Source organism: Canis lupus, chromosome 17, assembly GCF_003254725.2.
Source record: "Canis lupus dingo isolate Sandy chromosome 17, ASM325472v2, whole genome shotgun sequence".
NCBI lineage: Eukaryota > Metazoa > Chordata > Mammalia > Carnivora > Canidae > Canis > Canis lupus.
This window is the reverse complement of record NC_064259.1, coordinates 439,986-508,152: the sequence shown is the minus strand read 5'-3', so window position 1 is coordinate 508,152 and position 68,167 is coordinate 439,986. Positions and strand designations below refer to the sequence as shown.

The following is a 68,167-nucleotide window of genomic DNA, read 5'->3' as shown; positions in this document are numbered from 1 at the left end:
GAATTAGAAGACGTTGGGGGGGGGGGGCGGCGTGTGTTTGCGGCTGTTCTGTGGGCTCCTCGGGCCCTCCTCCCCCCGGGAAGAGCCACGGCAGGGGCTGCGGGAGGGACACTCACCACGCCGCAATGCACAGATGCACGGTTAGCGGGGCAGGAGAGCAGCGACAAGCCCACCAGCGGCGCTCGGCGGATGCACGGGGACGCTCCCCGCACTGACGGGACCCCGAGGGACCCGTACCCCGCTAACCCCCATCCTGGACTCTGGGAATAACCCTCATCTTTCTGACTTTTAATGTCTTGATCTGTAAGGGGGGGGTTACAGAGCCCGACCACTTGGGTCCTTGGGACGTAAGCCGACAGCGGGGGCCGGAAGCAGCCACCTCGGCGTCAGACTCCAAGACGGGGTTTTTCTCCCTCTTCCTTCTCACTTTAGGCAGAAATAGACGAAACACAAGGAAAATGCTGAGTTTTCTCTTTTAGCTGCAAGTAAGTGGCAAGTTTTTCAGAAAATACACTTTTTCATCTTTTTCCTTCGTCTGCCGCGCTTCACTTATGAATGAGGATTAATGCTCCGAGTCTCTGGAAGTCTTCCAACACCCAATTTTTAAGTATCTGTTATTTGCCCAAGTCATCTTGCTGAGGCAGGAATAGCTCCACCGAAATATTTCATGCCCCCGCTGACAACTAAGAACCCCACCCTCCTCCCTCTTTGTTCCCTTCAAACCACTTACTACAGTTTATATATTTTTTAAAATAAATGTACCTAATTATTTATCTTTCCCTCCTAGTATGAGGTCTATGAGGTCTGGAAGCATGACCAGGCAGAGTGTCTGGAACACATATTATTTGATTTTTAAATTTCTCATAGTTCATACAATAAAAGTTAACTGATTTTGAGTCTATTTTCCTTTATTGCAAAAAGGTAACAGATGGAATTAATTTAGTCATCTAATAAAGCACATGATTAGTTTTTCAGGATACTTCTCTTATGTGTTGGTAGCAGGTAGAAATTAATAGCTGCTGCTTAGTACTTTTGATTAAAAATGGTTTTTTTGTTAACAGTTAAAAATGCATGCTTTTAAATTGATTTTTGATTAAAAATGTTATTTTCTGGGGCACCAGAATGGCTCAGTGGTTGAGCATCTGCCTTCGGCTCAGGCCGTGATCCTGGAGCCCCAGGATCGAGTCCCACGTCGGGCTCCCGGCAGGGAGCCTGCTTCTCCCTCTGCCTCTCTCTGTGTCTCTCAAGAATAAATACATAAAATCTTTTTTTAAATGCTATTTTCTAACTCAAAACCAGTTTTAAAATCATGAGTTTCAGTTGATTTTTTACTTTATTGATTTTTTTTAAACTAGTAGATTTTATTTTTGGATCATCGGTAAACCGAACCCGAAGAGCTGAAGCAGGACCCTCAGACACAGCTCAGGCTCTTGAACATGCGTGATGTCGCGGTTTAGACAGGCCGTGAAAACCCGTAAAGATAGGAGAGCGGTTCCTTCCATCGGAGGATTGAGAGGGGCGATGTTTAAAGCGATTCTCTTAGGAGGAGGGAGAGGATGGAGGGACGGCCGTGGGTCCTAAGAGAATGCTTCCTGGAGAGCGCAGGGTGTGTCCTGACTTCACGAGCTCCTGGGGGGACCTGTGGGGACCAAGGGGCTGGAGCCCCTGCCCGCCGACCCGCACTCTGGACCTCGCACCCACCGACGCTGCATCCCCGACCCCACACCCACCGACCTCATACCCCCAACCCTCACTCCCCGACCTGGCACCGGCTGATCCCAGATCCCCAACCCCGCACCTCCTGACCCCGCACCCCCTGACCCTGCACTGCCCCCGCCGCCTCCACGTGCTTCCCGGGAGCCCGCCTGAGGTCGCTGCCCTGGGGCAGGCCCGCCTGCTCCCCAGGGCCAGGCCTCTGGGGTCTGCAGCCGGAGCAGGAGCATCGTTACCACCTCCACGTCCACAGCCCACCCGGCGCTGCGGTCCCTGAGGGGCTCGGGGAAGGGCCGCGGACCCGCAGGTGCCCATGCACAGTGAGGCTCCCGCCCTGCACCCCAGACCCCGCAGCACCGCAGGTGCCAACCGCGCAGCGCCGCTGCCCTTCCTGGTCTGCTTCCCTCGCAGCCTCCAGAGCTCAACTGCGGCTTCAATCCTGGAGGGGCTCTGGGCCCAGACATCACCCGCGTGTGCGGCACCTGCCCTCTGGGCTCTGGAGGGAGGCGCCCTGCGAGTCCAACCGCCCAGCGGCCGGACCGCACAGAGTCGGAGGGGTGGGGTAGGGGTGGGGGTCCCCTGGGGCGGGCCTCCCAGCGCCGCCGCACCCCCTCCCCTCCTCCTCCTCTCCCAGGTGCTGGAGGCAGGAGCACGCCCTTCTGGGACGCCCCCCCCAGGTTAGAAGTCCTCAAGGCCTAGAAACAGACCACCTGATGACGTTGCTCAGGTGCTGCCAAGCACTGCGCACCTGCCGGGAAAGGGCCGCGGGGTCCTCACCTGGCCTCCTGGCCCAGGTGTGCGTCACACCTGCGCACACAGCCGTCCATCTGTCTTCCCATTTCCCGGCTCCAGACAAAGCTGCAGGTCTCCCCGCAAACGTCTTCCTTCGAAAACCCTCCTCTCCACGCCTCGAAGCAGCCACTGCGCCTCCGGGCCAAGGAGCGCACCTGCTCCCCAGGGACCCCCACGCAGCGCACCTGCTCCCCAGAGGGTCGGGGGGGAAACCCACACAGTGCACCTGCTGGGGGAGAACCATGCAGCGCACCTGCTCCCCAGGGGACCCATGCAGGGCTCTCATTCCAGAACCCGTGAAGCACCCCCCCCCGCAGCGCGCCCCCTCCGCTCGGGGGCGCGCACCCAGCTCCCCTGAAGGCCTGTGTTCAGGGCTGGCCCTGGCCCGACTGTCTGTGATGCTGCAGCGCCGCCAGGCTGCGGACTGAGCGGGGTCCCCGGCGGCCGGGCTGCCCTTTGTCCAGACTCCCCAGGGACAATTGTGCCCCGGGAGGGGCTGGCCTGACCTGCAGACCGAGCGTGAGAGCCCGAAGGGAGAGTGCGCCCCTCCCCTACCTGGGAGGCAGTGGCCCCTGTGCTCCGCAGCGGGAGCGGCGCCCCTGACCCCAGACCCCCGACCCTGGACCCCAGGACCCCCAGCCGGGACTCCCCAGCCCAGGAGAGGCGCGAGGTTCCGCTGCCCACTTTGCCAGACACAGCTCGGAGCACTTGTCCGGTCCAGTAGTCCTGTTGATGGTTTCCGAAGCTGTTCGCTCTGCAGAATTTTGGGGTGGGCTGGGATGGCGGGTGCTTCCCGGGACAGGTGGCTGACCTGCTCTCACACCTCCGTGTGCCTCCATCATTTCGGTGCCTCCAGCAAATCCGTGTTTCCCCAGCTTGCTAACCATTTGCCAAATCTCCCAGGAGCTTGAAGAGGAAATGCCACAAAATGCCAGCGTGCCAACCAGCAACCGCTTCTCCTTTGGGAAAAGCCAGCAAACAAACGAGAACCAGAAGGTCCAGTCCCACACGACCTGGGGGTGGGAAGTGTCGCCTGGTCCCCGGGCCCGCGTGACGTCACACAGTCACGTTGCTGTTTCAGTCGGAGAATAGCTGCGCCTCCTCCAGCACTTCGTCCCGCAGATGCGGTGAGCACACTCTGTGAACGAGATATGGGGCATTTCCAACAGAATTTTGGGCACTTCTTGATCTCAGAATTCCCAGAACATGTTGGTTATTCAGAAAAAGATTTGGAACTTGTACAGTTCCGGATACGAAAGGCCGCGTGTGCGGCTCCGTCCCTATTGTCATGGTGCACACACCCGCCCGTATGCTGCGTAAGCGCCAAGGTTCCGTATACGTGTGTGCACGGTGTTATTTCCAGAAATTAGATCCAATAACTGTCCTTTGGAGAGTTTTGAATTCTTAACATGGAGACAACATGTCACTTTTCTTTGCCATTTTGTCCACTTGGGCGTCCCCGCCGGGTTCACCTGCGGCAGGTGCGCGGGGGTGCGGTGCCCCCAGCCGACTGCAGCCCTGAGCAAGCCCCTCCCGGCGTTGGGCTGTTGGTCGATTATAGCTTAGTGACGGATCCCCACATGCTGGTGACACCAAACACCAGACCCGCGTTTGCGCCCCTTCCTGGCTCCCGGGCCTCCCCGTCTACAGAGCTAGCGGCACCGGCCAAGGCCTCCCCACGTGCGGGATCTCTGGTTCTGCTCTTCCCCTCCTCTTGCGTGTCCGGGGAGCCCTGCACCTGGCTTGGGCCCCGGGAGGCCCAGCATGACCCTCTGTGCTGTGTGGCCGTGACATGGGCACGGGGTGATGAGGGGGACACCCCTGGAGCCAACACTCTGCATGTCCCTTCATCTTTGAGAGCCTTTTATGCCGTTGGAATAATAAATACTGAATAATATGAATCTTTACATGCGGATTCGACTGCGCCTCCATACTGCCCGCATCACTGGGCAGCAGAGGGGTGTCAGCGGAGGGCTTGGGGCTCATGGGAACGTGGGGTGTGCGTGGCCTCTGTCCGCGGGGAAGCCTGGCAGGCGCTCGCCCCCCCCCCCGGGTGCAAAGGCCCAGAAGCCCTGAGCCCACCGCTGTCCCCAAATGTCCGAGATGCATTTGAAGTGGAACACGACCGGGGACGCGGTGGAGCGGTGCACGCACGGAGCAGGTGCTCCTACACGTTTGACAACTTAGTTTAATTTTTAGGAAGAGTGGGCTTCCGCAGCCAGCGGGTATTCCACCTGCCGCGGGCAGCAAAGGCCCTTGTTCACGTCCTCCAAACGGCCACGGCCACGCACCACCGACCGGGGCACCCGCACTTTGTCTCTCCTGCACGAGAGGGACGGGGCATCTGCAGAGGCAACAGAGAAAGGTGAGGTCGCCATCGCTCGAGCGCGGTTTCCCGCCGACTGTGTTAGTCCCACGTTGTGGAGTCACAGGTCGGAAGGGGCCGTGGGTCCCCCAAGAAGACGGCGGACTCCCGCGGGTGTGCATGGCCACGACGCCCAGGTCTGCGCCCACTGGCGTGTTCGCAGGACACCCCACGTCTGAAAACCTGATTTCGTCCCCTTCTTGTGGACACAATAAACCTCACACTGACCCTCCTCACTCCCTCACTTAGGACGGTTTTGCCCGTTAGCTCATCCCCTCGCAAGCGCCTGGTGCAAACCTGTCAGGTGTTCATTGACAGAAACCTGTGCTTCATCTCAGATTCGGACCAGAGCAGCTCTGGCCACAGCTGGCCCGCGTCCCCGGCTGCCCTTCCTTTACACCGCAGGCCGCGAGGTCAGCATGTCTGCAAATGTCAGCAGTCTTCAGTTTTCACTGTGATTTTTAGTTCGATTCATGAGTCCTCAGAAATTTTTAAGTAGAAATTTCAAAAAAAAAAAAAAAAAACCACCCATAATGCATGAAATTGGGAGGATGCTTGCATTTCTGCGCAAGAGAAGAAATGTCTCATTTACCTTGGCTTTTCCCTTTAAACTTCTGCCTCTGGCCTGCGGCTGACGGGGGGACACCCTGCCCGGGCGCCAACCCGCCCCGAAGACCCGCGGGCTGAGACACACAGGGAGGGCGAGTGGCTGCGCAGACGGTCACTGGGCGCACCCAGAGGGGCATCCGCAGAGACGGGACCTGGTCCACCTCGGAGCCACCAGGGGTCTGCTACTGCGGCCCGCCACGTGCGAAATGCTAAGACATGGCAGCTTTGGGGGATGTTAACTCCACTTCGTAAAATCATTTTCTCAACATCTGTCATCAAACACGACCACGACCTCCGTGCACACTGCAGGGGAAACTGAGGCAGAGACGCTGAGTCATCAGAGGTCAACAAGGCCACTTGGTTGCTCAGCCAGTGTGGGAACCCAAGCCTGCGTGTGTGTGTGTGTGTGTGTGTGTGTGTGAGAGAGAGAGAGAGAGAGAGAGAGAGAGAGGGAAACCCAGAGATATTTCAGGGAAGAGTTTGTTTAAAAATACCACTAGCAGGATCATCATCTCTTTTCAGTTTTCAGAGGAACAGGAATGCCTTGAGAGGAGCAAGCCTGCCAAAGCACAACACATCCCGTGCTTAAACAAATTTAGATGTTTTCTTTCACATTTTGAAACAAATGTGGTAAAGACCCAGCAACATCTTCGCCACTAAGATAAGATGGTGACGAGCAGATACAGACTGTCCGGGGGGTTTGCGGCATCGCAGAGCCGGGGTGGAGCGGAACCAGGGTCTGACGTGACCGCTGGGTGGGCCCAGGCGGGCCTGAACCCTGGCTTCCCTGCCCTCCATCTGCAGGCTTCCAGCGAGGACGGGACAATGCCGACCTGTGACCGGCTCTAAAGCACAAAATAAGGACTTTTGTGTTCCTTAAAATCGACGTACAGCATTTTCATTCATAAGAAGGAGAGTCAATGTTTATCTGCAGTTGTACTGTGAGCAAATCACGCTGAGCATTTCTTTTTATATTTTAAAGATTTTATTTATTTATTCATGAGACACACACAGAGAGAGGCAGAGACACAGGCAGAGGGAGAAGCAGGCTCCCTGCAGGGAGCCCGATGCAGGACTCGATCCCAGGACCCTGGGGTCACGCCCTGAGCCCCAGGCAGATGCTGGACTGCTGAGCCACCAGGTGCCCCACGCTGAGCACGTGATGTCATCTACTCTTCCTGGCACCTCAGGAGATACATGCATTTTCATCCCCATTTTCTAAATGGAAAAACTGAGGTTCAGGATGATAAGGTTACTTATCCAAAGGAACATACTTGATAAGGCGGCAAGCCAGGTGAACGCATGAACCCGACACCCATGTCCTTGACACATTCTAAAAATGATAGTTCACAATAAAAAGCATAAAACTGAAGTTGGAAGATGCTGGCCTGACCCCACGGCCTACCACTTGTTCTATCTGGGCCTGATTCTTGAAAACCATACCTGGTCGCGTTTATTTGCATTATGGATTGCACGTGATGGTCACAGCCGTGCCCAGGCCATGGTGTCTATTAGGACCCGTGAGGTCAGCCTTGTGCCCTCACGTCTTTATTCCAGTGAAATTCCACAGTCGGTCTGGGCGTCTGTCCTCCATGTTTGCAGAGGCCGTTTTCCCAACTCCGAGACCTAAGCTGAAGCTCTCAGTGCCCTCCAGGCCGTCATCCCCCCCTTGGGGACAGGGGTAGGGGGGCAGGAGGGGGCCTAGGACAACTTCCATCCTCGTGCTCACTTGATAAAGGCGCACGTCCGTCCGCTCCGGCTTCATGGGCCCCCAGGTGGCTCTGGGAGGACGCAGGACGGGCTCAGGGTGAGGGGCTGTGGACACGCAGACCCAGTCCCTCCGAGGGAAGGTCTCAAACCAAAGCAAGTGAAACAGGAACAGAAAAGCGCGGGCCTAGACCGAGCAGGAGGCGGTGCCGCAGTCCCCAGGCCTGGCCTGGCCACCCTCGCCGCCGCAACCGAGCCTGGCGTCCTGGGGCGGGGAGTGGGTGGCCCACCCCAAGCAGTGCCTCCTGTGGCTGTGGACACGGTCAGGAGCCCGGGGCCTCCGTGGCTCGGGCCCCCACCATGCCCTCCGGGCCTGGACCGCGGCGCCGCTGGCACCCACTCTGACCGCGCACCTGCCACCGGGTCGCTGCCCGAGCGGTCCCCGCCCGGAGGCTCCGCTTGCCGACACCCGGGCGGGAGCGCAACGTAGCCTCTGAGTCCCTGTTTGTGCGACGAGCTTTCCCGGCTGAAGTGTGGAAAGCCACTTGCCAGGGATGTCGTGTCAGAACAGGCCCACCGAGCGACAGAGGAGGCGGCCCGCCTGGCGGGAAATACACGGAAACCGGAGCCATGGGGAGCAGCCCGTGACCCACGCACAGCGCCCAGCCTCAGCGGGGGCGGGGGGGCGGGTAACAGGAACCGAGACCGCGGGGTGGGTGTGCGCGTGCATGTGTGCAAGTTGTGCGTGTGCAGCGATGCCTGCGCGTCCCATAAATAGAAGAATGGCTTTGACTGCCGTTCGTCATCAGGGAATCGCACGGGACAAGCGCAGTGTTGTCGGGTCCGTTGCGGCAGGGGGGCCGGGCGACCTCGGATGGCATGTGTGAGGAGCACGTGGAGCTGGAGCTGCCACGCGCTGCCGGGGGCGTTTAAACTGGTGCAGCCTCTGCGGAAAAGTGGTCGTTATCTACAAAGGACACGAACACACACCCAGGCACAAAACACACGCACACGCGCACACGCATGCACACATACATGCACACACACCCCTCCCTCGTGAGCTGGTCCCACTGGTGGTGACCCCCAGGTGCCTGCCCGTGAAGGAGCGCACGGTGGCTTCTTGGGTGCAGTTTATAAGAAACAATTAAACTCTACACTTGAGATTTGCGGTCATCACTTGACGTGAATCAAGCTTCGATATAAAGTGAATAGTAAAACCAAAAAGGAAACGTACCTTTATTGTGTTGCCATAAAATGGAGATATAAAGTGGAGATATGTAGGGCAAGGGGAGCACAATACTTATGCTTCATTACATTTTTGTATTTCTCTACATCATAATATATAATTCCTTCGGAGCATTTCATCTCATGCATATGCCACAACTTATTTTAATAATTCTTAGATATTTAGGCGACTTCCAATATTTTGTTTCCATATTTTCTCTAGATAAACAGCTGATCGAGTATTAGCCATTGTTAAGAAGTTTTGGAATTTATGCTTATCCTTTTGGTGAAATTCCTGTTTATGTGAAATCTCCGGGTAAATGGTACGAAGCGTAATAAAGTTGTTCTAGTGCCTTTTAAATGTCCTCTCGTGAAACTTTGTGCTAATTTGTGCTCTGGCACAGAAGCCTTGCTCTCTTCTGCTCCTGGAGACACTGTTCATCTCTGCCTCTGCTTCCGTCCTGTGTCCCTAACTCTCAACTTCCTCTCTTTGGGTTTCAGGTGCCACTGTAACGTCACATATTCACTCTACCCAGGTTGATACCGGTGATGTTACCTACTTCTCCCAGTTGGCTATTAGTTGACACCCAACCACCTGAGGAGTTTCTCCAGGTGTCGCCCCACCTGTGGGTGTGACAGGCCACCCTCTCTCCTCCCCTTGCATCTCTGCATTGCCACCAGAAAGTACCAGCTGGTGACCTGCAGCCTTGGGAAGTAACCGGTGTGATTGCTCCCTCCATTCTACTTCACACTGAGAGATTCTTTTTATCTGGAGTCATTTTAATGAATAAACAGGGTGGGAAATATAATCTAATTTATGACCGACCAATCGGTATGCTTATTTTTCAAGCAAACATTTATAACTTTACTCAATGAGAAAAGCGGGTTTTTTTTTTTGGACAAAAATCTGACAACTGAGGGCTCCTGAGTGGCGTAGTCGCTTAAGCATCCAACCCTTGGTTTCAGCTCAGGTGGTGATCCTGGGGTCATGAGATCCAGCCCTGCACTGGGCTTTGTGCTCGGCGTGGAGTCTGCTTGGGATTCTCTCTCCCTCTCCCACTCCCTCCCTTGCTCTATCTCTCAATTGAATAAATAACTCTTTTTTTAAAAAAAGAAAAAAGTCCAGTAACCGTCACATTGTTATATTTTCTGGGGGAAACACTTCTCACCAGTGTACCCTTGAGTCCATCCTCAGTTAGGAATAAGCATCCTGGCAAGTCCACGAACTCCTAAACGATAGAACACGCTAAGATTTAATATGAAAAATAAGGGTTTTATCCTCAAGGGCCATGTCTAGTTAGTGGGTTCCTTGAAGTGACCAAAGCAGTGTTTTCAAAAACTATTTGGGTGCATCCTCAGGCAGAGCACCGCCACCGACCACCAATGCCTGCGAGGTGGAGTGAGGAGCAGCGAGGGGAAGTATTTGTTTGGTGACCTCTTCCCACGCTCCATCGGCCTGGCAGCTCCTCAGGAGACTCCACCCATCACCCTGACCAAACAACGATCTTCTCATGCTCACGTAAAAGAGCCAGTGAGAGGCACTGAGCATGTGCACACCAATGCATCAGGGTAAGCCAGAGCTTCTCCTGCCAGTTCCCCATATCCTGCTATGAGGGAAACGCAGAGCTAGACTTCCTCCTGAGAGGAGAATCTCTTAGTCCGCTGGAGAAATGGGACGCTTGAAAGGGAAATCGGTGGACACAAAGCACAGGTTTGTTATATACTTGGGTTGTTGCATATGCTGGAGATGAAAGCGCTGTATGTAATTAAGCAAAACAGAATATGTTAAAATTCATCCTCACCTTCATTTTGCCTTGGATATAGTTTCGGGCACTCATCTTCAAAATAATTGATCTCAAGTATTGATATTAATCCACCTAGAATTCAACAGTGTCTGAGAAGAGTAAAGATAAAATACATTAGATTGAAATTTCTTCTAGACTTCGCAGTCTTCTGTAAACTATTCAGTCTTTACAGCAGATGTGCTTCATTTCTTTATCCTGAAAACAATGGCAATGATTTTTCTTTCCTTAGCATGTTTCATGCAAGGAGAGCCAGTGATGTGAAGCAGCCCCGTTGGTGGTGTTGGCACCTTCCCCTGTATGCAACTCAGATTCCTTTTGGGGCCGGGTCACTGCGGTGCGGGAGTCCCGTCAGACGAGGAGGACAACTTTGGTGGTGACAGCCCTGGTGGTTTGGAGGAGGAGGGTGGGGAGGACGCTGAGAGCCGCCCCTCTGGCCCCAACCACTGACTAACCAGAAGCAGATCCCCACACTGTATGCAACCAGGTACAAGTGAGCCCACGTGTCGGCTGCGTGGACTCCCCAGATGCCAATGAGTGTCCCTGTGATGGTGGGGCTGGCGGGTGAGACGGAAAGATCCACAGCATCGTCCACGGCTACAGCCAGCGGGAGCCCTGGGGACTGTGGGGCAGACAGCTTGTGGGGACGCACTGATCCTGGCTGTGCCTCATCCCGGTTTCTGTTTTCACATTCTTTATGCGTGTAAATAATAAACCATCCAACCTTTTAAAAAAAGATTTTATTATTCATGAGAGACACAGAGAGAGAGACAGAGGCAGAGACACAGGCAGAGGGAGAAGCAGGCTCCATGCAGGGAGCCCGATGCAGGACTCGATCCTGGGACCCCAGGGTGGGGTCGCGCCCTGGGCCGGAGGCAGACGCTCAACTGCTGAGCCCCCCGGGTGCCCCTACACCAGCCGACCTTTAAAGAAAGGGCACAATGAGACTGTCGGCCACTCTTCAGGGGGAAGCATTGCTGAGGAAGAAACAGCACTGATGGAGCCAAGTCAGTTTTGATCCGGATGAAGGTGAAGAACACAGGTTCACAGCTCGTATTCAGAACAATCCAGAGCTCTCCGGCACTGTCTACACTGCAGCACCTGCTGTGGGAACCCCCTGGGTGGGCCGCGCTCCTGGCCTCGGGGGGCCCCGTACAAACACAGGAGGGGAAAGGGAGGAAACTCGAATAATAAGAGGCGGATGGAGACATCAGTGGACTCAGCGAGGGCGCGGAAGGGGTGAGAGCCGCTGGGAAGTCAGACTGGTCACCCACAGGAATGCCAGCCGGCCTTCTGTGGAAAAGGCAGCTAAAAACCACCAGAGGGAGACTTTCCTGACCCTGCCCACGGAGTTAGTGTGTCGCTGCCCTCTGTGGAGCCTGGGGCCGGGTGAGTAGCCAGGACTCCTCACACGCACCTGAGAAAACTCAGCGGGAAGGAGCTTCAGCCAGGACGAGCCTCACAGGCACAGCCTGAGGGCCCCAGGGCTGAGTGGGGTCGGGGGCTCACCTTCACCCTCTGGGAGCCCCGAGGCACGCAGACACCCCGCCCCCCGCAGGTGCAGGAGGAGCACAGACCCCCCCCCCCCCCCGTAGGTGCAGAAGGAGCAGACACCGCCCCCCCCGCAGGTGCAGGAGGAGCACAGACACCCACCCCCGCAGGTGCAGGAGGAGCACAGACACCGCCCCCCCCGCAGGTGCAGGAGGAGCACACAACTCATTCCGATGAAAACAATGCTTTGGAAGAAGACAGGCCAGAGCGATGTGTCCCCAAACCTGCGTGTGTGCAGTTATGTGGCTTAAACATCAGGCCCGGGGACGTGTTTTTCCAATACTTAACTCAGTAAAGACTGAGAATTGTGGCTTTAGGACTGTAATTCCAGATTTCCAACATGGTATTATGTGGCACTTAAATGATAAAGACGTGACTGTAGAACTTCTCTTCCCTTCATAGTCACATGGCGTCTTCACCGGGATCCTGTGAGAGGCATAATCGTGGCTAACAGCTTTGTTAAATTTAAAAGAGAAAAGACGAAGAGGAGGCCCTGGACGGCTGAGCCCCGGGCTGCCCTGTGCTGGGGGGGGGGGAGGGCGGTGGGGGGAGGAAGCCCGTCCAGGCTGTTCCGGGTGCAGAGGGGCGCGGGCCGCCTTGGTGGCGCACTTGCCGTCGTTAAACGCTTTCTCCAGGTAAGGATGGATCCTGGCCCCGGACGGCGGTGGAGCTGCCTCGGAGAGCAATGTGACCTCGATCGAATGGCTCAGGGCTTAGGGGTGACTGGTCAAGTCCCCCGCCCGGGGTCTGGATCCCCTGGAGAAAGGGCGCAGCCGGCAGTGGACGTGGATGCGCAGATGCCCACGCGGTCACCCCTGCAGCTCCCGTGGGCCACGGCACCCACTGTGCTCGTGGGACGGGCACCTGGCGTGTTCCTGGCAGGCGGGACGCTGGAATAATAACCTGTTTGGGGGGATAATGGAGACACAGGAAGTTTCAAGGATTATTAAAAGGACAACAGAGGAATGTCGTGAATATTCATCGTTTAAGGATCGAGGAGGGAGAGACGCAGAACAGTGAGTCGCAGGGAGGACGGAGGGAAGAGGCCACCCGCCCCCTGGGGGCCGGGCCTGGGGCGGACACGGGCACAGGTGCCGCTTCTCGGGCTCCCGCTGATCTAAGGCACCCGGACAGCGGGTCTGCACACAGATTAAAGGGAAATAGTATGAATCGTGAATAATTACATCGTGCTCCTTTAGTTTGAGACGGTAAAAGGCCGCAGGAAATGCCGTGTGGCGAGAGCCTCACGGGGAGTGGGCGACTGTCGTGCGGCCAGTCCGCTCACAGGTGGCCGCCGAAGCCCGAGCAGGGGAGGGCGCTGGCCTCGGGTCTAGCGCGTGCACAGCCGCTCTTGTCGCCGACCGCAGCAACACGGTGTCTTCAGGACCCGGGACTTCCGAAGACCTCCGCGGTGGGGGCCACGCGGCACGAAGACGACGTGCCGTTGACAAGCCACTGAAACCCACAGATGCAGGAGGAGCTCTTCACCTGCCCCCGACCACCCAGGAGTGTCAGATGGGGGACGTGCTTCGGGAGGGGCGCCGGATGTGGCCTGGGCAGGTGCACAGGGACGAGCCCGGCAAGGCCTGTGGGTCTCCGTCCTCCATGTGTCCCGCGCTCCTGAGGGGCTGTGAGGACACATGCTCTGTTCCGTCGGCCCCCTGCCCCCTGCTTGGTCCCCGGGGACACGCACACCTCATCCCGCCGACGGCCTCGGAATCGCCGGGTCTGTGTCCCCTTCTAGCATGTGCTGCCACAAGGAATTGACTCTCCCATTTCCCAGGTGTGACCAGCTGAGGCCCCGAGTTCACAGAACCCATCCAGGGTCCAACAGAAGTGACAGGCCGAGTCTGCAGGAGCACGTCCGGTCACGTTACGGTGCATCTAGAGCTGAGGTTTGTCCCAAGTATTCCCCGTCCATCCCCCGCCGTTCCCTAGAATGACGTTCCCATGGTTAGGTCACGCCACTCTTGTCTTTACCCAGGTCCCTGTGCCCACGCCCCCTTCGGGCTGGACGGCCGCCACCGGCCTGCCTCCCACCCCACGGCCGCGCTGCTGCACCAGCCTCACTTCCCAGCAAATCTTCATGTTGGGCGGTGTCTCCCCTCAACCTCACTCTTCTTCGAGACGTTCTGCTGCCCCCGGTCCCCTCTGCTTCCGCGTGAACTTTAAGTCAGTGGGTATCCTGTCACCAAGCAACAAGCACCTGCTCTGGTTTAGGGAGAATTTCCTCCGTGCATCGCTTCCTGCAATCCAGGAAACAGCATGTCGTCCATGCAGCTTGGCCTCCACGATGTGTGAGTGGTGCTGCTGGCAGAGGCCTTATGCGTATCTGCTGTCTGCGCGTGATGACTTCCGATGTGAGGGCTATGGTAAATGGGATCATTTTCTTTTTTCCTTTTTTTTTTTTTTTTTTTAAGATTTATTTATTTGAGAGAAAGCAGGCAGGGGGCAGAGAGAGAGGGAGAAAGGATCTCCAGCAGACTCTGCCGAGCACGGAGTCAAGGCAGGCCTTGAACCCACGACCCTGAGGTCATGACCTGAGCCGAAATCAAGAGTTGGCCACTTGACCGACTGAGCCCCCCAGGCGCCCCAAATGCGTCCTCTCTATCACAGCTACGATAGGGAAATGCTTCTGGCTGCGTTGGGAACTCCATCTGGGATGAAGATGGTTGCTTCCTCCTTCCAGGATGGTCAGGATGAAGAACTGTCCCAGCGGAGCCGAGCCCCTTGGACCCCGCGGACACACAGCCCGGCTGTCAGCATGACCTACGTAATCTGTCTGCATTGGACGTCACGAGAACACACAGCTTTCCCCTGAGAATCACGTTGTGTGCAGGACCCCCAGGCTGGCCGGGGGCATCCTGTCCCGCCTGACCCACACCCCGTCCCCCGTCTGCCGTGGACCCGGGAGAGCCTCCCTTCATTCTGGCCTCCACTCAGGAGGCCCCACCAAGTTGAGGGCCCCCTCGCTCTGCATCACAGCCCCCGTGGAGGCGGCCTGCGCTCGCGTCGCAGACCCGCTGTCCTCCAGCAACGGCCGCCTGCCGGCCCGTCACCGAGAACGCAGTCCCCGCAACTTCAAATTGACCGGGGACGTTTCTGTGCAGCGGGGGCTGGAGCACAGGAAGACAGGAGGTCAGCGAGCGTGCAGGCCCGTCAGATGGCGCGGGGCCTCACTTCTGACGGGTGTGCAAAACGGCAAATGAGGAAGAACCTTTATGAAACTGGGATGAATACTTTCTGTGATACGCTTCCAAGTGGGAAGAACAGGAACTCAACTAGGAAACTGGTCCCGGCAGGAGAGAAGGCCTGAGTCTCGGCACCTCCCAGAATTCTAAATTAACTTGTTTTTTATGCCAGAAAGAATTCAAAATAGATATATAACCCCAATCCCATTTATATTCCCAATGAAAAAAAAAAAAAAGAAAAAAGAAAAAAGAAAAAAAAAAGGAAAAAAAAAAGAAAAAAAAATATATTCCCAATGAAGAGCAAGTATAATGAGGTGAAATAAGAAATAGCAAATATTACTCTCACGTAAATAATTGGGATTCCATAAGAGCTAAGAGAAGATTATAGAGGGGAGAGATGCTTGGTCCTCCCTGAAAATAAGTAGAGGGAGTGGGTCGTGTCTCCCGAGACACAGAGGCCGTGGCGGTGCACACGGGGCAGCCTGAGCAGGTGCACACAGGGAGGGGCCGTGGTTTTCGGCTGCTGCGGTCAGCGCGTCCATAAAACAGTCCAGGGGCCTCTTCTGTAGTAAAAGCTCTTCCCAGGTGTGTGGGGGACATGTATTTGGATGGGCTGAACCTTAAAATGATGAAATTGAACTTAGTATAAATTTATGAAGGTTAAAGGAAATGAAAGCATGCTCTGGAAAGTGATATGGGACAGAGTAATTACTAAATCAAGAGAAAGACAAGTTCTTGACTTTCTCACGTCCCTGTCATTCAGCGTTAGTCTCTCTGGGTAAAGGTAATTATTAAAACACGCTTACGTTAGACGTCTGTGAGGAAAACGTCACATGCTAACCAATAAAGTAAAAACAGGCTCGGTCTCTCCAGCAGAAATAACACACCAAACCGATGATTATTTAACAAAAACATTGCTTGAAACATCAAACTCTCATTTGCAATGTAGACTAGGTATTTGAACGGTTTCATTTGAGGGAATGGTTTTATATCTATCTATATCTATCTATATTTTTTTTTTTAACAAGTGTCATTCTAGCGATGTCCCAGGATGACAACACGTCCTTCAGCCCAGGACAGAGCAAACTTGGCAGAAGTGTCTTCTGCACAAGCAAGGGAACCCGGCCTGTTGCATCCCGTCCCCTCACCTGAGCAGCGTTACTCCTTGGTTGGTTCATTCAAAGACCAAGACAGCGCTGACCGGAGCAGGAAGACCCAGTTTTATGTCTTTTAAGGAGCCGCCCACAGCCAGGGCTCACGGAGGAGCACAGTAATTTCAACCAAATGTCATTCGATTGTAATTAAAGAAAAAGAAAAACCCTAAAAACACCTAAATGTAGATTTTTTTTTTTTTGGAATACTGTCTCTGTTGTTAGAACTATGATGAATTGATCCACATTTCCCTATTTAATGAGGATGTTGTCTCCTGAAATTCCAACTATTTTATGCCGAGGATAGTGCAGGAGTCTGACTGACCAGGTGCACAGTAAAGATCCCACCTGAGCAGGGGCACACGGGGGAGATCCCGCCTGAGCAGGTGCACCCGGGGAGATCCCGCCTGAGCAGGTGCACCCGGGGAGATCCCGCCTGAGCAGGTGCACCCGGGGAGATCCTTCCTGAGCAGGTGCACACGGGGAGATCCTTCCTGAGCAGGTGCACCGGTGGAGATGGACAGGGATCTTCATGTATCTCTCGGAATTAGTTAGACATTCGTTTCCAAATCCATCAGGGAATCAGTGAAGAGGGACTTAAGGAAGATTTCTAGTGATGACGATTGAAGGAGATGCCTGAGCGCAGATTTGAGTCTCATACGAACACGCGCCGGACGGTCCCCTGCACAGAAGGCTTTCAGCAGGGAGCTCCTCCTCGGCGGGGGCTGGTGAGCGTGGGACGGGGGGCCGTGGGTTGGCACAGTGAGCCCGGCTCTCCTCCCCCACTGTCTGCTGCTTGCTGTGTGGACACAGGAGGCCCCCCTACAGGTCGGCTCCTGGCAGGGACCCTGTCCTGGTGGCATCGCCAGAAACTGCAAGCCTGGTCCTCACCGGGTTCCTCTGGGTCACTCACACTGTGATGTCTTGACTCGTCACTGAAATTTCATGTAAAACATCATTCCTGAGGACACCACTTATTTATAGCAAAAAAGTAAAGCCATGTTGGACCCAGTGGTCTGACCATGTACCGTGGTACTGGAGTGATCCTATAATTTATCATCCCAAACGGGGCCGTTTGAACACAAAGGAGGCTGCTATTAGTAGTCATTTCCGCGGCAGGGTGTAACCCAGCATTTTCCAGGGTAGGCCAGGACATGCAGCCGTCCTGGTTCCTCCTAACACCTGGCCTCCGAGCCGTGACATGCGCATTGATGGAAACGCGGGAGTGCAGCTGCCTGCGAAGGGAGGGGATGCCCGGCGGCCTCGGGAGGCTGGGCCGTAGGCGATGCGGGGTTGTTTCTTCCTGACCCGTGGCACGGGGTCTGGGCTCGCGCTGAGGGACACGGACGCGCACCCTTCCCTGCTGCCCCCCATCATCGGCGAGACGGCCGCTTCTGTGCTCACAGCCGGTGTCCTGCTGGCCTGTAGCTTTTGACTTTCACTAAAGAAAGTACCAAATCCTCACTGTAAGATTTTAAGATGACCGAGGGATATTGAATAGGGAGATCTTAATACACAAGTAATGGAAATGAAATTCAAATTACAAATATCCAAATCAAAGGCAAATGAGAAATGTCATAGTCTGGGGCACCCGGGTGGCTCAGCAGTTGAGCGTCTGCCTTCAGCCCAGGGTGTGACTCTGGGGTCCTAGGATCGAGTCCCACATTGGGCTCCCTGTGGGGAGCCTGCTTCTCCCTCTGCCTTCGTCTCTGCCTCTCTCTCTGGGTCTCTCATGAATAAATAAATCTTAAAAAAAATATGGTCTTTTTAAAATCCCAAATTCACATAGTACACTTAAAGAAATGAATCAATGTCGACTGTTCTTCAATCTGCAGCCCTGCTCTCTGACTTCACATCCTATCGTGCTGTTTCTCGGACCGCGGTGTGGACGGCTGTGACCTTTGCTCCAGCTCGGATCACTCCAAGCAAAGGTCAGGCTTTGTGTTACGCTCCCTGCGTGACTGCAGGGCCTCAGCGACACGCAGGGGATGAAGGAGACGGCCTGGGGCGGGCGGGTCCCTGTGCGCAGAGCCGGGAGTCTCAGCTGCATCCTGATGCGAGACACACGCCCCATTGCCCTCAGCTGGAAGGTCCTCCTCTCCTGCCTCGTTTGCACTTTTGTGCACAGCCTCTGCCCACTAGGAAAGCCTGCCAGTCTCTGGGGAGCCAACACATTTCAGTTGTCTCTACAGGTGTGTGGCTGGAGTGTGCCTGGGGACGGCGTGGAGAGAGCATCCTGGAGCGAGAACGGGGCAGAAGAGGGGCAAGACTCCTCCAGCTCTGGGAACAGAGAATGGGCGCCGGCTGCTCAGTGCTAGGCCCTGGCCTTCCAGACGTAAGTGAAGATGCAGACTTCTCCTGCAGGGAAACCACACGTAACCAGACTGAACGAGGAACACGTGGCTCTCCCCCGAGGCCCCGGGGAGCCCGCCTCAGAAGCCTCGACTGTCACACAGAGGAACTTGTCTCCAGGTGGCCCTTGAATCCGTGACCGACCCCATGTCTGAACGCGCCGTTCGTTGCTCTGCTTCGTAGGGAAGCTGCCGTCACAGGAAGCGCGAGTCCTAGCATGTTTGCTTTTGCACCACCGGGGCCGCGAAGGGGCCGCAGACACGCTGCCGCAGGACCACGAGTGGGCAGTGTGCGGAGGGGGCCGTGAGCAAAAGAAGACTGTTTTGGGGGTGTTTCTTGGTGATTGTGTGCTTTTAAGCAATAATTGAAGAGAGCTTCAATGACCACCCCGCGTCCGGGAATCTGCGAGGCTCCCGGGGGGCCTCCAGTCTCACGCTGTGGCCCGCAGTTTCTGCGAGTGGCGGCTGCAGGAGAGGCTGGCACGGGCTCGGGCACGGACCACGGGTGCCAGTGTGCCGGGCGACAGGGCGTGTCCGGGTCCAGCGGGGTTGACCTTGTTTCCAAAGGGAAAGCTTCAAATGGGCCCCGTGCCCGCTGCAGGGGGCGCGGGAGCAAAGATCCACGGGTGGGTGAACTGATGTGGTGTGCAAGCTCCATAAAGCTGTAGGATTGTCTACGTGTATCATCGTATTTTAAACATGTTAAGAAGCCTCAACTTTAAGAATGGCTCTGCCTGGCTAGAAGCAAAAGCAAAAAATGAAATTAAGGTGCTCAGGAGACTCCGAAAACCTTGTTAGGTCTATTTTATTTTCTTTATTTTTCCTATCCCTTCCGAGTGTTTGCAGGAATATTTCTCCTAAAAGAGGTCACTCGTAAGTCATACTTTATTTACCTCACTCACTTGGTGGATCTTTCCGTGCCGTCTTGTATTTTGCTGTGGCCCGGGGGCTCTGGGCACTGCGGCCTGCACGTGCAGGTCCCAGCGGCAGCTGCATCTTTAGGAAAAGTTTATACAACCGCGTGCATAACGTAGGCGAACTGGCTCTGAGCACTCTCTCTGCCGCAGCAGACACCGGAGGTCCGGCCTCGGCTCCCGGGCCAGAGACACACTTGATTTTCTCAGCGCCTTGTGCGTGTGCTCTGCACGATCGCGGTGGAGGGGGAGGGCGAGAGCGAGAGAGCGCGCGAGAGACAGATGGTACAACTGAGCACTTCTGGAGGGAAAGGAGGAGGCTCCCTAAGGAACTGCCGGTGGGGCCGGCGAGGCGAGGCGGATGGCTGGCCCCGCGCGTCCCCCCAGCCATCCCACAGGTGGCATCCCACAGCCGCCCCACTCACGGACGGCGTCAAACGCCAGCGTCAGCCTCGCTGCAGCCCCACGTGTGGCCGGGACCTGGTGTCCCCTGGCCCGAGCGCACGCAGCATCTGCCAGCACAGGCGGGACGGCCTTTCCCAGGAACCCCACCCCCAGGGGGCGGCGGCCGCCTGACTCGCAGGCCTGTTGGTGCCTGGGACGGAGGTGGCCGGGCCGGCGGCCACGGAGCCCACACTCAGCCGTCAGGCCTTCGCGCGGTCACACTCCGCGGCCAAGAAATGAGAGGCGGCGTTCTCCCCAGGGGTGCACGGGCCCCGAGCAGTGTCACCCTAACCCTGGCACCTCCTGGCCTGCGGCCCGGGACAGGTGCACCACCAGCTCCTCCTCACCTCACTGGGCGCAGGAACAGGGTCTGATGACCTCTGTCTCCAGGACGACCAATTAAGTTAACTGAATGCCGAATTTTCCAAAGCATGGACACGACTCCGTCTCTACCCCTCAGGTCACTGTTCCTATTCCCGCGATCCTGGGTGTCCACCGGCCCGTCACGCAGACACACCGGGTCAGCCCCTCCGGCCTGGCGGTGGCCCAGCGTCCGGTGGGAGGCGGGCCATGCTAGGCGGCGGCCAGGGTGCAACAACCGGACGGACGTTTCCCAAGCGCCCAGTTCGTGCCAGAGCCCGGTGTGGACGGGCCTCCACGGCTGTGACACAGGATGGCGGGGGACAGAGCCCGACCTGAGGCCTCAGGCCACGCCGCAGGGACATTCGTCCCAACGTCCGCGGCCCTGCGGGCCCTGTGCCCAGGACATCACTGGGGCGTGCTCTGGGCCCGAGCTCTCCCAGAGCGCGGCGAACACCCGAACGCATGACGCCGTGGCCCAGCTCTCAACCTTGCTTCGGGGTGTGACCCACCTCGGGGCAACGACACAATCAAAACGAGAGGCGCGATAGCTCCAGACGCAAACGCTGCTCTTACGGGGTGACCAGGAGCCAGGAAGCTCCGCGGAACCCTGGGGCCTTGCGGACCACGAGCCCCTCCAACCCTCCCAGCCGCGCTCCCAGGAACTCTGTGGTCTCCAGCACCCGGCTCGGGAACGAAGCGGAGGGGACGCCCTCCACGAACGTGTCGGTAGTGACTCAATTTTCCCAAAAGAAGACATAACTGCTTGTCTACGGATGAAAGGGAGGCCAAGATCTCCAGGGGTGCTCCCCTCGGGCTCCCTCGACAGCTCCTTTCACCGGCAGCTGCTGAGCACTTGCGGGGCTGAGAGTAGGACACGTGGGCACAGGGCTCGCGCCCCGGGAGGCCCAGGCCCAGGCACGGGGGCAAACCCGCTGAAGCCCACACGCGACCTGAGCCGTGAACCATGGTCTGCAGTCCTGCGAGCGCCCAGCTGCACACCCTCCTGGAGGGCGGAAGCTGTCGCGTCGAGGGGCGCCGGGGGCTCCAGGGTGCAGCGCCGGGCTCTTGGTTCGGGTCAGGTCAGGACGTCCGAGTCCCGAGATGGGGCCCCGCGCTCAGGGGGCGCCTGCCCCTCCCTCCGCCCCTCCCCTGCTCCGGGCTGCTCTCTCTCTCTCAAATAGGTAAATTGTCAAAAAAAAAAAAAAAAAAGAATATGCAAAGTGAAGATAAGATATTAAAGTTCTTGGATTTAACCTATAAACTTTTATTATCCATGATCACAGAGTTTTCACAAGCATGTTTTTAAACGACTGGCATTCCACAACGGCGATCCACGAAGTCAAAAATAACGGGTCTGAACGATCCCATGACGCTCAGAAAACATTTCTCCATCTAAAATTAAAGGACGCCCGTAAAACCCGCCAGTGCGACAGCCGCGAACACGGAACACTGTTGCCAACAGTCCCGAGGCCGGGCGCGTGCTGCCACCTGCTGCCGCCCGTGAGACGGCGACTGGACCCGTCCACACGGGCTCCCCGACCCCCGTCCGCCTGGGGACACGGGCCGGACAGGAGAGCGGCCCTGGGCCCAACACGCGTGACACGTCCCACCTCCGGGGGGCCCCGGTGCAGGGGACGCTGGACACATGGGAGCCCGGGCCTCAGTTAGGACGTGGGGGACACGTGCACACTGAAGGGAAGGGACGTGGCATGGGGCGGCGGGGGGGCAGGGGAGGCCCCGGGAAGGAGGCGGGAGGTGTGCAGCAGGCGGACCGGGCCACCATGGGGTTTCTGGAGGTCCCCGCGAGGCGGGGGTGGGGGGCAGCGGAGGGGGCCGGGACCCCACTCCTGGGGCAGCCCCACAGGCTGGTCCACCAGGGCACGGACCTTGGGGTTGACTTGGGGTTTGATCCTGTAGTTCAGGAACCCCACCTGCCGAGACGCCGTCCCTCCACCCTGGGGGCCCCTCCTCCGCCGGGTCCTGCCGAGACTCCGCCTGGGACCCCGGCCGGTGAGTCTACAGGTGGCCACGCTCACCCACCCTCGCCTGCTCCTGGAACCCTGGGCCCTGACTCGACCCGAGGGCCCGGCTCCCACGCCCTGGACCAGGCACCCCGAGCCCACACCTCTAGGCCAGGGTAGCACCCTGGGGGCCTGCCCCCCTGCCCCCCGCCGTCCCCCCAGCCTGCCCTCACCTGAAGCCCCGGGGCAGGGCCTTCCGCACCGCACCTGTGCTCCCCGGGCAGCACTCCGACGGCCCAGGTGTGCAGCGACCACAGCCAGGTGACGTGCACCCACCCACAGGGCATGTGCCACCAAAAGGGGGTCCCTCCCAGGCCCTGTGTGGCCCCAGGAGCCGGGACACCGTCTCCCCCGATCCCTCTGGGTCCAGCAGTGTGCAGAGTCACCTGGTAACCCCCAGGAGCACGGACACAATCACCGTCGCCCTCGGTCCCCCGGGGTGACGTCACTGCCCCCGCGGTCCCCCGGGCGCGGTCACGGTCCCTGTGCCCTCCGTCCCCCCGGGGTGCAGGCAGGACGCGGAACCGCGGACACCGACGCGCTCCCCTGTCCCGCCGGGAGGGAGCCCATCCGGGACCTACTTCCGGTTCCAGCCCCAGACGCCTTCTAAAGCCGTGGGATACCGCGAGACGTGACTCCGGTCCCCCACAAGCGGATATCGCGAGATGGCTGGATCCGCGCAAGTTTCGCGACAAGTGGAAATGCCGCGAGAGGCGACGCCGGAGGCGTTCCCCGTGCGAGCGGTCTGGGCGGGGACAGCGAGGCGGAGGGGGTGAGGGTGGGCCTTTCCGGAACGATGCCGTCCGCCTTCTCCGTCAGCTCCTTCCCCGTCAGCATTCCTGCCGTGCTCACGGTAACTCGCCGCCTTCCTGACGGCGCCTCGGGCGGTGACAGCTGGGGCCGCTCAGGGTTTGCCCGCTTCCGCGTGGGCGCCAACCGCACCGGACGGCGCGTGGGGGCGGGGCTCGGCGGGCGGGGCTCCCGGGGCGGGGCTTGCGCGCGGTGGGCGGGCGCCCAGGGGCGGGGCTTATGTGCCGTGGAGGGGCTTGGTGGGCGGGGCGTCTAGGGGCGGGGCTTGCGCGGTGGGCGGGGCGTCTGGGGGCGGGGCTTGCGCGGTGGGCGGGGCTTGGTGGGGCGGGGTGGGCGGGGCGTCCCTAGGGGGGCCCCGGGGCGGGGTTTGCGCGCGGTGGGCGGGTCCCCGGGATGCTGGCGGCGGTGTGGACAGCCCCGCGGTGGAGTTGCTGGGCGGGGCGGCGTGAGCTCCGGAGCGGCCCTGGCGGGGTCCTGCACGCCCCGTGCTCCGCCTGTCCCGCGGGTGCCCTCCGCACCTGGTGGGGCAGGGAGCCGTGGCCAGTTGGCCCTGCGGAGGCGCGCGGGAGCGGCGGGGGCCCTCCGAGAGTCCCCAGGGCTCTGCGGGACGCGGAGGCAGGGCCGGCCTGGGAAGGGCAGACCTTGGGTGTGAGCCTGCATCAGGACGTCTGAGATTGGGGGGGCTCTGAGCACGTGGGGGGGGAGCTGGGCACCTGGGGGGATCTGAACACCTGGGGGGGGACCTGGGCACCTGTGGGGGGATCTGGGCACCGGGCGGGGATCTGGGCATCTGTGGGGGGGATCTGGGCACCGGGGGGGGGGGGTCTGAACACCTAGGGACGAATCTGGGCACCTGTGGGGGGATCTGGGCACCTGGGGGGGAGCTGGGCACCTGGGGGGATCTGGGCACCTGTGGAGGAATCTGAGCACCTGTGGGGGGAGCTGGGCACCTGTGGGGGGGGAGCTGGGCACCTGTGGGGGGAAATCCGAGTACCTGGGGGGGATCTGGACACCGGGGGGGGGGATCTGGACACGGGGGGATTTGGGCATCTAGAGGGTGAATCAGCACGTGGAGGGTAGGTGGGCATCTGGGGGTATGGACATGCCCCACAGAGTTGAGGAGACCCGGCATCTTGGTGCTATTTGGAAGGCTCACAGAAAGTTTGGAGAAAAGAAAATCTGGTAGACTGGGATGCCTCGGATTTCCCAAGGCCTTAAGTACTTGTGTAAAAGATTCAAGGTAGTTCTTGGTAAGCCTTGGAGTCACCAAGTGCATCTCCTGACCAAGTCACTTAATGTCCTCCTCAAGTCACAGGATGATCCTTAGAAACACCATTCTGTTCCCTACGTTGACGGGGCAGGTCCACAGGCACAGGCATCACACCGGCGGTGTTCCTCTTTAGAGCCAGGGCAGAGGGTTCCTGCTGCATCCTGCCCTTCCCTTCTCCGGCCCCCGTGCCTACGAAGCCTGTGGGGAGGGCTCTGGACCCCTTAGCCCAGGGAACGCCCAGTAGCGAGGGACCACTGCCCTCCCTGACCCACAGACCCGGAGCCCCACCTGAGCTGACGATGAGATGACATGTGTCTTGTAGCAGACGGACTGGACGGAACCGTGGCTCCTGGGGCTGGCGGTCTTCCACGTGCTGTGCCTGCTGCTCACATGTCTCTCGTCCCAGAGGTACAAGCTGCAGGTCGGGCATTTCCTGTGCTTAGGTGAGTACGACAAACAGCTGCGCAACGCCGATTGCTGTGTGATATGGCCAGGTGCGGGTGGGACACCTGAGGGCTGTCGGCAGGTGTGCACCTCCCCTGTCAGCGCTGATGAAGTCGTTTCCAGTCTCCCTGCATTGCCATCAACTGCGATGAGTGCAGTGAAGGAAGAGCACCCCAGGTATTGTGAGGCGCCCTGTCCACATTGCTAGAGGTAGCTGAGGTGGGCCGCGAGCATGATCCGTGCACGGCCCAGAGGCAGGCCCCTCGAGCAGCACGATGGCCTGATCGGAGCAGCTGAAGGGCTAGAAACAGCCTGCAAACTTCAGAACTCTGTGGGTCTGTTACTGTCTAGGGAGAGGACGGGGTGCTTTGCCCACTCACAGTAATAAATAGACACTGTTCTCCATGTGCACACACACTGGTCATTTCACTGTCAAACCAGCACAAAATTAACTTTAATCGGTGCAGCATCTCTTGCTACACTTTTGCAGATGAAGCAGAGAGGTTCCTTAACCCCCCGGGTCCCTTAGCGCCTGGGTGGCACGGCGGAGACTCGGGGTGGCGTTGGAGGCGCAGCGCCTGGCAGAGATGGTGCCGTCCTCCCCCCCATGCCTTCTGAGTCCTGCCTGCCTCCCCTCACCTGGCTCTTGGGCTTTCCTCATGGGCCCCGTTGGGTCTGTTCATGGAGGCAGGAGTGGAGATTGCAAACCCGGTGTGATCTGTTCTGTGATTTGGGTCAAGGGCAGCAAGGCTCACACGTTGTAACTTACCGAGGAATGAAAGCATCGGTGTTGAAAGCAGGTTGCCCTGTGCTGGTGTGTTAGCAGCAGGCTGTGGGGCCGCCTGCCGGGCTCAGGAAGGCCCTGCCGGGGAGGCTCGGGAGCATCACGGGTTGTGCCGTGGCCGCTGTCCCGCTGGGCAGGGCTCAGGAGCCCAGGAGCATGGCCCTGGGAGGCCGTGCGGGCAGGAACAGGTTGCTTGGAGCTCTGGGCATCCTGCTGCCAGCGTCTCCGACAAGGGAGCCCTGATGGGTCAGGTAGGGGCGCAGGCAGAGTTGCACATGCGTGAGCCCTGGGTGTTCGGGCACAGGACGTGGATGCCGCCCTCTGCACCTGCTCCGCAGCTTTGGACTCAGACCACTGAAGCTTTAACGGGTCTTGACCTTTCTCGGTTTTCTTCTGTTAAATGGTTGGGGTCCATAATTTTAAAATCTTACAATTTTGACCTCATGCTTTCTGTAGAAGTTAGTTTTCTCATCGAATTCTTACTTTTATATTTACGTTAAATGTATCATCGCAGTAAGAACGTGTGCTTCTGTAATGTCAGCTTTGGTCACCCCAATCCTGATGCGTAGTTTCTCTCTTTTCTAGTGATTTTAGTTTATTGTGCTGAATATATCAACGAAATAGCGGCGATGAACTGGAGGTAGGCCCCTCCCCCCCGTTGTGACTGTGGTGAGGGACTGCACTGCGGGGGGGCATGTGCAATGGGCACAGCGTGCAAAGCACCGGGGTCAGAGAAGTGCGGGAAGCCAGGCTGCCTGAGCCCCAGGGACACCGAGGGCCTCTGCACTGATAGGTGTAGGTTCGAGGGCTGGCTTGTCAGCTGTTCCGGGGTTTGCAGATGGGCTCACACAGTTCGTGGCTGTGGGACAGGGTTCCCGGGGCCTCTGTACAGTGGCTCTAGCTGCAGAATAAAGAAGGCAGGACCTTGGAGAGAGCTGGGAGTGCATGTGGGCAGGGCGGCGGGGGTGCCCGTGAGACCCCACGTCCTCTCGAGGCCTCGGAAACCCCTGGCCACCCTCCTGAGGTGGGGGCAGCCCAGGACCTGCAGCAGGTCACCGCGGGCGCCCGCATCCCCGCCCTCTGTCCTTCGCCCCTGTGTTCAGCTCTCGGTGCATCCTGTGGAGAGTCAGGCCTGTGCCTACGGCTGCACCCGCGCAGGACATGCTGTGCCCACCAGGAGGGCTTCACCCGCGACCCTCCCACTGCGTCTACACGCGGTTTTCAAACCGAGGTCCACAGACCCTATCTGGGCCACAACGGCTTTTATGTGGCCTGTGAGCTGGAAAGGGTTTTGGCGTTTCTAAGCCCTGAAATGTTTAACGCTCTTAAACATAAAGAAAAAAGAAAGACTAGTTCTGGACTGAACAGGAAGCAGGTGACGCCTAGACGTCTGGCCGGTCCAGGAGGTTGTGGCACGCTGCGCGCGATGCTGTGCATGTCCCGACCAGCTGGAGCACCTGCTCTGTCCACCCCCCGCCCACCTCCTGCCCCCGCGGGTACTGGGGACCCGTAGAAGCCAGATGGACGAACACTTCCTCCCCTGCCACCCACCACCCTGCCCTGCACTTTCGGGGCTGCCTGTGGCCCAGCACCTCCCACCCCACAGCCCGACAGTCCCCCCTGAACCCCTGTCCTCAGCCCACGAGTCGGCAAGGTACCACCTCGTGGTGGTACCGACCCCCATCTCTTTCCATCCTAAAACCACCGGCTCGTGGGTTCCCAGGACCCCACCTGCCAGTCTCCGCCCTTCTCAGGGCCACCCCACCCCCCAGCCCTCCGCAGTATCCTCCGTGAGCGGGGGCACCAGCCTTCCCTGTGCGCCACCGCCGGGCCAGCCGCTAGGATGGTGATGCACATCCGGAGTCACCCCGGGCGGGGCTGTCCCCATGGCGCTGTGCCCCGTGTCTGTGCTTGCGGCAGCTTTGACCACTTGGACCGTGGGCCTCACTCGCCACCCTGAGGTTCCTCGGGAGGTTGTGGCCTTTGACACAGCACGAGCAAGGCTTTCTCCATCCCGCCGGGGTTTGCCCTCGCACCCGCAACAGCAGCCACCTCCCGAGCGGTGCCCTCCTCGTGCTCTGCCAGTGGCGAGTGGCTCAGCGTGGCCACAGCAGTCTCTCCACGTGCGGGCCACCGTGAGCCATGTCCTGAGCCCGGGCAGCCCCTTTCACGCACTCACGGAGTGCAGGGGCCTTTGTGCAGTCCATGCCCGAGTCCATGCCCAAGTCCACGCCCTCCCTGCTTCCTTTCTCTCCGGTCGATCCCGACACGTGTGCCCTGACCGTCATGATCCGGCCCTTCCCTGATGCCTGGCCCCTCTGCCGCCGTCCCTTCCTGAGTGACGGTTCTGCGTGTTACCGTGTGGCCGCAGGGGGACCCTGGGTGCAGCTGGGCCTGCCTGTGGCGGGTTGAATTCCCCGGTGCCCTGAGCCTCCTGGGTGTGAAAACGCCGTGTGGGCGAGTGTTCCGCAGGCGGGGTGCCCGCCCTGTGCCCGGCTCGGCCTGGTCCTGCCTGGTGGCCCGCAGGAGCCTGCAGAGCTGTGACGGGAGTAGAGCATTCTGGGGGTCAGTTTGCCGTTACCCACGGCGCGCAAGTGTGTCCCTTGCCCAGCATGCCCTTGGGTTGGTTGCGGTGCTCCCGGTCCCCCCGGCATCCTGCCCTGTTCCCCGCAGGGCTGCCGGCCCGTGTCCCGAGGGGGTCGTGGGGCAGCAGCGCAGAGCCAGGGGGAGCCGTGGGCGGGTCGTTTGGAGGCAGGCAGGAGTGCTCCAGGAGCCACATGTCGCGGGGTGTCCTACCGACACCGGTTCTCATGCCAAGTAATTTTTCATTTTTTCCTGGAACAGGTTATTTTCAAAATACCAGTATTTTGATTCGCGGGGAATGTTCATCTCTATCGTGTTTTCAGCACCGCTGCTGCTCAACGCCATGATCATCGTGGTACGTGTTTTATAGCCTTCCAGCCTCTAGCTCCATTCTGTGTGTTTGCTGCTTCTAAAGACGTCTCAAAATGATTGTTTTCAGATTCTGTGGGTCCGCAAGACTTTGAACGTGATGACTGACCTGAAAACCCTGCAGGAGAAGAGAAGAGAAAGGAAAAGGAAAGAAGAGTGACGCTGGGACGCGGGTGTGGGTGTTCCTAGGGGCCTCTCTCCTTGGCATTGTCCTTGGAGGGCTCGCGTGTGCGTCCTGGGGCCACCTCGTCAGGCCCACCCCCGCCCCTCATCGTGGCGCCGTCTCACCCAGCACACGCGGAAATCATCCTGAAAATAAATGCTGACGTCCATGTGGGTGTCTCTCGAACCTGGGTCTGTTGGGACTTTCCAAATGTATGAACCCGTGGTGTCTGCGGAGCGCTTCCGGAGTCCCTCGTTGTTCGTGCCCTTTGTGTGAGCGGAGTAACTATGAAGCGTCTGCAGTGTAAAACCTTCAACAGGTGACGAGCCGCACTGTCGTGCATAGGCACCGTCACCCGCGTGGCCTGCACATGGTACATGGCAAAGTCGGTGACGTTCTGGGCCGTCCTGGGGGCTGGAGCCCAGGGCGTGCCGGGCAGCCCCCGCGCTGGGGTGACGTGGCCCAGAACCTGCGCCGAGCTGCAACAGGGAAGCCCGGGCTAGAGGACCCTACTCGAGATGCCGGGAGTCGGGTCCTGAGGACGCGCGCGCTTCTGAGCGCAGGGAACCCAGGCCCAGGAGGCGAGGCTTCCGTGAGCGTCCTGCCGCCCGCCCTGGGACGGGAAGGTCATGGCTCCCTCGGGCCCTCGCAGCAGTTGCAGGCGCTACGGTAGGAAGGCCTCGAGGTCAGGGTTCCCTGGAGAGCGGGTGGTGGCCTGTGGAGCGAGTGAGGATGAGCAGCGACGCGTGCAAGTGCCAGCGACAGCTCGGCTGTTGCAACAGGTAGATCCTTCTACCCAGTAGCCAGGTTACGTCCCTTCCACGCGGATCTGCTGCGACTCCGAGGCGTCCACTTCCAGGCTCCCGCCCAGTGTGGGACCCGCTGGGGTCCCGGGAGTAGATCCCAGGGGCTGGAAGCGCACTGTCCCGAACAGCAGCTGCCGTGCTCGGGGGGTTTGACGACAGCCATTTGTGAACAACCGTCTAAATGTCAAAGATTTTTCTCCTCTAAGTGAAACCTATTCTTCAGATTTCAAATAAACCAACGATATGAAGCACCTGCAGGCAGCGCTCTGGAAGACGTTGCAGTTCGGTCTCGAGATGCAGGTGATGTTTCCATGGACCGTCGGGTATAAGCCGAGGAACTGCCTCCGGAGTTCTGACCGCGCTCCCCTGAGCCCAGGGGACCTTCCAGGTGGATCCTGCACGCGCTTTACCCTGACCCGTGCCGGTTCCTGCCTGACGTCTTATTTTTGTGTCGAATGTAAAAATGACACGGAAGCAGCGTCCTGCATTGGGCCGGGTTTCCAGTCTGTGGGGCGTGGATGGTGCCCATGGGCCCTGGGCTCCCGCGGCCTGGCAGGCGGGCAGAGGGAGGGCCAGGACATGCTCCGTGGCCCGCGTCCGGGTGTGAGCTCCCCCGTGTGGCAGCTCCGTGAGCGCGGCCTCTGCGGCCTCCGCGTGTGCGTGGGATGTTGAGGGGACACTTGTACTTTGTCTTCACACGGAAAAATTCTTTTTTTGACTGTCTAGTACGTGCCTACTTGGTGGCTTGAATTGTGGCGTTAGCACAGGTCTTCCGTGCCCAGGAAGGTCCCGCGTGTCAGCTGGCCAGGCGCCGCGGGGTTGAGGCCTGTGTGCCATGACGGGTCCCCCTCGCTCTCGCTTGAAGCAGGCGTTCAAGGACACGTTCACGAACAAAGACGAGAAGAGATTTGTGATAAGAATATGTTTTGCGTATTCCAAATCTGACACCTTTGGTTTCTTGATTGTTGGAAATAAAATATATATTTAATAATATATGGCTTTTTCTCCTGAAATGTTTGCTTTGACCTTTCTGTGCAGGAAGCAGGGGCTCCCAGGACATGGCTCCGCATCCAGCCCCTGGCACCGAGCGCCACAAACCCAGAAAGTCAGACGGTCCGCGTGGAGCATGAGCAGCACGGCAACCACGTGGGCTGACGGTGACCGCGGCAAGGACGTGCTACACGGGCTCACCCGTCCCAAAAAGTCACAGTCAAAAAGTTTTAACTTGGAATATTTATTGAGTAGGGATTCAGAATAAGGAATTTCAGTGCAGGTGACACTTAAACAGGGAGCTGTGGTGACCCAGGTGACCCGTTGGGGGAAGGACCTCCTGTTCCAAACACCCTTCTTTTACCCCGTTTTAGAGAACACGTTTTCACTGCATCCTGCACCACTCTGTGTCGAGAGGATGAGAAGCCTTACTAATCGTCAAAACAGGAAGGACAAATGGCCTTTTTAAAGATTTATTTATTAGAATCCCAAGCAGGTTCCCCACCTGACGTGGGGCTTGATCTCACGATCCTGAGACCATGACCTGAGCTGGATGCTCAACGGGCTGCTCACCCAGGCTGCAGGGAGGGCTGCGGGGGGCGGGGGGAGGGTGGTGGGCCACAGGGAGGGCCAAGGGGACGGCCGCAGGGAGGGCCGAGGGGAGGGCTGGGGGGTGGGCTGCACGGTGGGCCTCAGGGTGATGGGCTGCAGGGATGTGGGTGCAGGGTGGGCTGCAGGGGAGAGGGCTGGGGGGTGAGCCGTGGGGTGCTCGGGTGGGATGCAGGAGCCCTTCCCTGCGTCCTCCGGTGGCACGGCTGGGGCCTGATGGCCGTGAGGCCCAGAGGCCCCGATGCTCGGATTCCCTTGTGATGCGTCGGGCTGCCTCCCGCTGGCTCTTGGGTGGGCCACGTTCCACCCTGGGGACATGCCTGCTCTGCTCTCTGCGGCGTCCTTGGGAAGCTCAGTGCTCCACTGCCAGGTCCAGGCTGGTGGCCTGGGTGCACGCTGCGGGGACCGGGTGCCGGGGAGCAGCTCCCAACTGCCGCGGGCCGGCCAAGCTGCGAGCCAGCGGGCCCCAAGGACCTGCGCCCTCCCTGCACTGCCTCTGCCCACCCTGTGCTTCAGCATTGCCACGGAGACCTGGGCGCAGCCCCCTGCATCCGGCCTCCTCGTCGTCTCCCTGCCTGGTGCATCCTCGGGGCTCGAGCTAGCGCGATCCCACGCACACGAGGACCTGTGAGCCCCGAGGACCCATGAGCCCTGACTGTTGACACTGCCCGGGGTGGTGCCTTCTTGTCTAGGGTCGTGGCTCCCGTTTGTGCTGATCTTCCTTCCCGTGTCCTCAGCCTCCAGACCTGGTTCAGAAGGGCCTGGTGATGGCGTTCGGGGCTCCGGTTCCATGGTGAGCCTGTGGGCGGGTCATTTGCAGACACAGCGGGGGACTTGCTGTGTCCACCTGCGGGCAGCAGGCTGACCCTGGTACGTCTGTTTTACTGTTTCCTCTCCCTGTCCCCATGTTTGGGTCTGGCTGTGGTCTGCGTGGACTTTGTCCGCCCCTGGGGCCCGAGTGCGTCCTCCTGGGCCGGGGTCTGCTCGCCACCGCCAGTGGTTTGCACATGGTCCTGAATGTGGGCTGTGGGGGCTCCCGCCGGCCGTGTCCGCTTGGCTTGTACATAATCGCCGGTGTTTTCGCCGTGGAAGGAAATTGTCCAATGTCCATTTGCTGCCCCCACGTCTTTCCTGAAAGTCCATTTCTTTTTTTTTTTTTTAAGATTTTATTTATTTATGAGAGACAGAGAGAGGCAGAGACACAGGCAGAGGGAGGAGCAAGCTCCATGCAGGGAGCCCGACGCGGGACTCGATCCCGGGACCCCGGGATCATGTCCTGGGCTGAAGGCGGCACCAAGCTGCTGAGCCCCCCGGCTGCCCGGTCCATTCCTTATAAAGCATTTCTTGAGCCCTTTGAGCACAGTCACGTTCCAATACGTGGCACCATTTTCAGTGGCGACGTAGTAGCCAAACCACGTAAACTCCATTTGCTCAAGGACCTCCTGGTCCTGGAGATTCAGAGTTTCTCTACGTGTTTTCCTGACATGAGCGACACACTGATGTGTGGCTTCAGAGGCAGATGTTTGCACGTTAGTTATTGACGTGGAACGAATCCTGCAAGGGAGACGAAGCGAAATACGGGCGGACGCTTTAGGACCGTTGATACAAACCGCGAATCCGGCTCAGGATGCCGAAAGCAGCATCTTGGCCCCCGTTTCCCCGGCCCCGTGCACTCTCGGCGGCGGCGTTACAAACCTACCCCGCTGGTGAACAAGCACAGATGTTAGCTCCTTGTTTTAATTTCCATTCCGTTGATGACCAGTGAGGCTGATGGTCTTCAAGCGACTATTGACAGTTTGTGTGTTTTGGGAGTAACTTACCCATGCACTTGATTCTTCCGCAATATTGCCCCTTAAAATACGTGGTGCTGGTTTTATGTATTAACGTCAATAACACATGTAAGGCAAAGCTGTCTTTCTAGTTTGGGGTTGGATTTCGGCCGTTGTCAAAAGAGTTTAGAACTCTGGGAAATCCCTGTGTTTTCTGTATTTCTGCCCCCGCCTCGGAGGGCGCAGGGTCTGCGACGCCGCAGCCCACCAAGCGAGTCTGCCGCCATCGCGTGCGTCCCGGCAGGAGGGTGACACCCAGTGACGACGAGGTCACTTCATGGCCGGTGCTTATTTTACGTAGGTTTTGGCCGATGTTAAATGCCTCCGTGGTTTGTTTCGTTTTCTTACCCAGACTTGCACCACCACGAAGGTTCCTGGGAGCAGCTCCTTACTCTTCATGTTCTGTCCTGTGAGGAGTTAGTGGAACCAGAGTGACAGGAGCCAAGCTGTCACTGCAGGTGAAGGTACGTGCATTTTATGGTGAAACTGGTGATGGTTAACAAAAAAAAAAAAAAAAGTAAATTCAAACCATTTCCTTTTCATGTAAAAGTCTACCCCCAGGATCTCTGAGGACCCTCTTGCTGTATGATATTATCCTATTATGTTTACATTTTTGAAATCCATTTGAGGGCACCTATGAGGTTTGTCTTTTTTCAGCCTGACCTTCGGCCTGAGTCACTCGCCTCGCAGCTGCCGTCGGCTCTGGTGCCGTGGGAGGAAGGGGGTGCGTGTTCGTCCGGCTGTTGGGGTGCCAAGCAGCATTGGACCCTCCACCGAGCAGAGTAGCTGTGGCGCTCAGGGCAGCAGAGGTTCGCGTTGGTGCCTCACATCCGCCCCCCGGGAGAGGCGCCGAGGCCCTGGGCCTTCCACGGCCCATCCCACCCACATGGCAGCTTCGTGCCAGCAGCAGGTCACGCACGGTCCCTGGCCTGAGGTCCCCGGTGCGGGCACTGTGGGACACTCGCTCCTGGCGACTCTAAAAAGGTGCTGCGAAAACAAGGTGTGTTTTGAGAGCGGTTAGCACGTAGGACAGAGGCCCCGGTGAAGACGGCCGCGTTGGCCCTAGCCCTGACCCGCGCCGCGGGCGCGTCCACTCCCGGCTCCGGCACAGCGGACAGGGTGTAAATGCAGGTCCCGGGGGCTCACTCACAAGCCGGCACGGACGGAAATAGTGTCTTACGGGAAATGAGGCCTGGAGGAGGGCGTCTTGGGAGGGGGTGGGTTGGTTTGCACTTCCAGCTCTTGGAACTTGTTAGAGACGCCGCATCAGCCAAATCGCTGTTTTTTCCTGAATCTCAGTTTCCCCTCGAGAAAGAAGTGCGTGTGAATGGCTGCACAGCCCTCTAACGAGGCCTCGGTGAGGAGCGAAGGATGCGAGGAGTGCCAAGTTTCCGTGGAGCGCAGGTGGGGCTTCTGGGGGGCTGGCTGCAGACAGGCTGGGCCGAGCCCTGAGAGCCGTAGCTGGCGCCCGGAGGGCGCACGGGGGGCACGGAGGGCACAGGCCCCGAGGCCGCTCACCTGGGCGCTTGCTTACTGCGGGCTCTCCGGGCTGCTGAACCCTCGTTCTCGGCGAGGAGGCATGTCTTCACAGACACCCGCACAGGGCGCTGCAGGCTGAGGGAGGCGCCGTTGGAAGCCTGGCGCGAGGACCCGGCCGCCGTCTGATGGAAGGCAGCAGCCCTGGGCACCGTGCTTTGCTCTCCTGCCGTCGGGACGCAAGCTCACCGGGTCCTGGTTATGCTGTCAGGTTAGTTTCCAGTTTGCCAGAAGCTGACCAAGGACATGCGCCGCCAGAGGAAGACGAACAGCGGGGTCCCGTGCATGCGCCTGGGAACCCCCGGGAGGCACGCGTGCCCAGACCCTGGACGCCACTGGAATTAGTGCACACATTTAATTATAATGTATTTGCTAGTTTCTGGAACACTTTTTAAAGATGAAGCTTAAGTAAAGGCGATTGAACGTGGAGGGGATAACGAGGCTGTACCGTCTGCTGCTGCGGTGCACGGGGAGCTCATTACCGGCCCGGTGTGTGGGGCCCCGAGGCGTGCGGATCAAAGGCCTGGCCCTGGCCCTGCAGTTTCCTCTCAGGAGGGCCTTTTAATGATTAATTTAAGTTGGAAGCTGCGGGGAGCATCTTGGTCCCTCGCGCCACGTCTGAGCTCAGAGGGCCTCGCGGCTCCGGAGACAGACGAGCAGCCTGTGGGGACCCCTGGGCACACGGACTCCCTGCCCCCCGCACCCGCGTTCCTGCTCTGTCGGGGGCGCGTCACCACAGACCCACACACAGCAGCGCACACACAAGCAGTGCTTCCCGCTGCGCCCCAGGCCCCGGGAGTCTGGTGTGGACGTGCTCCCCGAGCCAGCAGCTGCGGAAGGTCAGCAGCAGCATCCGGGCTCCCGGTCCGCTTCCCCCCGGGCCCCCGACACGGCCACCACCTCATTCCGCGCCGCAGTTAGACGCGTATTGCGTTTATATCTTCTCCCTGCCCGAAATATTATCCGAGCTCCAGACGTCCTTGCCCCACCCCACTCCCAGCAACTACTGATGTTTTCACTGTTTTTAGGAGTTTTGCTTTTTCCAGATTACTGTATAGTAGGAACCATCAGGGGTGTGACCTTTTCACGTTGGCGTCGTTCACTCGGTCATGAGCACCTAGGTCCTCCATGGCTTTCATGGCTTGTAGTTCATTTATTTTTAGGGCAGAATGACATTCCATCGTCTGCCTGGAGCACAGAGTATCTATCCATCCCCGGGTGTGTGCGTGGAGCACAGAGTATTTATACGTCACCCGGGGTGGGCGTGCACCATGGGGTATTTCCCCGTCACCTCCTGAAGGTCGTCCTGCAGCTCCCAGTCTGGCCAGTTAGGGGTACAGCTGCCGCCAGCCTCCGTGTGCGGGTCTCGAGTGCCCATAGGCTTGGGCCCCCCGTGGACCCCGAGGGCTGCGAGGCTGGGGCACGAGAGCGTGTCCCGTGCTGCAGGAAGCCACCAGCCGTCCTCCACCGCGGCCACACCAGCTGCCTCCCCTCCTGCGCCCAGCCTGCCCCCCCCCCCCCGACGCGGCCTGGGTCCCACAGGTGTCCTGTTGCCCAGGTGTGCAGCGGCATTGCATTGTTGCTTTAGCTCGAAGCCGTGTGACGTGCAGCATCGCGTCATGTGCTTCTTGCTGCCCTTCCTCCTTCTCCGGTTACCTGTGTGCTCAGATCTTTTGCCCTGTTTTAAGCTGGGTCATGCGTGTTCTGCTTGCCGAAGACTCTTGTGTTTTGGATGACCGCCCTGCCTCAGGTGTGCTTTGCAGCTGGCCCCTCGCAGCCTGTGCTGCCTTCTCACCTCTCGACAGCGTCTCAGCGAGAAGGCTTCAGTTCTGAGGACTCCAGCCTGTCTCTGTCGCTTCCACAGATGGTCCTATCGCGACTGCATCTGAGAAGCCGACCCCTGGGTTGCCCGCCTCTTCTCCCCTCTGACCACAGCCTGGGGCCCAGAGCGAAAAGGTGACGACGAGGCACCGAGAATCTGAAAATGTAGACTTGACTTGAGAAGAGGCCCCACTCGGGCTGCTGGGTGGCGTCAAGCAAACAAGGGGAGGGGAGGGGAGGGGAGGGGGGGGCCAGGCGTGGGCAGGGTCAGGAGGGGTGTTGGCGGGCGGGTGAGCAGGCGGGTGCTCTCAGGATGGCCCTGTCTCGCCCGCCCGAGCCCACGCGTTTCTTCTACACACGTTAGAGCAGGGGGAGCTTTCCCCTCTAAGGTCCGTGTGCAGGTTTGCATCAGGTATAGCCGGTGTTCTGGGGATGCCGCTATTTCCTTCTGGTCCCTCAGAAGATTTTCTGATGTAGAATAAACCAGGAGAAGGGAATAAATAGAGTCTCTGCTGGTGGGTTGGAAGCAGGACAGTCACGCAGGGGAGACGGTGCAGGACAGGGCGCGTGATCCGTAGGGTCCATTTGTCACACGTGGCTGAATCGTGGCCACGTGGGCCCGACACGGAGGCCCTGGACAACAGGCTCCCACTCCCGTCCCACCAAATGAAGGAAACGGAAGGTGGTGTATGAGGCCGGCTCTCCGGGGCCGCGCGTGCCCAGCCCTGAGCCTTGCAGACGCCGGAGCTTCATGGTTCCCCGAGGTGACGGTGACGTGATTCACAACCAGAGATCTTAGAGAAACGTATCCTGGAGTTTGCCCAAGATTCAACCTGAAAAAACAAAATTTGGTTTGGTTGTCGTCACAATAAGGTCACTAAGATACGGTGAAGGCTGGCGGCGAGGACTTGCACGCAGAGGAAGCTGTAGGTGGCGACTCAGGCTGCGCTTTCAACAGAAAATAATGCTTTTCAGGGGATCCCCGGGGAGCTCAGCGGTGGAGTGTCTGCCTTGGGCCCAGGGCGTGACCCCGGGGTCCTGGGATCGAGTCCCGCGTCGGGCTCCCCGCATGGAACCTGCTCCTCCCTCTGCCTGGGTCTCTGCCTCTCGCTCTGTGTCTCTCATGAATAAATAAATAAAATCTTAAAAAAAAAAAAAAGAAATGCTTTTTCCGTTAGCACATTATTTTTCCTTTTCTTGTTTCAGACTCTTTGTTGAGAACACCTCTGCTTTTAAGAAGACTTCTGTGGTCCTTGTTTATTATGTAGGAGGCTCGCCCGTTCCCAGGCCTCAAAGGACAGTCTGTAAGTTCTGGAAGCTTCTGGCGGCGTTGGGTTGTGGTGCCTGCGCGCTCGCTGTCCGCCCCCCTGCTGCCGTCTGCCCTTTGGGCCATCGGATGGTCAGGCCGGGGCAGCCTCGGGAGCACTCCAGCAGGAGGCTAACAGCAATCCATTGTGGTCGACACGACCGTGCGGACGCCGTGCTACAAGCCGAGGACAGAATTAGGGGCAGGCCCTTGCCAGGTGCTCAGCGTGCACAGCAGGACGGGCTCCACAGGCACACCAACGATTCCGCGATGTGTTCAGCGTCCACCCGCCCCCTCGTGCCAACGCAGGCCCCTGCGTGAGCCCCGTCGTGTCTCCTGAGGCCCGGTCTGCACGGACAGTCCGCGCAGATCCTGGGTGAGGACTCCACGCAGAAATCCGCCCGCAGCCGACTATCACCCCATGGGTCTACCCCCTCTCCAGCACGCCAAGAACACTCGACGATCTAGGGAAAATACCACAGAACAGTGTTCTGATCTCGGTGGAGAAAGAAACTTTATCCTTAGACAAGATTCTTAAAAAATCTATTTTTTTCCTTAAAAAACCTATTAACAGCGAAGGGAAAATGTAAAACAGTGACTACGTTCATGTTATGAATTTTTCTTTCTCAAAGATGCCTCGAAGACCGTGAATGGGCAGCGTTGGGAGAAGCGGGCTATGCACGAGGAGCATGGGGAGCGCGGGGAGCACGCGGTCCCGGTGGGAGCACACACAGGGCTCGCACATCCACCGGTACAGAATCAGGCCAAGCGTGGACAGGTGCTTCCTGGGGTGGCTCGCTGGGGACGACGGCACACGATGTCCACGGCCAATTAGGCTGTGAAATCAGAGAGACCCAGAGGAGCACCGTCAGCCCGTCCTGCCCACTACGCCTGAGTCCCCCAGTGAGACACGGGGACGCTCCTTCGCCCAGGACACCACCACTCGCTCTGAGCCTGAACATCCTTAACGTCTCAGAACCAAAGTGTGAGCGAAGAAAAGTCACAGAGAAACTTGATGCACGTGTGTTGATTCACAGAAAGTTGAACTCACGTGAGCTGGGGCAGTACGTGACATGGTGCACGCACGCCTGTACAATTACGGAAACCAAGGACACGGGAAGGGCAGGTTGAGGATGTCACTCGTTTCTGGATGCAGGCAGGGCTGGAGGCCACGGGTCCAGGGCGTGCAGGGAAGGGGTGAAGCCAGGGGGTCGGGGGGTGCAGGCAGGGATGAGGCCAGGGGCTGGGGGGTGCAGGGAAGGGGTAAAGCCAGGTAGCCGAGGGGTGCAGGGAAGGGGTGAGGCCAGGGGCTGGGGTGCAGGCATCTTGACGGCGTCCTCTGTCCTCGGGGCACAAGCTACAAGGGTCCCGGTTTATCACCACAGCTCCAAGTGTGCTCTGCTTTTTATTCATTAATAAGATGTATTCTAACCGGAAGTAAAATAGTCGTAAAATAATAATAATTTTATTAATATATAATAATAATTTTAGAAATTACAAAGTTTAAATGCATCTAATGTTTATGTTTATACTGTTGATGAACATTTGCTCCTATATCCAGTGGGTCACCTATTGGTGGGAGAGAGGAGGGGAAACAGGGAAACAGGCCAGCGAGCTGCCTGGTGGGCCTGCCCAGGGGCTCCGTGCATGGCAGGGACACACAGGTGGGGGTTACTATCTACCAAATTCTGAGCTGAGTGCCAGCGGGATGGGGGGGGAACCTCACCTGGGGGAGCCTCACCTGGGGGCACCTCACCTGGGGGAGCCTCACCTGGGGGGGACCTCACCTGGGGGACCTCACCTGGAGGAGCCTCACCTGGGGGACCCTCACCTGGAGGAGCCTCACCTGGGGGACCTCACCTGGAAGAGCCTCACCTTGGGGAGTCTCACCTGGGGGAAACCTCACGTGCGAGAGCCTCACCTGGGGGAGCCTCACCTGGGGAGGACCTCACCTGGGGGAGCCTCACCTGGGGAGGACCTCACCTGGGGAAGCCTGGCTCTGTCCTCATCACCGACCCCACAGCCACGGCCACCCGCACGCACGTCCTGGCTCCGCTTCCTCTTGTCCACTGAGGAGCACCTCTGCTGGATGCACATGTCCCACCTGCGGCCCCAGCCCCTCCTCACCGGGGGCCCCCGGGACCCTCAGTCTCCTCCTCGTCCTGCTCCCCTGCAGCTGCCCTCGCGGAGCGGTTCCGGGTTGGATCCCTTGGTTAGGTTTTCTGATAATCACTTTGTCTACTCACCTGTTCGCTCCTTAAAAGAAAAATAATTACAAAACTTCACAGAAAAAAATATGTTTAGTGATGGGCTTCATCGCAGGTGAGATTGCCCCAGCGACTGTAAATTCCTCGTGAGGGAGGCCCCGGGTCACAGGGTCACAGGCAGCGCAGGTGGCCCCCCTCCATCTGCCTGTGGGTCTGCCCCAAGGGCTGAGGAACCGAGGGGCTCCCACCCCAGCCCCCGCCTCCCGGCGGTGCCTTCCTCGCTGGGGACGATCCATAATCCAAGCCGGGAGCTCACCCTGGACCCCAACACCGCGAGTGTTTGCGACGCCGAGAACACGGGCTGAGCTGGGTCCGGGTCCCGCCGCACCTGCTGCGCTTCCCCACGGCCGTCACCTGCGGCCTGGCCTCGGCCACACGCGGCAACACGCCGGCTCCTATGGCCTCGCCAGGCCCCCGGCTGCTGCAACCGAGTCACTAACGTGCCTGGATCTCTAAGCCGCAGCCGGGAAATCCACCGACGGGGCGCACGCGGCCTGAGATCCAAGGGGGCCCTCCCGACAGGTGCCACTCCTGACGCGGCGCAGCCGCCCACCAGCGACTCGGGAGCAGCAACAGCTGTCGGGCACTTTGCGGGTAATCACGGGGAATACCTGGTGCGAACACCTGTATCCGTTACCTATTCTGCGAAACACGGCGCACGAGCTCAGGGTCTGCGGTCCGGCCGGAGGGAGCGACAGGCTACGCTGGCACCTGCGGGCCTCGGCCGTGGAGCGAGGAAGGAGCCCTCAGCTGCGGGGACCCCAGTCTCCCCGCCCTCACCTGATGAGGCCTGGACCACCGGTGGCTCAGAGCCTCCCGACCGGGAGCCTTCGTGAAGCCCGTGGAGCCCCTTCCCTACCGGAGGGGACCCCACCCTGCAGGGGGACGGCCGCACCCAGGCAGGGGCCACCGGGCTGTGGCCGTGTCCCCAGGAGACTCGGTGGTGCCCCGAGCAGCATCTCCTCACTGCCCGCCCTGTCCTGGTGCTGCGGGGCATCCCTCCACGGGGCCCAGGCGTCCCCTGGAGACGGGGGCGGGGGTCGGCTCGGTGCCCACAGTGGGTCTGCGCTGGGTCAGCGCCTGGCGCACACTCGAGGCCTCCTTGAATCGGGAAAGCCGTTTGTTCAAGTCTCCAGCTTTCGGTAGACGCCAGACAGCGGGTTGGTGGTGGAGAGTGGGCTGGAGGGCCCAGGGAGGGGCGGGGAGAGGGGTCGCAGCGGGGGAGCCCGGCAGGGGGTGGGGTGATGGGGACCCTGGGAAGTCCCCTCCCGCCCGGTTCCCAGGGCTGCTGGGGGCCGTGTCAGGGCCGGGGCCCCGGAGAGGGAAGCGGACCGGGGGCTCGGTGTGTCAGGCTCCTTTCCAGGGGCAGCGTCCTGGTGTGGGGCTCACCAGATAGCGGCAGCCCCCTACACCCACCCCCCGACTCGCAAACATTTTAGGATCCGTTCCGGAAAAATCACTTCCTGGCTTTCCGGGTACAACCGGTATTGATTTTGTTGCCTCTTCCCGATAAACGGAGTACTGTAAATACTGCAGCTTCCCAGGACTTGGGGCTACGTGACCCCGACAGTGGACGCTTGGGGCACAAGGGACTCGGTGCAGGGAACGTGCTCAGCGCCGGCCCCACGGACGGGCCACCCGATGACGCAGATTTCCCGGAGCTCGTGGCGGGGATGGTGCCCTCTGCACAGCTGCTCCGCACGGCGCGGGAGCCCCAGGAGGTCAGCCGGGCCGCGACCCGGGGCCCCTGCACTCGGTGGGAGGCCTCCAGGCTCCCTCGTCCTGTGCGACGTGCGGGATCATGGTCCCCGGGATCCGTGCGCAGCTGCCTGACCCCGCTCGGTCTTCAGGCCCTGCCCTGGCGCCACGTGTGATCCGCACAGGGGCTGGGGTCGTGCCGGGGCACCGGGCTCCAGGCCCTCCCTGGACGCGTCCTCACCCCCACCAGGCGGCCGTCAGGGCAAAGCCGGTCTGAGCCAACACCTCTCTCCCAAACTTCCTGTCGTCCCAGAGCTTTACATCTTTTTTTTTTTTTTTAAGATTTTATTTATTCATGAGAGACCCAGAGAGAGAGGCAGAGACACAGGCGGAGGGAGAAGCAGGCTCCATGCAGGGAGCCCGACGAGGGACTCGATCCCAGGACCCCGGGGTCACGTCCTGGGCCGAAGGCAGGTGCTCAACCACTAAGCCGCCCAGGGAACCCCAACCCTGAGTTTCTGTTGGAAAAAGCCCTGGCCAATTCCTCCCACAGCATTCTGGAAAAACCAGAGAGAATCGTAGGGCACCCCCGTTCTACTTGAAGTCTGGCCTACGGACCTTGCTGAAAACCACACGTGTCGTGGTTTCGGGCGTCTCTAAACGCCGCCTTATCATCCATCTACCCGGATAATAATTTCCACGAAGCGTAGGAACCAGGTCTCACGCAAGATAAAGCGCTGCCCAGAATACCGCCAGTTATTTTGAGGTCGGAGGCTTGCCGTGGCTTCCACATCGTCCCCGGGGCACGCAGGGCACGCGGGGCACCCGGGGCACTGACCAGGGAATTCAGGCGACCTTCCGCGCATGCTCGGTATGATTCTACAGGGAAAAAAAAAAAAAAGAAGCAATGAGGAGGTTTGGCCTGAACTGTCCACCGGGCGGGAGACTGGAGCGGCAGGCGCGGCGGCAAGGAGCGCCCCTTCCATCAAGACAGACGTGCTTGGCGCAAGGCCCGAGTTTCGGGAAACGCAGCGACCGGCCTCGGTTGCCCTAAGGGCCTGCGGCTTCTGAGAGCTCGCGAGCCCACCTGAGGGGACAAGTAGCTTCGCTCGCCTGCAGGTGCGCTGTACTTACTTCATTAAAGATGCATTTCAGAGTCATTTTGAAAATATTACCTCACCGATGCGGGCGAGGGGCTGCCAGGAAGTGTGCACCGCGCGGACCCGCAGCTGCTTGACAGCAGGATCCCGACCGCCTGTGGTTTCCGGGGGCATCCCCGGGGACGCGGGTGGATTGGGATTTCGGGTAAGAGCTTCCGCAGCCACCTCCTTGCTGGCGTGCCCCGGCCCCCCGCTCGGCCCCCATCGCCTTTGCTCGAGGTCCTTTTCACCAAATCTGTATTTGCAAAGAAAACCCGGATTCTGGCTACCGAGTCCCATCTGTCAGCGCACGGGGCGAGGGGACACCCCATGGGCTTGAGTCTCGTTATGCTTTGCATTTTACTTGGTGTCTGGTGGGCAACCCGGGCGGCCTCACCGTTCTCAGACTCAACTGCTTTCACACGACCCGTGAGGCCCGGGAGATCGCCCGGGACAAAAGTTGTGTCTCCTGCACTTAAGAGGCTGCAGCTCGAACCTGACCCGTGAGCATAACTGTCTTCATGTCTTTGAGGTTTATGGATAAAATGCACGTCCCATTGGGACGCACCGCGCCTCGGAGTGTTGCCCTCCCTCGCACCCTGGGCAGGCGCATCCCGGCCGCCTTCCCTCCGCAGCCCGTTGCTCTCGATCGCGACGTGGGTTGCGACCTGGGGCCAGTCCCCCCCTTCCCTCCGCCCCCAGCGGCCGGTCTGCTGGACGCAGGGAGGAGGCGGCATTTCCGGGGAGGAAAGAACCAGTTTATGAGGAATTTACGGGAAAGATGTTGGGCGGGGAGAGGAGTGGGGAGAGGAGCCCGACCTGAAACCTGCTCAACCCGCTGAACCAGTCACGCCTCGTGCGGGGTATCCATGCGCATCCCCTCCTCCTGCTCCAAGAGCAGGTTGGGAGGTGACAGGTTGAGACGCACGTTCGTCCAACAGTCCCAAGAAAATAAAGCCCCTCCGGGCGGATGAGGGGAGGCGACAGGAGGAGCTGGGACCTGACAGGGCGGCTCTGCCCCGGGGGCACAGCGCCGTCCACCCCCGCCCCCAGTGACCACCCCGGGAGCTCGCCCTGCTTCCCGGTGTCCAGCACCAGCTGACGGGGGCCGCGGGTGTGGACTCACTTTAATCCAGAAAAAGGCAAAAGGGCAGCTTCCGGGGCTCAGGCCCAGTGACACGGCCACGCAATGGTGGGTTCCGCACGGAGCTCTTCCCACACCGCAGGGGAAGTGGCACCTGGGGGAGCGGGGGGAAGGTTTACCGGGCGGGGGTCACCCTGGGGCTCGTGGTGACATCCTGGGGCTCGCAGTGACCCCCACTAGTGTGCGGCTGGGCTAACAACCCTGGGAAGTCAGCTGGCCACCCAGGACTGGAGTGAGGGCCGCAGGCCACCGAGGGGGTCTGTGGGGGGCGGGGGCCAGGGGCACCCCCAGACAACGCCCACAGCCAGGTCCTGGACGGTGCGGACGCCCAGCAGTCGGAGGGTCCTGACCGGCCTGCGGTTGGCTCGTGTGCAACCCCAGCAGCCGGCCGGGCCCGGGTCAACCTCTGGCCCTGCGCACACCGCCCTACGCATACCGCCCTCACCTCGGGGTTTCCTGCCCGTCAGCAGAGGCCGAGCCGAGGGGTGGCGAGGGGCTGGCGCGTGGTGGTGGGGCGGGGTCCCCCACCTGGCAGCGGGGGCTCTCCCCGGAGCAGACGCCACCACGGCTTCACGTGAGCCCCGCGGGGCCCCGGGTGCATCTGGGCCACAACCTCCGATCGCGGGGTGACCCCAGGCCCGGGCCGGCCTCTGCCAAGGGGTCCCCACGACACGTGTCTTCAGATGTGATTGCAACCGCGTGGTGACCTCTGACCTCACTGCCCGGATCCGACACCTGAACCAGGTGCTCGTCCTCTCAGTGGTTCGCAGGTCGGGTTCGGTGGACGTGGGTCCGTCTATTTGGGTAAAACAGATGACTTTCCCGCGTGGGAGTCTGCGTCTGCTCGCGGGTTTGAGGCAGCCGCCCCGCTGTTGGTTGCTCTGAGCTGGGTCTGGGTCCCCGGGGTGCCCCCCCACCCCCGCCGGCTGCAGAAATAAAGGCATAATGTGAAAATGCCACGTGGCTTTGTGCGCCCGGGGGATGGGGGCAGGGGGGTGCTCAGCCTCCTGCAGAGGCTCCCCCTGTGCCTGGGGAAGCAGCTCCTGGTTCCCGGCCAACCCTGGGGGGGGCGGTGAGGGGCAGGGTGGCCCGTCGAGTCCAGGACACGGGCTCCTGCAGCAGTGACCTCGGCGGTTCAGGCGGGCTCAGACAGTGCAGCCGCGGGGCAGGGGGGTAGCTGGCCTTGCTTCTGGAACCTTCTTCAGGACGCCCCACCCTCCGGGCCAGGCAGATGTGGGGTGATGCGAGGAGGCCCCGGGAGCTCTGCGGGGAGCACTGATACCCCATCCTGAAGTCGCTCCTTTTGTGATGAATTAAGGGTGAGTCCCGGGGAACGATGGGGCCGGTTCCACCTGAAACAAGACATGATGTTTACAGCAGCTCAGGGGTCCCTCTGGGGATCCACCGGGCCGCCCCACTCAGGACGCCTGGCTGCAGGCAGGCATTTCCTCAGAGCCGGGTTCCTGCCCGCCCGTCGGGCTTGTCCACCGTCCACACCTGCTTCCTCCCATTTACACCCTTTACTCCTCGTGCTCGGGTCCCCACCCCCCTAGCTCGGCACCCCCCCACCCCTCTGACCTCGGCCCCCCTCCCCGCAGGTCAGCCCCTCCCCCCAGTTCACCCCCCCAGCTCGGCCTCCCTGCCCCCAGCTCCGCCCCCAACTCCGCCCCCCCCAGGTCAGCCCCCCTGCAGCTCGGCCCCCTGCCCCCAGCTCGGCCCCCTGCCCCCAGCTCCGCCCCCAACTCCGCCCCCCCCCAGGTCAGCCCCCCTGCAGCTCGGCCCCCTGCCCCCAGCTCGGCTCCCTCCCCCCAGCTCAGCACCCCCAGGTCAGCTCCTCTCCCCCCATCTCGGCCCCCTACCCCCAGGTCACCCCCCGCAGGTCCGCCCCCCCCCACCTGCCGCCAGAACACTTTGAGTAGCGTCTGTCCCTGTTGGAGTCGGGGCTGGATTCGCCATTTGGCGCTGCGATACCTCTGTGCTCGTCCCCTGGGCTCCAGGGGGGCCGTCTCGTGGGGGCCTGAGCTTCCTCCCTCTGGTCTCTGGGTGGAGCCTGGCTTCCAGGCTGTCCCTGTAGGGGCCCGAGAGGAGCCAGCTGCAGGCTGAAAGCAGCAGGTGGCACCAGAGCTTCTCCTTTTAACAAATTCCTCACAGGAGTCTGAGGCCCTGGGGATGCGTCCCGGCGGCAGTCAGCGGGGCTCCCGGGGCCTGACGAGCCCGCTTGCCGTCTACACCAGCCCTGGTCTCAGCAGCTGTTCCAGGCCAGAGTCTGGCCCGGGGGAGCACAGGCCCCTCGGGAGAGCAGGTCCCATTTCGAATGGCTCCTACGGGCGCCTTCTGCAGACTTGCCGTCCGCCGTGTGGAACAGCCTTTCCTTCTACTCATCTCAAACGTACCTCTTCTCTAGGAGTCCAAGGTTCCCCTAAAATTCCTGTATTTGATATTGGGGATGTGGTTCGTCCAGCATATCGTCCCCGTCTGGTGACCTCCGAGGCCTCCCTGGACTGCGTCTGCGCCCTGAGCTGGGGGGGCCCAGGGTGGGCGGGATGCTCCAGCTGGGGGGTCGGGGGGGCACGAGCACCCACCACCCTCGGGGAAGAGGGGCCCGAGCAGTGGGGCTCCAGCCTGGGCAGGGCCCCGGGGAAGCAGGTAGCCTGGCAGGGCCTGGCCGTGACCCCTCCGTGGAAGGCGGGGAGCCGGGGGCTGTCCTGCCACGGTCTGGTTGCACAGGGCAAACCTCGTGCCGTGTCCTGGTGGCGCACGCCGGAGCCATGCCGGACTCCTCCCTGAGTGTCCTCTGGATACTAGGCCTGACCTGAGCGTCTGTTTGTTGGGGGAACCCTCTCCCCACCCCATCCTAGGCCCTGGCCACGCCCTTCCATGACTCTGTGACCCCGCTGGCTCTGTGACCTCATGACTGTGACCCCCGTGACTCTGTGACCCTGCTGGCTCCATGACCCCTGTGACTCCGTGACCCCATGACTCCGCTGGCTCCGTGACCCCGCTGGCTCTGTGACCCCTGTGACTGTGACCCTGTGACTCCGTGACACGTGAGTGGCCGTGGTTCCCGAGGGGCCACGGTTGCCATCAGCCAGCGTGAGGGTGGGGACCTGGGTCTGGAGGCCTCATCCTTGGGGTCCCAGCGGCTGCACCTGCGTCACCCGGGAGCCTGGGAAAGCACAGGTTCAGACCCGGCTGGGCCTCCCGGGTCACTGGAGCCACTGACCCGCATCCGTGTTGGGGCTCCAGCCTCTCTGCTATGTCGCCGCCCTCGCTTCCCCAAGTCCCCCAGTGTCTCCTGTCCTCACTCAGTGGGAATGGCCATTCCCTGGGGTGGGTGACACCCCAAGCCCCGTGGTCCAGGGGCAGCTCCGTCTCGCAGCGCTCCCCGGGAACGCCAGCGCTGGGATGACCTTGCCTTTGACCTGCTTCTGGGTCCCTCAGACTCTCCGTCCTGGGAAGACAGTCTGTGAACCAGTGAGACCCTGGCTGTGACGGTGACTGAAACATGACCCACGAGGTTGGAAGGTTTGAAAAGTGGTGCCGGCTGCTAAAGAAAGTGCGATGTTTCTTCGGTTCTGCTGCTGGATCCACGTGCGCGTACGACACCGTGCACACCGTGCTGGACAGACGGCGCGGAGGAGTGACCCAGGCCACACAGGTGCTGGGACCAGGTGTGCTCTCCAAGCTCCTCAAGCTACTCCCCTACAGCTGGAATTCTCGCTTTAAATAGTAAGAGAAACACACCATCTAAGAATGGGATCTTAAAGCTCCTTTTGTTCATAAAATAAAGTCGTAGTATAAAAGGAATTGTAGTCATTGGAAAATAATATATGAATGCAAAGTGATGTTTTAAAAGACAGCGGATTTAAAGTCTTAGCGAAACAGACATAATCACCTGAATTTTAGCGTTTTGCTGTACTTTACATTTAAACAGGCAATCTCAGTCCCCGGCAATTGTTATAAAGAATGGGGCGTATAATGTGTGCTTCGCTCTCGTTGTAATGAAACCTTATTTATCGTCCCACCTCCTGTATTCCACCAGGGTAGGACCTTCCCGGGAGGTGGCGGAAAGTGAAAACACGAGGAGGAGCGCGGCTCGCAGCCCGAACACGGGCCCTCGGCCACAGGCTGTCGTCACCGTTAATTAAGCCGGGACGGAGCCCTCGCCTCGCTCTTCCTTCCCGCAAGCCTGAGCGAGACAGAGGCAAGAGCTTGGCATCTAATCCAGTAGGTTCTAAAGATGCTGCTGGAAACAAACGGAAAGGCTCCAAACTGGGAAGTGGGGGGAAATACGATCTTGAGCTGAACCACACTCAGCAGAAAAGAATCAAAATAAGTGAACAGAATTAAGATATTTTGAGGCTGTCAGTGTGAACTATGATGCGGGAGACAATGCGAGCAGGAACACTGAGGTCCTACAGCTGGCCCCAGGGTCAGCACGGAGGGAGCGGACGGAAGGACGGCCGACGGGCCAAGGCCTGGGCTCTGCTCCCTGCCCGGACTCCCTCCCGTCCTGTCCTCCGTCCTCCCGTCGCCCGCCCTCAGCTCGCTCCCTCCTCTCTCCCCGAGGAGTTTTACCCACTGACACGGTCAGCCATGGTCAGCCACGCGAGGACCTGGTGGTAAGGGAGGCTGGTGGGACCTCTCGGCCAGGAAACCTTCACGTTCATACTTTTTGGCCTTTAAAGCAGACAATGAAGAAATACAGAAATACACACATGAGTGACTGCGTAGATACGGCTCCGTGTACCCACCCAAGTGGTCCCTGGAGACGCAGCCTTACGTCCCACCCGAGGCCCCAGGCCCTGCAGGCCTTTCCCACATCTGACGTCCCCACAACACTGCGTGTGGCTTCCTGGGGGCACACGAGTCTGGAAGCTCCTGAGGCTCAGAGACAGGCCCCCCAAATCCCTGAAGACCCGGGAGCCCAGTGAGCACACCTCCAGTCCTGGTGACGGCCCCGGGTGGTGTTCTTCTCTGTCTGGAGTGATTGGCAAACACCCTTTTAAAGGTCACATTGGCAGGTGGGAAACGTGAGCTGTGAAGGGCGTGGGGGCTGCACCAGGATGTGGGCCGAGGACCCTCAGCTCCCGCCCCTCACAAATGGCTCAGGGACCTTGTCTGCACCCACACTGTGCTCACCTTTGCATTCATGCGTTTAGTCAGTCAGCAAACACCGGCTGGACACCTCTCAAGCAGCAAGCACTTGACAGAGAGATGGGTGAGAAAATAGGTTTCCTGCCCCCTGAGCAGACCTGCTCAATGAAGGACCTAAAGGAAGAAACAGACAACGAAGCCGGACACTTCCGATGCTGACAACAGCGTGGAAAACAGCCTGGCCTCGATGCAGAGGCTCCCGAGACAGGGTGGGAGCAGGGACGATGAGGAAGCCCGGAGTGGGAGGGCCAAGAGGAAGGTGTGCCCCGCAGGCGACCCGGTGCAGAACCGTAGTCACCAGGCTGCGCGGCTTTCGATGAAGTTGGAGAGGAGGGCGAAGGGTGGTCCGGGGCCCCCAGAAAGTGGATTGGGGTGCATTGGAGGGGGCCCACGGGGAGCAGGGACCTCACAAGGCAGCCTCTGTTGCCAAGGGTCACTGCATCCAGAACAGACTGTGGGGCAGCGCCAGACCCGGAGCCGCCGGCGCACAGCGCTCGTAGCACCACCTGCCAAACGTGGGAGCCACGTAGGAGCACATGGGGGTCAGCTGCAGAGTCACAGGATATATTAGAAAAGGAGGGAAAAAAAAGAAAAGGAGGAAGGCTGAACATTAAGTCATCCTCTTAAGAAGTTAGAAAAATATCAACCAGATAAGAGGGGTAATTAGTGAAATAGAAACCTCATGCAATGGAAAGCCTAAAGCCAAAGAATAGATCTATAAAAATACTATTAATATTGACAAGTCTCTACAGAGCCTACAGAGGCCAATTCAGAGTTGCCAATATCAAGAATAAAAAGGACATCTAATTATATAAACTGCAGATTAAACAAAATATAATAAAATAATACTATTAAAGTGTTGCAATAAATTAATATTTCTTAGACAAGTATGACTTACTAAAATGGACCTACCAATTTCCCATCAAAACAGCACTTTGGGACTTATTACCTTTGGATAATGTTTGGATACATGTCAACATTTCAAAAATGGTCACTAAAAAGAGAATAGGAAATCAATAAATAGCTTTGTAATTACAAAGAGCGAAAAATATGAAATGAATCAATCAATTCAAAAGCAGTTAGGAGAGTAGGAAATAGAAAACTATCAATACCTGGGTCATATAACCATGAGACAAGGTGGTTGTACGTGCAAATACATCTCTCATCAAAATACGTGCACACAGGTGAAACGTGCAAGGTCAGATTCAAATGGTTGTTCAGCTGAATACAAAAAAGATAGAGATAAAAAATATACAAAAAACAAAATAAAACAACCCCCCCCAAAAAAAACAAAAAGGATACAGATAGTCAAATTCACCTATAAGAGACTCATCAAAAAAAAATTTTTTTTTAATTAATTTATTTATTTATTTATGATAGTCACAGAGAGAGAGAGAGAGAGGCAGAGACATAGGCAGAGGGAGAAGCAGGCTCCATGCACCGGGAGCCCGACGTGGGATTCGATCCCGGGTCTCCAGGATCACGCCCTGGGCCAAAGGCAGGCGCTAAACCGCTGCGCCACCCAGGGATCCCCCAAAAAAAATTTTTTAAGGCATTTAAAAAATATTCCCTCATATTTATTCTCTAAATGGTTTGTAAAAGTTTAGGATTATCCCTACTTCGATGCATTGATGTGATTCATATAAAACCTTTGAGCCTGTTAGTATTTTTGTAAGGAGGTTTTAAACCAGTTCTTTAATTAGTTTAACGGCATACGCATTTAGTTATATTCTTAAACCATTATTTTTCAGCCTTTAAAAAAAGTATCTGTGCTGTGAGCACCAGTGGCCATAAATTGTCCTCTGTACACTGGTTTCCCTGTCTCCAAAAGTTTAATACATAGTATTTTTGTTAATCATCTGCACATATTTCCTAACTTTCTTTGGTATTTCTTTCATCTGTGAGTGATATATGTATTTAATTTACTTTATAAATGTATGCCATTGTATGTTAAAATGACATTCAACTTTTTATTTCTAACAACGGTGCCATGGTCAGGAAAGTTCTATTTCTTACACTGAATTATTGTAATGACCTCAGCTTGTTTACAGCTGGTACGTGGTCAGTTCTTAAATGTTCCTCATGTGCTTGAGGAAAATATACTCAAGTTGGATGTGGATTTTTATATCTGTTGAGTTAAGATTGTTAATTTTGTTGCTCAAGTCATCTGTAGCAAACCATAGACACTTCGTACACAACAAAGCAAAAACAACGTATCAAGACAAATTTAGGATGATCCCAGAAAGGACTAGATGGTTTTAATATTACAAATATATTAATGTGATGAGAAACTGCTCTCAAGCTAATCAGAAAAACCACATGGGCTTCCTACTAGATATAGAAAAAAAACAGCATTTGAGCAAATTAAACACCCATTTATGATTTTTTAAAAAAATAACTCTTAGGAAACCAAAAGAACTAAACATTTTATAAAAGTCGTGAAGGCTATTTACCAGAAAATGGAGTAAGCATCATACTTGGTTTGAAGACAGCCAGAGATGGCCACTAGTAGCACTTCTACTCAACATCACACTTTGAGTGATAATCCATTCTGTAAACTAAAAGATAACAAAAAGCCATAAAGACTAAACAAAAAAAAAAAAAGGCCCTATTTTGATTTGAAGATAATTGCTTATTTAGCAAAACCAAGAGAATATAATGAGGAAAACTATCACTTTTTATTAAACAAAATTAAAGAATAATCAATGAACCTACATACCATATTCATGGACAGGCACACTCATTATCAGAAAGATGTCACCCACTCCCTGATGACTCTAAATTCTCTGTAGTTCTAGTGAAAATCTCAACAGGTTCTTGTTGGATGGATCTTGAAAATGTTATTTCAAAATTTATGTAAACAGGCAATTTTGGAAAAAAAATGGCATGATGACTTTTCCAAAAAATGTGTATATATACATATATATTAGAAAGTTGTAAGGAGCTCATGTGGTCTAAAAAGAATTAGCAAGCGTGTGCTATGGAGCCACAAGTTGCAGAACTGAAGCAGAAGATCGAGGACACGTTGTGCCCTTTTGGCTTCGAGGTTTACCCCTTTCGGGTGGCATGGTATAATGCACTCTTGCCTCCAGCCTTCCACCTACCCCTGCCAGGACCTACCCTGGCCTTTCTGGTACTGGGCACACCTGCCACGTTTGACCGAGCCTTCACACCCTTCCTTCAGAGCTGCTACCTCTGACAACTGACTGACCCGTGGACCAGTGCGTGGCCTACCACCTGGGCCACGCTAGAGAGAACCTCCCGGAGTTGAAATAGAAGTCATCGCTGACTACGGGGTACACCCTAATCGGCGCCCCAAGATTCTGGCCCAGACTGCAGCCCATGTGGCAGGAGCTGCTTACTACTACCAACGAGAGGATGTGGATGCTGACCCCTGGGGGACCCAGGAGTGTGCATACACCCCAGATATGGGGGCTGGTGTGCCACCAGAGGAGTGGTGCTGGTGCCGGGAATAGAGGTGCCAGATCTGCCACCCACGAAGCCCCTGGACTGTGTACCTAAGAGCTGATTGAATCACCCTGCTTGAAGGCTTTACTTTCCATTGACGTGATTGGACATACCGGGAAGCCGTGACACCACAGGAGCGCTACTCGGAAGAGCAGAAGGCCTACTTTTCTACTCCTCCTGCCCAACGCTTAGCCTTCTTGGGCTTGGCCAAGCCTTCAAAGAATACCAGCTCTCCATTTCCTGAGCTACCTTTTACCACATTCAGACCCAAAAAGCCCCAGAATGCCAGCAGAGCCCGGGGCTGCGTCAGCCCCAGTGTCTCCCCACCTGCATCCCCTGGCCCTTGATATCCTTCCTCCCCTGGGATCCCTATTTATAAGTGGTACTTGCTGGGACTCATTTTGCCTTTTGGCAAAGCAAGAGATTTTATTTTGATACAGTATTTATTCTTGATAGAAGAATTATAGTAGAGATCTTGATAGAATTATAGTAGAGATCTTCAATGAAGATAAGGCTCAGAGAACTTAATCAAAACAAAGGCAAGACAGATTCAGAATTCCCACCTGGTTTGAAATATGTTTGAAATATGGGATTCCTTTTTTTTTTTTTTTTTGAAATATGGGATTCCTGTTACTATTTCTCTGCTCTGCTCCAATAGGCTACTTGTTACAGAACCTTTATAAAGAGTAATCATCCCCTAATGACCCCTGCCTCAGAGGCTTGTTGTGGGGACTGAATAAACGCCTGTAACACACTTCTGAAAAAAAGAAAAAAAAAAAGAATTAGCTTCTACAGAATGGGTAATGTTGATAAAATTATACAAAAATGCTGCAAACCCAATATAATGGGCAAAACACACAAGAAGTCTGTTCACAGAAGAGAAATCCTCAATGATCATCATAAGTATATTGAAAAACACAGGAAACCATGCCAGTAATCCGGGTGGTACAAATGAAAGTCCAGTGAGATGCCATCAGACACTCATCAGGTGGTTAACAATATGCAGGGCCCAAAATACCACATCTGAGGTCACATGAGACCCCAAGCCTGGATGTGCGACGTGCCAGTGGCTCATCTGCCTGCAGTGGCCCCTTAAAAACTGAGTTCAGGGGGAGATTTGTACGTGTAGTGATTCTCCTCCTGCCTCTGCACCCTGGGGATCCATCACCGTGTCCCAAGGAGACCTACAACCATCTTTATGGCCACATTATTTGTAAGAGAGAAACACTGGAAATGTCAGTGACCGTTACAGGAGAGTGGAAAACTACATCGCATTAGATCATTGCAGAAAGTCATAATATCTGATTTCCAGTTAGGTAGTGTTCTTTCTTAAAGAAACGAAATTATCTTAATTGGATTCCTCATGATTTCAAGATATCAAATTATCATAATTTCGAATTCTGTTCCTAATAAAACTATTTGTTTCAAGCTTTTTCCTCTTAAACAAAGGGACTTTCTGTTCTCTCCCCTCCTCCCCACCCCCGTCTCTCTCTCTCTCTCTCTCTCTCTCTCTCTCTCTCTCTCTCTCACACACACACACACACACACACACATATTCTATCCTTATAAAATGAAGAAGTGAGAAAATGTTAGCCCCTTAAAATGTAGGCTGCCTACTTGGAGAAAATATCAGGGGATTTGCAAATCGGTGTTCGTGATCCTGGACCTCCTGGTTCAACAGGTTTTTTGGCATAAATTCTTCATGGAAGGAGACTGGATATCCAAGCGACGTCCACTCGACATTAAACTGTGTGATTCCCATCTTCATGGGTTACGTCTTCTTCCACAATAAAGGGCTTTCTCCACTCCCTAGATGGGAAAACAAAAGATGTAAAAACCCTTTAGGCAAATACCCTGTGCCTTGCCCTGAGTCCCCTCGCCAGCTTCCACACCCAGGTGGTTCCCCTCCTGCACTTTTCTCCTAAGCAACGCATATCTTCCTCTTTTGTCAGGTTTTACTGATTTGTACTGATATGATTTGTGTTCATTCTCTAGCTAGCATTTCTCCACATCTTAGTTTCGATGTAGTGCTATTCCAATTATATGGCATCTTTAAAAAAAAGAAAACAAAACAAAAAAACCTTTTTTTTTTTTTTTTTTTTGCCACCTCTGAGTCTGGGAGCTGCTACTTCTTCCCATGGGAGGCGATGTTACTGCATCTTATTTGAAAATTGAGATACCGTAGGAATTACATTCCTTGCAAGTAGACTACGTACCTGCATTTAGTGGCAGCATCCTGAATGGGCTGATGATAAATATGGTTTTAATTATCAGTATAAATATTATTTTGTATAGTGGGACCTGGACATGTTGTGTTTGATCATTGACGGTCTGTCGTCCTAGGAGACTGCAAGTTCAGGGGTGCAAGCACTCTGCCCGCCGCTGACTGTGCGGGCACACATGACGGAACGAACCCCCTACAACCACGTTAGCATGGGAGCATCGCACGAGGAGCACTGAACCAAGGTATGAGACTCCCAGAGGCGGCGTGATCAGTCCCGGTGCTACGGGGGTCTGAGCCCGCTGAGGGCCGACAGTGGGGCTCACGGTCGTCTCTCCTGAGCTATCGGATCCCTGTGGTGGGTACAAAGCTGGAGCGTGCAGGGCCACGGGGCGGTCTGTCCAGAGTTTAAAAACTATAGTAAGGGGTAGCTGGCCGGCTCAGCGGGTGGAACATGTGGCTCTCGATCTCCAGGCTGTGAGTTCCAGACCCACGATGGTGTAGACATTACTTAAAAAGAAAGTCTTAAAAAAAGCAAAACAATGATACGAGTCACCATAAGCGACTGCTTTTCTATGGCCTGCAATTCGACACGACTCAGGTGCTAATAAGCTGTGCCTGGTACTAATGTTTCATGGATCTCGGCACCCGGGGCTCCGGGGACTCCTGCCACCATGTCTCCGGAGTTACGAGGTGACTGCATTTTAGGGGCGCATCTGTGACAGGACGTGACGGCGGACGGCGGGCAGAGGGAAAGGCTGAGTCCAGCTCTGAGCAAGGGGACAGGCGGCGAGAGCCCAGGGGAAGATGCCGGGGTCAGGGCCCCCGCAGACCCCCGGGGTGGGCGCCCCTCCAAGCACTGGCTCAGGCAGCGTCACCCAGACATGGTCTCGATTTAGGAGGAGGCGAGAAACAGGCAGCTTTACTGGACGTGTCAGGAAATTCCAACGTTCTCTGTTGAAGGTGTCCTCGCAGGAGCATATGGAAGCGGGGGACGCTGGAGAGCATCTTGACTTGACCGTGAAGAATCGCAGACACGGACGGCATTGCTGTTTCTGGGATTTGCTGTGGAACGGGATGCTTATAAATTGTGACCAAAACTATCCTTTTTAAAAAGATTTTACTTATTTATCCATGAGAAACACACAGAGAGAGGCAGAGACACAGGCAGAGGGAGAAGCAGGCTCCATGCAGGGAGTCCGATGCGGGACTCAATCCCGGGACCCCGGGGTCATGCCCTGAGCCCACGGCAGACGCTCAAATGCTGAGCCCCCAGGCGTCCCAGTGACCAAAATTATCTTAAGGCCTGAGAGGTTTCCTATGGGAACATGTATCTGTTGCTTCACACAAAAAATTCCAGATGAAAATGTCTGAAATGTACTTTTCCATCTCCGTGGAAAGACTGGCAGCTGTCGGCTACACGGCCACACGCTGTGACCACGGGCAGCCGTGACCGAGTGTCCGCGGCGTCCGCCTTCCAAAGCAGAACCTGCAGGCCAGCGGCTCACCCCGGCGGCGGCCAGCGTGACCTCAGAGCGAAACAGTTCCCGTATTACCTCCTCCCTGAGATGCCCCATATTATTTCTTAATTAAAAATGATTGTAGTGTCTTAGTTAAACATACGACATTCAGAGAAAGGAACTTTTCACTGCTTTCATTTCTTTTCTGGTTATTATTATTATTATTATTTATTTCCTGACTATAATGGAGATTTTTTTTTTAATAGAGGTATGTTGAAAACCATCTGCTTTTTGTCAAGCGAACACGGTGCCACTGGTGGAGAGGAACTGGGTGTTACTTCATGCCAACTCTGCAAGTCGTAAATTGTTCATAAGAGTGTTTTAAAAGCATAAGTGGGAGGTAAGCACTTTTTAGGGAAGTTCATTGCTAAGGGGAATGGAGAGGTTGGATTGTGGCTGCGTCAAAATATGATGGAGATATGACCATATGTAGGAAAAGCACACACAGGGAACATGCATGATAGATGAAGATACACAGTGTGGCATAGTTCACGGAATTTTCAAGTTAGCTACAAACTGAAGCATTAATAATTATTACAGTCTTAATATCTTTTACTTTATTTAAGGCATAAAATAATTGGTAAATATTTCACTAAAAGACACCCTTCATATATAACTTCATGTTTCACATCACCCTGAAGGTCTTGCCGGGAACGCCACGCTATGAAGTATTAGACGCTCTCCCCGTCCTCTGTTTTGCAGTAATTAAGATGTGGACCACAGGATATATATTTTCTGATACATGAAATTGTTCACAACATGCAAATTCCAACAGCTTTGAAATTACACGGTTTTTGTCACCTTGGGAGATTTGAATTTTTTGAAAATTTGCATGTAAATTACATTTTAATGTAATTTTTTAAAGTTTCTTTTTAATTTATTTGTTCATGAGAAACAGAGAGAGAGAGAGAGAGAGAGAGAGGCAGAGACACAGGCAGAGGGAGAAGCAGGCTCCCTGCAGGAAGCCCGATGTGGGACGGGACTCAATCCCGGGACCCCAGGATCACGCCCTGGGCTGAAGGCAGTGCTAAACCGCTGAGCCACCCGGGCTGCCCCATTTTAATGTAATTTAAGAGTGTATTTGCGTCTTTCCATCTCAGGGTTGGTTCACTTGAACGTCGCCCCCATCATTGCCCTGCGGCTTCAAGAGCCCTTCAAGCATCTATTCTGACTCCTGCTGCCTCGGTGCAGCGACGCACCTCTCGGGGAAGCACGGTGGTGCTGTGGGCGCCACGCTGCCCAACAGAGGAACGTGACCTGCTCTGAAGCGTGGCCATGGTGAGGCCCCTTCCCGTTCCCTCGTCCCCGTCCCCGCTGCAGCCTCCGGGTCGGGCCCTCGCGGTCCCGGAGGTGAGTGGGGTGGTCACGAGCTGCTGTGCCCGGTCGCAGCTCTGTGGTTGCGGCCTGGCGGGATCTGGTCCCCAGGCCCCCGGGGTTCTCCAACTGCAGGGACTCCGGGTGCCTCACTGGGGGCGGGGGCAGACGAGGGTCCCAGCAGGGCCACCGTCTCAAGAGGGGCCACCACTGTGTGGCCCACCGCGGCTGCCCGGGTTCCCAAGCTCCGGGCACAAAGTGCGGCTGGATCACCTGCTGGACGCAGAGCAATCTCATTTAAAATCTCATTTAAAATAGATGCACGCTTTCATCTATTCAATTGCTCACTTACTTCGCGTATTTATTGAATGTCTATTGCATATAGTTTTGAAAGAGTTGTATTTTTTTAAAAAGTCTATTTTCATCTTAATTAGATTGATGAGAACTCCCAGAATCATGTTTTAAAGGTAACTGAGGTTGTTGGAATTATTGTCCTGCTTATATTTATTAACGGGATTACCCATTAATATGATTTCTACGGTTGGTTTAGATACCTTTTTATCCGGAATGGGTGCAAGACTTTATTTTTATTTCTTTTTTGGACTCAATCAAATACATCTCCCCACTCGCCTGAACGACATAATAAAGCATGATACTCAGCCTCCGAATATCAAGCCTCCTCATCTGAGCAAGTGCGTCTTAGACATGGGAGACGTCTCGCTGCTCGGGGTTCCCGCGGGTGCTGCAGGTGGGACGGGCCCGCGCTGTCCTTCTGTGCAGGGCGCTCGACAAGCTTTGGTCAGTTCTTAGGATGAACTGGGTAGTTCTCCAGCCCAGAACAGACTCTGGGACAGACTCAACGCCAATTCACACAAGCTGCCAGAGAGAACTCGTGGGCCTAACCTTCCGATTCCAGAACCACGACGGGGAATGTTCATTATTTTAAACGTTTCCGTATTGACTAGAGAGTCACATTTCTTTTTAACTTAAATGAGTTTTGGCCAACTGTATTTTTTCATAAAGTAATCCGTTTTATTGACATTTCCAAACTTGCCCGTGTCCAGCTACATGAGGTGATGGTCGCCAGTCCCAGTCCTGCCCATACGTCAGAATGGCCCACAGAGGTCATCACGGATGCAAGTCCCGGGCTCGCATAGCCAGAGCTCACAGTCAGCACCCGTCCCCCTTGGCGGCCATGGACCGTTCTTCCTCTGACCCAGCCGTTAATGAGCATCCGAGGCTCGCGACCCACCGCCACTTGCTGACCATTATCTTCGAGACTCAACTCTCCCCCTGAGAATCACCGCATCGTACTCTGCATCTTTCCATTATGTTGTTTCCTTAATAATTTGCAGAGTATCTTTATACGTAATAGATACTAGCTTCTGTTAGTTCATTAACTTTTTAGTAAATCCTTGTATTTAATAGGATTGTCGGGAATAATCCATGATCAATACTAACAGGATCAATAATGGAATTCCTGCAACCGGCATTCAAAACAAAACATATGGTTAAATCACCCGGTGTGAGGGTCCTTTTGGACATTTGCTCTGCACCATCGTTGGCTGTTCTGCGTATCACGTTCTGCTAGACGACTTTCCAGGAAAGACGCATGCGACTAGGCCCGGCCGTCCTCACCAGACCCACGCCTGGCCCATGGCGGCGAATCTGCTGAGACGGGGGGAAGTAAGCGAGATAAACTCGCAAACACCAATGCCGGGAACTGTGTCCATCACACCGGTGTTTCGGAATCAGAGCTCAAGGCAGGATTGTCCGGGGCCGTGTGTGGTCTCTGGCAGCTTGTGTGACCTGGTGCTGGCGGCGGTCACCTCCTCCATGCTTCCGGCCTCCACAGGACTCTGAGATGTCACAGGGTTCCTCAACCGGGAATTTGCGACTTGGAATACGACGTCCGTTATCTCAGCGGACAATCCAGTTGGAATCATAACATCTCCACACCCCAGGCATGCCTAGAAAATACAAAAACATTTGCTTCATTTAACAATCTTTACTGTTCTATTTCCGAGCTCGATACCGACACTCTGCCAGAGTCAGTAAAGCAGAATTAACATAAGTGGGCAAAATTGGAAATGTGAGCCACGTAGCAGAGGGAGAAACCGGGCCGCTGGGAATGTGCACCTCACAGGGCCGCTTCTCCTGCCCCCAGCACCCAGCGGCTGATATTGCCTTCCTGGCTCGGGTCCTGGCTCGGGGGGTTGGTCCCTGCGCTGACAACGCGGGGACAGGCATCAGGGACAGGACAGCCGCCTGCTGGGACTGGTCTTTTCCTTTATGTCAGGCTGAAAGCCAAAAAAATGATGTTCTTTATCACAGCAAGATCGGAAAAAGAGTGGCTCCCAGGAGTACAACGCCTGCCGCCCCTGCCAGAGTGGGAAGAGCGGGATAACAAAGCGCCTCTTCTGCGAGGAGCAGTCGAGAAGTCAAGAAATGCTTTCACGTATGTGATTTCACATCCTCACAGTTATGAGATTTTTAGAGGCTGCTTCGATGGCGTTTGGGAGGCTGAATGTCTTGCTTCGGATCAAGGTGTTCTATACGACTCTTTCCCTGAGAGGTCACTTTTCCTTGTGAGCCTGTTTCCTTACCTGCAAGAGTAGAATTTTGGTTGAACAATGTTGGAATTCTGTTTCTTCTGTGATATTTTATCAAAGTCCTCTGGTCCAGGTCATACACACGAAAACTGGGTCAAGGAAGCAAAAAGTCTGCGTGGGTCTCACCTGTAAAAAGGCGCTCCCACTTTCCTGCTCCCACACCAAACCGCGTCGCCTAAACCGTGATCGATAATCGCCCCGGATGCCGTGCCAGGGGCGCTGCTTGACGTCCACGTAAAACCAGGATAGAAGAGGCGCGAACACACCGAGGTCCAGGGACCCCTGAGGAAATGCGCACAACCAGCGACCCCTCCTCACTCAGCACCTGATCGGGGTCAGTTAACCCTACATTGAAGAATCCCGGAGTTAGGTTGACCCTGACTCTACCTGGGACACGACTATTTTCATGTGGAATAAGCAAATTCAAACGGATCGGTCTTCAGAGTAGCTCATGTGAACACAGACTCAGAAACAGGTGGTCACAGGTGCCCACAGCGGCCGTGACAGGTGCCGTGACCTGGCGGCGAGGAAGCAGAGGCCGCTGCGTGTTCCCCCGGATGGGACTCGTGACGGACGCAGGTCACTGGACCCCCGGCAGCCGGAGCTTCTTGAGAAACCACTGATGTGAAGGAAGCTGGCCGTCCCTGGTTACCCTTCCTGAGGGGCGGCCTGCCCACTGGCAACAGCAGTGACGGCAGAGGGGACACGGGCCTGCCCCCAGCCTTGGTGGGGACCGCCCCGAAGCTCAAGACACCAGAGACCGCGCCCTGTAAACCTGCAGCTTTCCTGGGCAAGCTGACTGTCCCGGGGGGGGGGGTGGGGGGGGCAGCCCTTCTCTCCATGTTACAGGAGGGCACGCAGCTTCCGGAGTTTTCCCTTACACTTTATGGGGACCCCCAGGCGCTGACCACTAAGCAATTCATGTCCTTTTACACACAGACACACGCGGGCTAGTGTCTCGGCTCTGCACGTATAGTAGGGAATATAAGGCATGTACGGAAATCACATAACATACAATATATGCGGTATATAAGATTACGTATGTGTTATATTTAACACGTATCATTAAATTAAAATATGCGATGAGAAAATATATGCTGTATTTCTTTTTTTAAAGATTTTATTTATTTATTTATTCATGAGGACACAGAGAGCGGCAGGGACACAGGCAGGGGGGGCGGCGGCAGGGACCCCGTGGGGAGCCCGATGCAGTTGCTGAGTCCCGGTGACGCAGACCGGGTGCACCGCGCCGACCTCAGTGCCGGTGGGGACCCATGACACGGTGACCGAGGGGGCAGAGGTGATGCCCGCCAACAGAAGCAGAGGGGCCGCCCGGGCTCCGGCCCTGTCCTGCCCTCGGCACCTGCCGCCCTGCGCGCAATTCCGCAGGAAACCCACCCACACCATGGGGGCACACGGGAAAATCGGAGGCAATGAGAGAATCGCCAGCATTTCTCCCAAACGAAGCCGCATCGCCCCACAGACGCTGGTACGTAAATGGGTGCGTGTGTAAACGCGGTCGCTGGCGGGGACGGGGCGGCCTGGGATGGTCGGCAGGCCCCTCAGCAGCTGGGCCGGTCCCCACGGTCCCTCCTGATGCGCCGACATGTGCCCGAGGACGCGGGAGGGCCGGCACCTCCATGGGCAGAGGCCGCAGTGCCCGGGGCCAGGGTGGGCCGAGGGGATGGCAGGGAGCAGTCGGGGTGCCTCCTGGGCTGTGGGGGTCTGTGCCCACCAGCGCGGAGAGCAAAGGAGGACGCCCTGGAAGGAGCATCTGGGCCGCTGGGAGGGAGAGCAGCGGTGGGCACAGGGCACCCATGCCCCCGGGCCTGGAGGCTGGCCGTCGGGGTCGGGGGCACCTGGGCGGAAGCAGCTCAACCTCTGCCGCCCCAGAGGCACCTGTGGACTCCAGGCTGTCACTGCTGCGGGTCCGCTGACACCCTCGCTGGCGGTGAACCCACTGCCCTCCCCGCCCCCCACCCACTGCCAAGAGTGAGACCAGCCTGTGCAGGGGCCCGAGGTGCTGCAGGTTCCCCTGGGGGAGCCCTGCTTGTGGGAACGTTACCCAGGCCTGTCGGAGGCCCAGACGGGTGGGGCACCCCACAGCGGCAGCAGCCCCCGCCCCCGCCGCATCCAGGTAACTGCACCCCGAGTGGCGCCCCTGGTTAGAGGTTTGCAGTGGGAGCCACTTATTTGGGGCCAGAGCCTCCTGGTTAGCTGACAGCGACCCCTGCCCTCCCCGCCCCCAACGCTGCCCCAGCCGCGAGCCCCGGGAGCCCCACTCGCAGGCGGTCACGTCGCAGGGCACCTCCCATGACTGCAGCGGCCGCGTGGTGGGACCTCCGAGCCCCGGGTTAGGGTCTTCCTTGTGCTGGGCCCGCACCGCTGGTGGACGCCGCTCTCTGGGAGCACAAGTGCGCCCTCCTGTCACCACCGGGCCTTCTCTCCCAGACCTCCGGCGGCCCGGCCTGGCCACTCCTGTGGAGCCGTGCGTGCGGTCCAAAAGCACCCGGGGTGCCGTGGTCCCGCCTTCTCTGGTGGATCTGCAGGGCCAGGTGGTGCCCTGGGACCAGGAGGAAGGTGGGCAGACGTGGATCAGGAGCGGGAGCGTCTCTGCACGCAGCTCGTGGCATGCGGGTCGGACCACGGGGCTGGAGGCTGGTGGCCCCACAGCGCCCGCAGCAGCCTCGAGCTGGAGGGGGGTGAGTGAGCCGCCCGCAGGCTGCTCGGGGGGAGCCGGGACCTGGTGGGACCTGACCCAGGGGTCGAGGACGATAATACCACGCAAACCAGGGAACTGGAGGGCAAAACAGGACCCTACTAGGAGCGATGTGGCGACCAGGGCTCGTCGGCATGGACAGTCACCGGGTCCATCTGGGTGGCACGCGGGGGACAGGCTGGCTCTGTATGCGGCTCTGTCCCTGCGGTCGGCCCGGGGAGGCCCTGGGTCAGCAAGAACCGGGGGGGCTGGGAGCCTCTGCAGGGCCGGGCCGGCCTCCACCCCAGGACGCTTACACGGCAGCGTTCTCTGTGTCAGGAGGGACAGAGCTGAGCCGTCCTCTTTCCTTGTAAATACGTCTTTGGGGATGATCGAGCCCTTTAAGATAAATTGCTGCTTCATCTTTAGCCAAACAGAGCTATTTAAGAACGAATCTCCCTTTCCCTTTGCAGCAGGGTCTGACGTCACAGTGGCCCGATCACGGTGTGCTTGTACTTTTCCGAAGTCCGATGTCCTCGCGGCTCATAGCCGGGTCAGTCACTCCTCTGGATGTCGACCCACTGAGGTGTCGCCACTGGGCTCCTTGCCGCCTTTTCCAGATCGTTACTAACCAGATAAAGGACCGCAAACTCCCCGGAACCAGCTCCTGGGGCAGCGGGCGGACGTCCTCCATCGCAGCTCCGGCCCTGGCTCGGGGTCCGGCGCGTGTCCGTCCCCACGCTGCCCGCGGCGGGGGACAGGGCGGTGGCGAGTGGCGGCAGCGCCTGTACTCCCCCCCCGCCCTCCGGGCTCTTGGTTCCTGAGATCCTCATTCCCCTAAGCATGTTAGCTTTGGGTGATTTCATGCTGTCTTCATTCCCAGGTGAGAACAAAGTCTCGCTACCCACGCGGCGGGCGGACAGCCTCCAGCCTCCCCCCGGCCCGGCTGCCGGCCTCACTGCGACTCCCCCGAGGGACCAACATCTTCCCGGAGTTGTGACCCAGGCCCCTTCCTGGCTCCTACATTAACCAAAAATCAAACAAAAGCCAAGCTCTCCCTCTGAAAACTGTGACAGGAAGTAGAGGGAAGCATAGGTCACAACAGGGTTAGATTTAACTTAAAATCGTGTCGTTTGGGTGCCTGTCTCCCCATGGATGTTTGTGTGGCGGTGCCGGGCCGCTGACCGACCGATCCAACAGCGCGAAGCTGAAATCACACCAGGTCACGAGAAGCGACAGTGACGCGAGGAAGCGTCCAGCTGCTCATAACGCCTGCGCGTCGGGGGGCTCGGGCGCCCGTGTCTGGGTGGAGGGCAAGCCGTCTACCCCGCACGCGGAAGCAGAAGGGGCCCTTTGTGCAGACCGTGCTCTGGCCGCTCAGGTGCACACCCAGTCCTGCCCCCTGGGCCGCGTGGGCCAGGCCGGTCGGCTCAGGCGCCAGCCCCACGGACGAGGGAGCCCCCAGCCCCGAGGTCGCTGCCCGGGCACACGGGTCACACGCGGGCCAGCCCTGCACACCCTCCTCCTCCTCGGGAGGTTGGCTTTTCCTTTCGCTTGAGGCCTGCGCTCCCCAGCGCGGGAGGACGTTGTGCGACGTGGAGGGTGGCGCTGCCCGCGGGAGGGGGCTCGGGGCGGGCGCGGGCCGAGTGTCGCTGGATTCTTTTGCAAATACTTTAATTTTTCTGCACCGTTGTTAGTAAACGCAAGTTGTTTGCAGTTGCACGGCCCCAGGCTTCGTGTCTGGAACGGACGCTCTACCCCCGGTGAAGGGGACTGGGAGGCTCCCCTCGTCTCCTCTGCTCCGTGGAGCTTAGGGGGCATCGAGATAGTCAGGTTTATAACATTTCATAGCAATCCCGTCAGGCCATCTGGGCCTACGGCTTTCTACAGCAGAGATCTTGAGTAACTTAAGGCCGTCGGTTCGAACTTTCTGACGCTGTGCTCAGTTTTATAAAATTCATAAAATGAATTTCAACCTTTCTTTCAGTTTTTACATTTTATGTGCGGACACAAACTGTCGCCTTGGGATATTAAATTTTCCTTCTGATTCATGGCGACTTTTCTTGTGTCATTTCTGATTTATTTGTTTTTTTTTTTTTTTCCTCCTCATTTCTTGATTGAGTTAGCCTTTAGGTCTGGCTGCTTTTGTTAATTCCCTAAAAAAAGACATATACCTGATTTATCGGTTCTGTTCTTTGTGTTCTTCTTCATCAAATTCTTCTTTAATCTTTATTGATTCCTGCTCTTTGCTCTCTTTTGCTCGTTCATCGTCCATAATCTGAATTTTTAAATCAGATATTTGTTCTTTTTGAATTTTTTTCTTTTTAGGTCTTTGAAATTTTTAGGTTTTCTCGGGGTCCAGTATTTAAGAGTGCTCCACATGCACTTAACACAAAGATGATTTCTCTAGTTTCAGATGCTCCAGTCCTCTGCATCCCAGCCCGCGCCCTCTCACGGACGAGCTCGATGGTGGCACGTGCCCTCATGCCGCGGTCGGGCACCTCTGCCCGCTTCCCTCGCCCCTGCAGCGTCGGGGCGGAGCCCTGAGGACGGAGCCCCGGGGACGCTGCCTTCCCCGCGGCCTCCTGTGGACCGTGCCCACCCCGGCCCCCAAGCTCACTGCCAAGAGTTTCCTTTAGGTCACAGCCTCTCAAGTCCTCTGTTTTCCTCATGTTTCCTTTATAGAAAATAGCGTTGGATTTGGTCTCTTCATCGACTCAACATCTTCTGATAAGAACACGAAGCGCGCGGACCCACTGACGCGGAAACCATCACCTCTGCGTCGCCAGGTTGCTCTGCGCCATGGTCTCGGGGCTGCCTCTGGCTGCCGCCACCTCCCCCCGACGGAGCACCTGCCGGGGCGGGAAGGCCTGTCTCTGCTGCTGTGTTCGCTCACTCACTCCCCCCGACCCTGGGTGGGAACCCCGTCCCCTGGCTCTGCCCAGCAGGTGGCCTGGCCGGGGGGGCGGGGTGGGGGAGGCCACTGGCTCTTCCTCCTGCCATTTCCCTGTGGATCCCACACTCCAGGCCGGTCCCGGGACCTGGGGGGTGAGGAGGCAAGGCCCAGCCCAGCCCTGGGGTCCCAGATCCTCATCCCAGCCCCATATGGGGTCCCAGCCTCTTACCCGGGGTTCCCAGATCCTTGTCTGGGAGTCCCAGCCCCTCACCCAAGGGTCCCAGCTCCTCACCCAGGAGTCCCAGTCCCTCATCCCAGCCCCTCGTCCCGGAGTCCCAGCCCCTCACCCAGGGGTCCCAACTCTTTGCTTAGGAGTCCCAGCCCTTCACCCGGGGGTCCCAGCCCCTCACCCGGGGGTCCCAACCCCTCGCTCAAGGGTCCCAGCCCCTCACCTGGGGGTCCCAGCCCCTTGCCCGGGGGTCCCACCCCCTTACCGGGGGTCCGAGCTCCTTGCCCGGGAGTCCCAGCCCCTCACCCCAGCCCCTCGACCAGGGGTCCTGACTGCACCGTCCGGGCCTCCTGCCTGACTCAGATCCGAGCCCTCCTGTGTCTGAGGAACATGATTTCCGCATTTGTACAAGCTTTTAACGAAGGTCTTTTTCAGAAGACTCATTTCCCCTTATTTAGACGTGTCTGCAGTAAGTTCCATAATTAAACTTTGAAAGCCCCCTCATTTCCATGGACATAAACGCGCTAAGAGGATGCAGCTGGGTCGTTCTTGGCGCCTTTCAAAGAAAACACACACATTAGAAAGTGTAGAAAGAGGCTAAGTGCCCGGAGCCGCTCCTGACGCGGCCCCACCTTCAGCTGCTCTGGATCGGGGTGCTCAGCCCTCCCCGCGCGAGGGCCCGGCTCTCACCGGGGTCAGGTCGGGGGGCTCCGGCCTCAAGCAGTGGGAGACGTCACTCCTCGCTTGGAGTCACCAGGATCTCGATTGTGGCCACTCTGGTTTGTGCTCTCAGGGGGACAAATCACCGGCCTTTCCATCAGCACAGCTGCAACCCCGACAAAGGGACGGCCCGTGTCGGTCCAGGCCACCCACCCCGCTGGGCCAGCCTTCCCTGGACTTGGGGACAATGAACTAGGCCCTCAGTTAACAGCCGGAGCCGCAGCTTCTCTACAGACGCGTGGCAAGCGCGGACCCTGTGTCTTTGCCCCCCGAGACCCCGAGCGCTCCCCTTTCAGCCCAGCAGAGGTTTGGAGGTGAGAAAACATCAGTAGGACAGGCGGGGTCCCCACGAGGGTGCTGCATGGACCGGAGGCCCTCTGCACACGGATTCTTTCTGGGTCCAGCAAGCCGCACACTCAGGAGGCTGGGACGCTCGGGGACGCGCCCCCCACCAGGTAAGAACCGTGGAGACGCCGACCTCCAAGTGGCCTGGTACCTTCAGGCGGGTGCGGTTGGGATCCCTCCCAGAGCTGGTTGTGTCCCTCGTCAGCCACTGGGCCATGTGGGCCCCATGGGGCTTGGGGCCACCGCACCAGGTCAAACAGAGACGGGAAGCTACATCACAACAACCCTGAAGACCCTACAGCAGCGTGAGGCTGGTCCTCCCCTAGGGCAGCCGAGCGCAGGTGGTAGCGTACGGGGTCCAGCAGCACTGTTGGCGGCGGTGCCCGCGTGGCCAGGCCCTGCCCCAGCGGCACAGCCCATGCCCTGCCAGACACCGTGGCTGGGACACAACACAAGCCCAAGGCCCTCGGCGCCCGCACCCCACTGGAGGGGCTGCCCCGGGAGGCGTCTGAGGAAACGAGAGAGAGTCTGTCCCCCAAGGAAGGGAAGGCGCAGGACGGGACGAGAGTAGCCCACCAGGGCCTCCAATGCCTTTCCTCCTCTGGGTAACCTTGTGCGAGGTCCTGTTTCACCAAATGTCGCAGAAAAACGTGGTTTTTACAGATCTGCATATGTTGCAAAACTTAACATGAATCAAGAGAAATCTCGAGGATGCAGAGAGTGCCAACCACTCGCTTCTCGCAAAGCTTTGAGAGGCAGGTGCACACCTCGATGTGTTTATAGCCCGTTTCTGTCCCAGACGGCTCCTGCCGGCCACGACCAGGCCCGAGTGACCTTGGCAGTCGGCGGGATGCTGGGTGAGAGCAGACGCTGGGGATCCATGTCTGACTGTGGCAGGTGACGCAGAAGGGGGGGGCGTCCCCTCTCCCTGCGACCCTGACGCCCGGCCCCGGGGCCCATCCGTGGCCAGCGCGGCCCACCAGCCCCCGCCGACGCGTGCGGACAGCGGACTCTGCACACCCGTCCTTGTAGAAGGATGAAGGATGTTCTATGACCTTTAAATACATCCACGGTCTTTACAGATTCCACCCACACTCCCAGGGAATGCTCCACTTCTAAACGGAGTGCAATCTCAAAGTCTTCCATTTAAAAGCGACTCTCGTAACCCTTTTCATCAAATGCAAACGCTCTAATAGTTCGCATGAAAGCAGACCTCACTGG

At 57.5% G+C, this 68,167-nt stretch overlaps 2 protein-coding genes, 3 long non-coding RNA genes and 1 pseudogene across 27 annotated transcripts; 4 read left to right on the top strand and 2 right to left on the bottom strand.

Moving 5' to 3' along the window:
• Positions 1 to 21,417: 21,417 nt before the first annotated feature.
• Positions 21,418 to 22,872, bottom strand: LOC112664929 (uncharacterized). The gene is made up of 2 exons (XR_003140131.3): positions 22,372 to 22,872; positions 21,418 to 21,569 (listed from the first exon to the last, which is right to left on the bottom strand). It is a non-coding gene; the product is annotated as an uncharacterized LOC112664929 (long non-coding RNA).
• A 12-nt stretch (positions 22,873 to 22,884) lies between these two features.
• On the top strand, positions 22,885 to 28,807 carry TMEM18 (transmembrane protein 18). Of its 2 annotated transcripts, none has more exons than XM_025454799.3 (5): positions 22,885 to 23,051; positions 24,601 to 24,721; positions 26,092 to 26,146; positions 28,351 to 28,444; positions 28,529 to 28,807. In XM_025454799.3, the coding sequence occupies exons 1-5, from the start codon at positions 22,995 to 22,997 to the stop codon at positions 28,616 to 28,618; spliced, it is 417 nt and encodes a 138-aa protein (XP_025310584.1). In that variant the 5' UTR covers positions 22,885 to 22,994; the 3' UTR covers positions 28,619 to 28,807. The 2 variants fall into 2 exon arrangements, with proteins under 2 accessions (XP_025310584.1, XP_025310583.1); XM_025454798.3 differs by lacking the exon at positions 22,885 to 23,051 and adding an exon at positions 23,393 to 23,656.
• A 2,367-nt stretch (positions 28,808 to 31,174) lies between these two features.
• LOC112664930 (uncharacterized) lies at positions 31,175 to 39,026 on the top strand. Of its 9 annotated transcripts, none has more exons than XR_003140141.2 (6): positions 31,175 to 31,896; positions 33,208 to 33,319; positions 33,513 to 33,855; positions 34,155 to 34,259; positions 34,447 to 34,602; positions 36,256 to 36,435. It is a non-coding gene; the product is annotated as an uncharacterized LOC112664930 (long non-coding RNA). The 9 variants fall into 9 exon arrangements; XR_003140140.2 differs by having other exon boundaries at positions 34,433 to 34,602; XR_003140133.3 differs by adding an exon at positions 37,419 to 39,026 and having other exon boundaries at positions 33,513 to 34,602; positions 36,256 to 36,347.
• A 2,793-nt stretch (positions 39,027 to 41,819) lies between these two features.
• On the bottom strand, positions 41,820 to 46,841 carry LOC112664931 (uncharacterized). 11 transcript variants are annotated; one of them, XR_007403109.1, is made up of 5 exons: positions 46,501 to 46,841; positions 45,662 to 46,194; positions 43,020 to 45,118; positions 42,659 to 42,878; positions 41,820 to 42,362 (listed from the first exon to the last, which is right to left on the bottom strand). XR_007403109.1 is itself a non-coding variant. In XM_049095796.1 (5 exons), the coding sequence occupies exons 4-5, from the start codon at positions 43,357 to 43,359 to the stop codon at positions 42,155 to 42,157; spliced, it is 909 nt and encodes a 302-aa protein (XP_048951753.1). In that variant the 5' UTR covers positions 43,360 to 45,118; positions 45,662 to 45,834; positions 45,916 to 46,194; positions 46,501 to 46,805; the 3' UTR covers positions 41,822 to 42,154. The 11 variants fall into 11 exon arrangements, 10 of the variants coding, with proteins under 10 accessions (XP_048951753.1, XP_048951756.1, XP_048951755.1 ...); XM_049095796.1 differs by having other exon boundaries at positions 41,822 to 42,362; positions 42,659 to 45,118; positions 45,662 to 45,834; positions 45,916 to 46,194; positions 46,501 to 46,805; XM_049095799.1 differs by having other exon boundaries at positions 41,822 to 42,362; positions 42,659 to 45,118; positions 45,738 to 45,834; positions 45,916 to 46,194; positions 46,501 to 46,805.
• On the top strand, positions 46,820 to 60,843 carry LOC112664933 (uncharacterized). 4 transcript variants are annotated; one of them, XR_003140149.3, is made up of 8 exons: positions 46,820 to 47,096; positions 47,208 to 47,495; positions 54,735 to 54,857; positions 55,576 to 55,702; positions 56,339 to 56,472; positions 57,233 to 57,410; positions 58,095 to 58,194; positions 58,511 to 60,843. It is a non-coding gene; the product is annotated as an uncharacterized LOC112664933 (long non-coding RNA). The 4 variants fall into 4 exon arrangements; XR_003140150.3 differs by adding an exon at positions 47,809 to 47,993 and having other exon boundaries at positions 46,820 to 47,437; XR_003140148.3 differs by adding an exon at positions 47,809 to 47,993 and having other exon boundaries at positions 46,820 to 47,495.
• Positions 51,891 to 52,748, top strand: LOC112664932 (cyanocobalamin reductase / alkylcobalamin dealkylase-like; annotated as a pseudogene).
• Positions 60,844 to 68,167: the final 7,324 nt, after the last annotated feature.

Excerpts from the sequence above, each read along its gene's own strand:
- TMEM18 (XM_025454798.3), top strand. The coding sequence starts at position 23,402 with ATGCTGGCGGCGGTGTGGACAGCCCCGCGGTGGAGTTGCTGGGCGGGG. Across the intron at positions 26,147-28,350 it reads ATAGCGGCGATGAACTGGAG|GTTATTTTCAAAATACCAGT; the intron begins GTAGGCCCCTCC and ends TTCCTGGAACAG. Across the intron at positions 28,445-28,528 it reads TCAACGCCATGATCATCGTG|ATTCTGTGGGTCCGCAAGAC; the intron begins GTACGTGTTTTA and ends GATTGTTTTCAG.
- LOC112664931 (XM_049095795.1), bottom strand. The coding sequence starts at position 43,359 with ATGCCGCCTCCTCCCTGCGTCCAGCAGACCGGCCGCTGGGGGCGGAGG. Across the intron at positions 42,363-42,658 it reads CCCTCGCCCGCATCGGTGAG|AATCATACCGAGCATGCGCG; the intron begins GTAATATTTTCA and ends TTTTCCCTGTAG.